We start from the raw sequence: 64,429 nt of genomic DNA, 5'->3' as shown, positions 1-64,429 counted from the left end.
TATATATATTTTCTTTCTTTCTCAGAAACAATAATGTATTGTTGATGTAGATCTATGTTCTCTTTCCATTTTTTATTGGTAATTTACAACCCATGAGGTGAAAAGATTTAATAGTTTTAAAAGATGAAAAGTGATTGTTGGATATTTTTGTAAAATTAGATGAGATGTGTTATGTAAAATTGTGTACAAATATTATGATATATTAAAGTATTTAAATGGTGATGTATTGGCTTCAATGATGAAAAAAGATCTATGGTGGTTGAAATGATGGTAGATTGTTACAATTAAGATTTACAAATGATAAAAAGTTTGAGACAAATTGAACTATGATTTTTAAGAACTTGAAGGGTCTTGTAACAGCAATAGACAATGAAGGCATGAAGAAGAAGAAGAAGAAGAAAACATTAAGGAGAATAGAGATAGTGTTAATGGTGGTTGTGGGTTGAGGAAGGAGAAGGAAAGGCGAGAGCAATAACTATTTTATTTTATTTTCTAAAATAGAAATTTATCATCTTTGTCTTTTGTGGAGTAACACTTTTTGTTAATAATTAAAAATAGTTATGAAATAATTAAGAAAAATACATAAAACTCCTTCTAAATTTGGCAAAAAAAACTTACTTTAACCCTTAAACTACATGAGCGTTTAAATGCCTCTTTTAACATTTTTCAAGTGATTTAAACACCCCCTAAGGGATGACGTGACAGAGAGAGTGAGTGTACTCTCCTTAAAGCGCGTGAAAAAGAAAAGAAAAAGTTATTTTTTTTAAAGTTCTACGCATGACCTTTTTTATTGGTCAATATATAATTAATATCTTAAATAGTTTTTCTTGATTTATTAATTCTCTAAAAATATGTATTTATTTTTAATTTAGAGATATATAGAATTAGTGGGTCCCCTTTTAATTTTTTTAGTTTTTTTCATTTTGTTGTTTTCCTCAATACACCTTTTTTTCTCTAGTGACACACCTCCTCATCCATCTTCCTCGCACTTACAAAAAAAGTTTTTTTATTTTACTAATTGTAAAATTCAATACCAAAGTCATTTTAATGACGTTGATTTCACTCTATGTTATTGGTGTCGATTTCGTAAATGCCAACTTTCTTAATTATTAGTGACCCATTTTTATTTCTAGATCTATTTAAATATATTTCATAGAATTTATATATATTTTTTCATCATTTCTTATTTGAGTTGTCAAGAAAAACTTGGCTTTCAAAAAAATTCATTCTCCAAGAGGGTGAATTCGTAGGGTGGGTTCGAAGAAGATAATGTAAAAATCATAGCGAATTTTTTCATTCTAGTTATTTAAAAAAATTGTTGAATATGTAGAAGAAAAGAAGTATTGAAGGTTGAAATGGTGAACAACAATTAAGAAAAAAGAGACGAGGTGGGGGTATACATTTATAAATTAATTAAGTTATATAATTAATATTAAAACGTGTTTAATGAAAAATAGTGAATAAGTAAGAAAGAACTAAAGACTAATGATGTGGTACCTACATGGTTATGACGTGGCGCTTACGTGGCTATGATGTGACAGATGAGAGTAGTGTTACAGTCTCAGGATGGAAAAATTACTTCGAAGATGATAAGGGGTTATTTAAACTCTTGTGTAGTTTAAGTACTAAAGTAAGTTTTGCTGTCAAGTTTAGGGGGTTCTTTATCTGTTTTTCCAAATAATTATGACATGACATTAATATATGTGACGTGGATAGTGTAGACAAAATGAACTCATATTTTGGTGATCTGCACAACTCGCCCATATTTAAATGGGTTGAGTGTGTGATTTTTCAATGGCTTAAATATGGGTTGATACCCATATTCAACCCATAAATATATGGGTAAACTATGTGTAAACTATGAATTAGTTAAATGGGTTAAGTTCTAACTTTTATTTACTCAAAATTCATGATATCACTAAAAATTTATAACTTTTCTTCCATTTTTATGTTATTCCATAGAACTAATTATTCTTCTGTGTACTCGAAAAGGTGAAGTCTTTGAACCTCCAAAAATATATAATTCAAATATACATTTCTTTGTTAATTATAATTACATTTTACTTATTTATTTAATTTTATATTGGATAACCAATAATAGTGTAAAATAAACAAATGATGTATTGGTACTGACATTGCTTAGAACGACCCTAAAAATTAAGTAGGTTTATCTAGAGCCTCATCTGATTTAAGAGTTAATAACATGTTAATTAAGGGTGTCACAACTTGTATAGTTGATATGAATAGGGTTGGGAGTCAAATGTCCAAGAACGACCAAGACGTTTGGAAACTAGTCGTGTTATGTGTTAGTGTGCCTTTGCATGTTTTACGTGTTTTTTGGGGTATAAAATGATAATGTGCATCCTAACATATATATGGACGTATTAAGGGTCTAAACTTCTGGGTACGACTCCCCAAGGACCACATTAAGGGTCCTTGAGGAGGACCTAAAGGCTGACAAAAAAATCTGTCAAGGTAGTGTCAAACCACGCCTGTCAATCGACGCTCCATACACTAGTCGACGTCCTGTTGATTGGGTCCCATTGTTGTGCTCAGCGAAAGAACTTCCTAAGTATGCTTTTCCAAATCCAAACTTCTTTGTTCTTTGTAAGTCTTCTTCCTGCATAGAAGAACACAACTGTTGCAAAAACTGGGATTTTAGTAGTATGCAACAAGGACTTATAAGAATATTACTATCCTGTTATTCAAAAATCTTTCTTCAAAATGGATGATGAATGGAAGCGAGATTGGATTGACATATAGAAACTACAACAACATATTTGACCCATTTCTCTTAGGGAATCTCGATTAGATGAAGGAGATATAAAGGTAACATTGACGCTAAAAAAAAAGTCATTGCATAAGTAATGAATGAGCAGTTCACTTATTTCGATCACCATATTACATCATTCATTAAATCTCTTTCTATAAGCCTTTAATTTAAGGACGTTTTAAAGAAGAGAAAAAGTTCCGCCTTGTCCTTAGATAGAAGAAGAAGAGGACAAGCAAGAATGACAATAACCTCTGCTATTTCCACTTCGGAATTGCTACTAGAAGGGAAAATCTCTCTAGAGAAGGACAATAACATACTTTATGAAGCGGTCTCTACCATGTATACAGTTTGCGGACCCACGCCTAGATGTGGTGTCACGCTAATATCCTCTACCCCTTTCTTGAAAAGAAGTTATGCCTAATAAGGCGAATAAATACTCATCTTCTTTCATATCATATGTATCAGAAGCATCAAATGATGTTTTATGAGGTGGGGGAATCCTAATCCAATGCCCTAACTTCACGGTGACAAAATGTTGTTATGTCCCTGGAGAGTGCTCCCCTAGGAGTTATGTGCTCGGAGTTCTATCATTGTACCTTTCACCTTCTACGTATCCAGAAGCATGAAAGATGGGATCTAGTATTTTATAATAAAGTCTTTCTCTTTATTGATGTCGAACTTCATCTGCCTTATAGTGATGAAAAGATATTCCCTTAGTCTTTGCCTAGATCTTCTTCCTGGGAAACAATCTTTAATAGCGATCTTGCCCGACTTTTCATGATTTGTGTCCTTAACGGAATCAGGTGAAAAGGGTGGATAAATCTAGCTCAATCGATAAATCCATATCAGGAGTAAGATGCTTGTTGTAACCACTTCTGTACATGTACCGGATTGAGCATAGAATATTCTAAAGCATTCGATTCTTAAAGAATTTGAACTAATTGTTCCACAGTTGAGCGTTTCCGTCCAATATCTACATATACACAACACATTGTCTCACTCTCATAGGTGGCCCTTGAGGTCAGTTGCTTTTGGTTTAATATGGTATTGATAGCAATAACAGTTTTTCCAGTTTGTCGGTCCCCAATTATAAGTTCTCGTTGAACACGACCTATACGAACCAGGCTATCTACCGCTTTTAAACCTGTTTTCATAGTCTCATGCATTGATTTACGTTCAATAATCCCAGGGGCTTTCACTTTAACATGTCTTCGCTCGTGATCGATTAGATCCCCCTTTCCATCAAAAGGTACTCCCAAGCCATCGACCACACGTCTAGCATAGCCATTCCCGCAGGAAGAGTAATGATCGGAGAACAGTAAGAGCTGATTTGTCTCAATTAGGCTTTTGATGGAGTGTAGAAAGATATTATTTGAATTTAGAGGATTCCTCTATAAAGAATAAGGGAGAAGATCTACAACCTAGAAAACTAGCCTCCTTCTTACTAGTATTTTTCCAGGTCCTCTCAAACCAACATCTTCCAACATGGTGCTCTCACTTCTCAAACTAGTGCAGGTTCAAACCAAAGCCAAAGCTCCAAAAGTCTAAGAATAAGTCCCTCTCTTTATAATAAAGAGAGTGTCACAACTATAATTTCAAAATCTCGGAAATTCCTTCTAGGAGAAGCCAGAAGATAGAAAGACCAGTGCCTGGCTTGCTACCTTCGTGGTTTAGTGAATGGTGCTGTTGAAAAGGTTTTCACAAATGTTTTAACATATAGGCCGGTGTATTTTGGATGTTACTTGACACTTATTATTAAAGGGGTGGGATGTGTTATTTGGTATGAGATTGACCATAAATCTATGCCCGATCCATCTATTTTTAGGGCTATATTCAATTACGAGATCTATTTTGATCCTAACTACAGGTTTTTGATTTCAACGTTGTAAAATTTCTCAAAACCGATGATGTGGATCTGCTAGTGGAAAAAGCAATCAATGAAAAAACCTTGTGTGAATTAACAATTCTGGGTAGTGTTCCTCTACTTAAGGGATAATTTGTCCATCCAACATATCCGATATTGTTCTAAGAAGATCTCATTTCACCCTCTATGAGACGAAGATCTCGAACAACGTAGAAAAAAGTCCTAACTAACCAATCAAGTGAAAGGATCCCTCTTACACACTCCCCTTTCCCCCCATTGTTGGGAGCCTCGTCCTCTTGACTTGATATGTCCTATCAAGAAGACTACATAGTGGATCACCTTTTGATTAAATTAATAGTAGATCACCTTTTGTTTTCCTTAAAAGAAAATTCTAAGCAAGCTAACTTAATGCCTATATGCTACTAGTTATGTTCCACTTTCTTAATAGAAAGGAATAGGTAAATCACCAATAGGAGGAGGATATGAAAGAAAGTACAAACAACCCTTCTACTTGAGCGGAACTTCTAACTGAAGCTGCTCACGTTTTTCAGCAGGGTCTGGGCTACGGGGTCCTTTTTCTGTCTTATGCATTTGGTGATGGTCGTTCATGGATGCTATCTATTCTAATTCAAACTTGTTGGATGCCAACTCGACCCTTCAACTTAGTGCATCGACAAATTGGTCCTCCCAGGATTGTACTCAAAGACCATATTGAACCCAGCATAAAAGTCTTGTAACCCTACCCGCTTGGGATATGAGCACGGAAAAAGAGATCGTAGATGCATTATTGGGATTGTCTTGTTGTTAACCTTAAGATCGGCGAAGACTGCTTACCAGCTCGTGGTAAAGGAAAGGGGGAAGCGACCGCCTAAACTGTCACTCGTTATTGCCACTAGTTTTTAAAAACTATGTCATTAGCTCAAACAGTAGTGATTCCAAATGGGAATCTAACGGTTTCAATCACTTCACCAACAAAAAGCGAGGTAGCTTGGCATCAGTATAGACAAAGCAAGACCCGAGGTTCTCTTTTACTACTCTAGAGTATACCAATCTCAAAAACTAAACTTGTCAATGCGTGATTGATACACGAACAATAAAGAGACAACCGAGGCAAAATTTCTTCTGTTAGGATTCGAATTTGGGAATAGAATGAATCAAATTTGTTGAAGCCATCAACGCATGCTTTCAGGAAGTTTAACCACAAGATATCTCAGTGAACATATTGAAAACCTGTTAGAGAGACAAACAAATTTCGTTTCTAAGAGATGACCCGAATAAACGGGCTTAACAAAAATCATTGACTCATTAATTGAAGTTAAAATGAAGCTGATCCAAGAATCAATGGTTTGCCTATCGGCTAAGAAATTGGAAATGACGAATAATTACCGCTGGATGGGACTCAGCACTCCCATTCTATACTATCTCGTGTCTTACCTCAGCGCTAGTAAAAGCTTCAAGCCTGAGTTATAGGATCAACCATCGGAAGAAGAAAAAGTCAAGCCAAACAAGAAGGGAACTCAAAACTGGTTAGTCTATCATGACTTCCAAAAATAATAAAGGCTAGCTTCAACAGAACAACAACCATCCATTGCAAGAGAGATCCTAATTACGAAATGTTGTTTTATGTCACTATATGACTTGATTGGGACATTCTTGTTTTTAATACATGAAGATGATGCTGAATCGTTCTCATATATTGCAAAAATCTTTTCGATTGTTCTTTGGTTAAGCTAGATTTTGATAAAAGAAAGGTAGCCAGCAATATAAGAGCACTTTCCAAGCATAAAATCACGAAGCGTACCCAAAAAGTGGGTGAGACTCATAATTCTCTGCTTGAAAGTCAAGCTTTTCAAGAGAATCATTGAGGATGTTTTGATTATCCTAATCAGAGCCAACAAGCAGGTCAATAAGGAGAATCTTCTATTCTAGAAGTTATAGCTTCCCGCCTCCGTTGGGGTGAGAAGTTCCCTTTCCTTTTCTAAAATGCCTGAGGGGTTTGCTCAGCTAACGTACAAAGTGGACCGCAGTTTTGCTGACCCTCTTCTTCCCATTCGGGTTAGGTCTAGATATTGAAAGGAAACTAAAAAAGGATACTTTCTCAAATATGCCTGTCACATCCCAAAATCACATCCTAGAAGATATGACACTCTCAGAGTGCAACCGGCGTACTTGACCTCTTAGAGGTCTTATACAAGCCCTTTTGAATCGTTCATCACATATAAACATATTAAAAGTAGTGCAGAATTAAAAATTTTCACACGAATATCTTAAAACATATTTCATATTAAATCCATAGGAAATACTAAGTCTCATTTCATCAAATCTTAGGCTCAAGAATACTTGGGACACTATCCATACAATGCGAATACAGAAATAATTAGTCTATTACAATACTTCAATAAGAGAAATAAAAGACATTTATGCACTCGAGTTAAATGAGGACATAGTTCAACTTGTTTGAATGATCATATAATCCAATCTTTGCTCCCAAGAGCACCTTCACCTATTAATTACTTTAGAGATATATAAAAGCATGGAATTAGTACAAACACATGTACTAAGTATGACATAATGCATAAAAATCATGAAAATGGACATTTAATGGAAATATGCATCTTTTGATTTAAATATCATAATATAAGCATAAGAACAACATTTATCTTCTTAGAAACACATAAGATATCATATAAGAAATTTATCACACTTTAGAAACATTACACTGAGCTAATTCACTGTTACAGTGAATTCCTTCATTGTTATAGTGAAGTTCCTCAACTTCACCTTGGACACTTTCTAGCATGCAATCTTCTCACTAAAAGTTATCCTAAGACTCACTTAAGTAATACAAAGATATACCGCCCATACACCATCTCTAGGCTCACCTAAATGATCCTTAAGACCACCTATAATGAGATATAGACACTTACAATACACCAACCACATAAACATGAGATCCGACTAAAGGTGATTCTAAGGTTCACTTTAGTGAGTTGTGAAGAGACCGCCCATACAATCCTTTTCATACACACTTAAGAGATCATATAGATTACCTAGGATAAGATCATTCTCACTTAATACAATAGCATACATATAATATGACATTCTCCCTTCCGAAGGTTATAAAAAGACTTACTTAAGTAAATCAAGAAGATAACGTCTATGATTGACCTCTCCAAGATTACCTAAATAATCCTTAAGACTACCTAAGTTTGGATCATGTCTACTTAATCAACCAACTTTCCTAACTAGAGTCATTCTTAAGACTTATCTAGGTAAGATACTAAGTGACCATTCCTATGCCGCCTTCACACCTTAACTAGACAACCCTTAACTACTCTAGATAAGTACTTATTCATTTAACATGCTTTATTAACTTAAGTCATTACATTCATTAGTTCATTTAAGACTCATTCATCACATAAGGACATTCAAGTAATGGTCTTGGAGAAGTCCTAGGGACTCTCACTAACATCTTCAAAGCCTATTGTATAATGTCGAGATAGCGTCCAATACCATCACCTAAACTTCATAGAACTTGTCTAAAGTAATAGTTATTCCATATGATGAGAATAGACAATAAACGACATAGACTATGGTAGCAAATAATGGAATCCGGAGTTGTAACCTACTCCAATGGAGGGTGTTCTACTTGCCCATGGTAGAACTTAGACACATACCATGTAGGCACATGGTTAAGGAATATGAAAGGTTTTCTTTGCACTCTAGTCTCGTTCTTCACTAAAGCTACTTCCCTTACCATACTCACTCGATTCTATCCTTTGTTCTCATCGAGTAATTTACATTAAGGATCATATAAAGGGGTTCCATATCAAGTTCATAACCCAATGACATTTACCCTACCAAAGAGGTCCCCTAGGGCTGCCTTACAATGGCAACGAATATAACTCTAATGACTTTCCTAAGGATGATATGATATTGTTCCAGCCAACCAACCTTAAGTCCATCATTCATTACAAGAAGGATACCATTACGACTTTCGACTTCAAGGTTCATAACCTTACCACTTGACCTTCTTAGAATCATTCAAGGTCTCATATCATTCATACATACAAGACTAAGATGTTTTAGCATCCTAAGTCAAGAAATCTCATATTCACATTCATACATGTATCAAGTAAAGGACACAAGTCTACCAGCACAAGACAAAACATACTTCACATATTACGTATCACTTTAGAAGCACATAGACATAGACAACATCATCTTTAGGTCATCCTATACAATACTATATCATAATCAATATAACCATTATAGACTCATAGATTCAAGTAGGAATAATAATGCATCAACTCTAAGACTACACACATAAGAACATAGTCATAGTCTAACATGATCACTTAACCACAATAGAAGAACACATACTTTCACTTAATTACAAGTAGATAGATATGGTCATACTTCACATAGATCAATACACAAATCATCAAAATACTTCAAGTAGTTTGCCAACAAGGCCATGATCATCATAATAATAAAGTAACACCGATGAGGCTACATCAATTGCAAGTAAAGCAAACAGCACCACCACTGTAAGTGGAACATACCAATCACAACATAATTCAGTACTAATTAACATAAAATAAAGAGAATTAGGTCATCGTACCACCAATCCATTCTTTAAACTTCAATCCAAAGCGAAATCATCCAATTCAATACCATAAGGCCCTTACCCATGGCCATAATAAACAATTCAATACAAAAACCATAATACTCAATGAAAATAGGTCAATTAAATATAAATTTATCAATCTAATACAACCTATACATCAATTGAATACAATTCTTACATTAATCAATAGCCCATAGAAAACTACACTAGAATTCATAAGCATTAACTCAATATCACTTAACCCATAAAGTAGTCAAAAACTAGGGTTCAGCAATTACATGGGTTCATAGGTTAATTGAGTTAAAATCATATAATAATATCAATATAATCAATATACAATGATCTAAAAACCTTTGATGCAAGAACCCATGGATAGATCATAAAATTGGACAAGTTCATCTTTAGAAAACTTTAGAAATCTCTTTGAATTTTGGGCTCCTTGATGAATAGAGTTTGAAGGATAAAAAACCATACCTCAATGATGTTAATCCACGAAATTGATGAAGAATCACCACTAAAATCTCCAATCCAAGCTCTTCCTTGAGTTTTGGCTTCAATAGAGTGCTAGAGACTTTCTAAGGTATTTTGGGTTTTGATTTTGAAGAATGAGTTCATCAAGATATTTAGGACTTATAAAACAACTTAAAATACCCATAAGTAACCTCTATTTCTATTATTTGGACGTGTGATGAACCTACCCATTAACGCCTAGAGTTTACAGTGAACTGTGCAGAAACAGTGCTCATAGACGACTTGCCAAACGACTGGCCGTTGGTCCACAAATGGATCGTACTGTCCTCCATCGATTGGATCAGAGCCTGGAAAATGGGTGATTACATCCCTACTCTATGTTTTAAACCACTCCTCCTATCGACGGGGATTTGATGGATAATGAGTCGTCGTTTGCCATAGTCGATTGGGCTGGTTTTGACAGCCTTTGTCTCAATGAAGGGTCCTTCCTCAAGGACCCTTGGTTGGTCCTTGGGGATGTTTTCCCAAATGTTTCCAACATGGATATGATCGTATACGATTTTAGGACCTCCCACATAAATTTCATCCAAAACAAACACATAAAACTTGATGAAACATGCCAAGACACACAAGGTCGTTTCAAGGCAAAGATTTCGAACTTCATGGACTTTCTTGAACGTTTGACCTCCAAACTTCATGGAACTTCACACAATGCCCATAAACATAATAACAACTTCAAATAAGGACCTTATAATCTCATTAAACACATATATAGGCACATAAAAATACATGAGACACATAGGTGACTTAGTCGTCGAATGTCTTAGTCGGCCCTTGACGTTTGACTTCGAATGCACCTAAACCTTTAGACACTGCCTCAATACCACATTATAAACCATTTTAGGACCTTATACCCTCATGAAAAACATATTAGGCTCTATATTCACCTAAGTCATTTTCGAGGTATTACAATGCCAGGAACACGTCTTCAATAAGTGTAGAGAATACAAGTCTCTCAAGGGGTCGAGATTACTGTTAGCTGGATTCCAAAATCAAAGAATGCAAATATGGGAACTTAATAGATAACTTGGGTCATGAGAGCTTCCCTTGAGATAAGAAATAATTCATATGGTAGGATCATGAATTGTAACACTTGTAATGATCGACTTTACGAAGATTCCATTGGATTACGGAAGCTCGTAGCATTGGCCTGACATAATTCCCAAACTTAAGTATCTAGGGGTGTTCCCTCTGTATGCTGACCTGCATTTGATTACTTAAAGTGAATTCGTTTAGAAACCTTATTGCCCCAGGTTTATTCTATGTCTATGAGGTTATTTCGAATATAAGAGAGATAGAGAGCGTAAAGTGATGGGTTGGAATTACGACTTCTAGATGTAGATATGTCTGCCATACCCCTTTTAGCAAGGGTTGCGGTGGTGACCAAGTATCTTCTTTCGACCTCTAAGGGGGTCCGTCAAGTCCTCTAGCCTAAGTAGTCAAAATAAAGGCCTGATATTTACTATTGAAGTAAAAGATCCTATGAGAGAATTTTTATCTTCAGATGTAGTATAGGACTTCTGTTTCGCACAGGATTGAGAGTAAGTCGACTGTTGGGTAAAAGGAATATCTCATTTAAACCAGTCCAAGTCCGGCCCTACTTACTCTATAGGTAAGACTTTCATGAATAGAATGCTCGCATACGTATACCCTCACAAACCAACTCACTCGCTTTGACCCTCACCCTGATCCATAGCCCTTGGAGAGAAATAGCCTTGTAAAAATACTCCCCCTTAATTTCATCTCCCTAGAACCTATCTTAAAGGGAATATGGTTCGTTCTCTCCAAAAGGAATTTAAACCTAGGGAGATAGAACTCTTTCGACAAAAGAAAATGCATTAGACAATATTTTTTGGATGATTGAGTCCTATTCCCACTTCCTGGGAGTGAAAGCCACATGAATGTAAGGAGAGGAGAGGCTGCGAAACGACAATTCCCCATTTACATTGAAGTAGGGAGGGCCTCCTTTCTCTCCATTTCTTCCTTTAGCAGTTCCATCTCCGTACCTCCAGAACCCTGATCTATTTGGACTTCCCGAAAGTAGGGGCTATGGCGTCTCTCCATTTGGAGACTCTAAAGAATTTACCCCATCCTTTCCCCCTGTCTCTCCTCCAGCATTTCTTTGAGGCGCTCAACTTAAAACCCCTTAAAAGTGTGTGTGGAGTTCCCGGTGAATATACTGAATCACCACGACAACCTCCTTGTGATTTTGAAGAAGTTGCTTTCAATTTTCTAGAGACATATGTTCATAAGTATGCTCTTGTATAAGAGGCTGGTGAACGAGGGGTTGTTGTGGTTGGGGAGGCGCTGCTTACCAAATGTATCATAAAGGTGAGGATTTTTTGCTGACTATGATGAAAGAAAAGCTTCGTAGACTCGGTCAAGATGCTTCTATAACCTTAGACTCGTTATGCTATTTGACTGAACTCGTTGGCTCCGTGTCCACTGAAAGTCGGTAACCTTCGTCACCGTCAGCATTTGGTACTCTCTTGATAGCATCGATAGTTAAGTGAAAGCCTTTGGCGTAATAAACTGCAATGCATTCACACAAAAAGACATAGTATAATAATGAATTGATTAATAAACATTAATATTTCAAAAAAAAGAAAGGGTTGGTTAACAACTCGTGATTGTAAACCATATCAGTTATAGTAACTCAATGGAGATGTTCGCCTTTATTTAGAATGAAAATAGATGAAGATGCACTTGAGCTTCAAACTGATGAAATTCAGGGAAACATGGAAGCGGTCTCTATACCAGGAGCAAGACATGACCGCGACTTAAGAAAAAATTAGTCTTGAAAACACTAAAGGAACGGGGGAATGACTACCTTTAATATTGAACAAGCTAATACGAGCCCATCAGAAGAAGAAAGGCTTAGATTACAAGATTATGTACATAATCTCCCTAGAGATGGAAAGACACTTGACTGTAAAGAAAGGGTCCCTTGGGCCACTTGCCTCGCCCTTTTTTTGCACCTATCCTTCAAACGCACTCATAGACACTAATACTATGGGCTGGTGCACATAACTCTCTCTACTGTAGAATTCTAGTTTGTTGTACCTAACCTCTATTACATTGCAAATAGCATATAAGTCGCATTTGATCTTTTCTCCTTCAGTTCCACGCATAAAAGGAAAAGAAGATAGCAATAAGAGCAAAATCTTTGAGCTATAGCAAACGTTGCTCTCACCTATCACTATGCCACCTCAGCAGCTGGGACTTGCTAACCTTTTCTATCTATCTTTAGAAGTAGGGCGAGTGAATCCATTTCTTTCCCAAGAAGGTTTGGGGATATATGACCAGATGCTTCCTCCAGATCTAACTTCTAGATAGAGGAGAGACTTGAAAGTTGAAAGTAAGAAAGCCTAGTTAAATTAATGTTCTTTCAAAATCTGTATCTGTTGGTCATAAAGAGAACAGAACTTACTCCCGTGTGGAATTCTATCTTTATTTGCTGCTCATGCTTGTCACTTGCTTTTCCAATTGAACTATGAGCTAGAAGTCTTTTTACTTTCGTTTGGGCCATGGAGGATAGTGCTCCTAATATCATAGAAGCAATGCAGCAGAAATAGAAGTTATTTTGCAATGTAGCTCCATAAGAACCATAAATAGAAAACGTGAAATATTAGCAAAAATAGAGATTTTAGGCGCAATAGAAAGGAATGTTTTAACCGGGGTGGGTGAACCCTCATAGATATCAGGTGCCCATATCTATAGAGTCAAAAGATATATGGATTCTGAAGGTTAGGGGGTTTTCTTTGGGGATTGAGAGATGGAATAGATAAGTCCCCACAAGTTTGAAATTCGCCTTTGGAGAATTCACATGAAAGGGAACGAGGAATTCATGATAATTTCATCACTACCATGGATTTCACACATGCTATGGGTGAAAGTTTTATTTTACCAGCTCTCCTAGCCAACAATCTGCTAACCCTAAGCTTGCACGCACCTTGCTCACATCTAGTCCCTATTCAATTGTTCTATTTGGGATAGAAAGAAAAAACATATGCCTTTTGTGGGAAGAATCACTCGAAAGAGCGGGATGGGTCTTCCCTTCCTTAGCTAAAAGAAAAGAGAGTTTCAATCCACAAATTATTTGATACATATAAAGATTCTACTTGAACTCAAATCCGTGAAACCTTGTTTTAGCGACAGGAACAGAACACAAATAAAGAGTTGTAGCTAGGTCCTATAGAAATTGGAATAAGTGGTTTTCGATCATGTGGAAGGTCTTTGGGTAGCCAAAAACCGTTCCATACGAGGCCGATCCGATCTCCATTGTGTATCCCTTTAAGTGTTGATAGACCACGAGCTCCTCTTGTTTTTTGTTGGTCTGGACTGAACATGGTCCCTAGCTATGAACGTATAGTGTTGACTTCGTGAAACCTTAGTAGGATGGTTCAGTGGAGATGCATTGTGCTTAGCTTTTTAATTTTTTCTTTGTCTCATCCTCCAACATTTGAATGGTCTATAGGTGGACCTACCCTTTGTCTAAAGATGTGGTTCCACGAGATATTCAATTTGAGAGTACCTTCTCATTGGGGCATGTCCACTAGCTGGGGACATGACTTCCATCTGATAAACCTGCTCTTTCTCCACTTGCTGAATCTTTATATTTATACTTGTTAGAAATTGTATTCTTACTCTTCTTTGTATTTCCAGGGGTCTTTCGCAAACTAAGGCAAAAAAAGAGTCTTATTCTCCCTTAAGTCATCCAAAACGAAAAAGATTGTTGCTCTAGCCTAGCTTTTCTATGCGGATACGATCTTTCCTTACTGAACAACTTCCCCAAATCATGTTACGATTAGAGTTGCGGAGATAGAGAATTCTCATTCTCCTTTAATAGCAAAGGCCTTTTCGCGAGCTGTGCTCGAACCTGCTTCCTTGTCTAGGAGTGCATTCCAGAAATATAATTTGAGATGAGTTTGTCGACCAGTGCTTTAACTAAGATTGTTTCAAAAGAAAAAGGGAATGAGTCTGAAAAGACAAGATGAGGAGGGTTGCAATCTCAAACGAATAATGTTCAAGCCGAAAGTGTTTCAAAATAGAAAGAGAAAGGCTGGAATGAATTAACTCTCCTAAAAGAGGGGGAATGAAGCACTCTGTTGAGATTTTTGGAACCGAGGAACTTGCTAATGATCAGGCGGGACAAAACTCACTTGAAAAGATGCTCTACTTGAAAGACTTTGGCTTTGAGGGTACTAACTGTGATATATGGTTAAGGAAAAAAAGTAGCTTTGGCTCTCGAGACTTACTAGCCGGGCTTTACTAGAATCGTAGAAAGAAGCTGGGGAGAAAGATCCAAGTGCAAGCATTGAGTCAAACTGATTCAAGTATATCAAGATAGTTCTTGTCTCCTTCTTCTACCTACTTTCCGTTATAGCACTCTAGTCTTGAAAATATAACCTTTCTTAGTTATCTACTACCTCACTCTTTTTTTTCCTATCTCAAGGGAGTTCAGTTCCTCGAGGATGAAGAAGCAAGACTACAAGGCTACTTCCTCGCCTATAAATGTGGCATCATAGTATGCTAGCCTCAACATAAGATTCCTATCACATTATAATATGGATGACGAAAGCCTATACGTAACAATTTGTCTCTTTAAAAGATGCGGGTCTATGATACTGTAAAGCAATGATATGGTGTAATTGCGGGTATGGCCTGGTGGCAGGCGTTAAGGATACCAAGTAATAGGGTGTTGATGCAAGGATGCAAGGGCTTTTTCCTACTAATGAATACATATATGCATCCTTAGTATTTTATTAGAAAAAAAATTAGCAGGGGTACGCGTAAAGTCTTCAATGAATTCCAGGGAATTGGCCAAGTATTACTTCACTTCTTCTTAGTTCAAGCTATTCCTTAGCGATTTTTTATCTTCTACTTTCCGAAGCCTCTAGAAAGAAGACATACTTTTGCATTTCACTTATTCACAACTTAGTTCAACGTTGTTTTGAATAAGTCAGATAGTTGATCAAGAAAGCACCGCCTTAAGGTGCTCATTGAGCCGGTCACCGGTGGCTAAAATAATCTCAAAGCTGAAGTGAAGAAAAAGGCCAAGTTATTGCAAAATTGCGGGATTTCTTTCTATAAGGTATGGATTTATTTTTCACTATAAGCTTATCCTAGAGTTGATCAAAAGTTTAACCCCGAAATGATTTGATTGACAAGTTAACCCCAAATTGATTTGATCGACTGGTTATCCCGCGTAACTGACTACTAAGGTTTTCCCATCTCTTCTAAACTTCCCGCATTCTTCGTCCTGAGCTATATGAGGAAAAAACTCGTCCCACGTACAATTCGGAGGCCGATTCCAACAGTAAGGGTGCGGCGTGAGAACACTAACATAAAAAAGATACAGTTCACTCAACGATTGCATTTGGGTTCCGAACTCCATATGGGGAAGGAGCGTTGTTGTTTGCGAGGTCTTTATCATCTACATGGACCCACTTTTCATTTAATTTGTAAGAATTTTATGATCTATAAACCGTGTCTAACGAGCGATAGGCTCATGTTTGAGCATGATGAATCACTTCGTGCCGACCTGTTCCCAATCCATCGTCTGGCCTCATATGAGAATAGAAAGCTGGAGCATTTTATGAATTGGTGTATCTGGAATCACAAACATAATAATTTCTGGTTGACCATGTTCCCAAAAAAAGATACTTTCAAGAAAGGACGAGCATGACTGAAGTGGCTATACATACAAATCTATTTACGAATTTATGTGCTTTGATTAGAACTGGAAGTTTGAGAACTGGTGACTGGTATACAACAATAATTAAACTTTCTTTTCTTTTTTTATTATGATCGGATTTATGTCGGCATTGTTGGTTATGTCATCTCTATGAGGATAAGTTGTGTCGTAATTGATAAAGTTTATTGGAGTTCATAATTGCATAAAAGGAACCAAAGTAAATATTGTGGCGCATTGAGGAACTTCTTCACTGGACCCCATATGCCTGGCCTGCCGGCCAGCTCTGAAGAAATCATGATTTATATATGTTTCAGGCCAGTGAGAGGGAGTGAATTATAAGGATTGATTTCACAGTATTCATCGTAGCCCACCACATCTACCTATTGTCGGAGGTCAATTATTTCTCCCTCTCTCGAGATCACAATCCCTATCTAGTCAGGAAGGAATGAGTAATGGGTTGATTGATAGATAGTGAGGCCTAAGACTTGATTTCTTAGATTTGAATTTACTCTATCTTCAAGAGTTGGATTTGAACAAATATCTATAGGAGACTTCCCTTCTAATCGATTGTGAGGGGGGCTGATCACTTGAATCAGGTTCTTCTTGTTGAGGACTCAAGGTTTCTTGGTTGGGTCATGAAAATTAGGTTGATTTGAAAATCAAGTAACATACATAGAGACATACTTGATTTTTTTAATGGGATCAAAGCATTTTGTGATGTTGGATAACTAGTGTGGGTACTACTCTACTATGAACAAACCGAACTACTACAGATAGACTAGAACAATTGTTATGTCAAACCATTCAATTGAATTCAATCTCTGATGTCAATGAAACGAAATAAGGATATATACAATAAATGGAATATGCTGCTAGAGTATTTAAAAGCATCTGCAAAGCCAACAACGGGAACAATAGATCGTAAATTCCACATGGTGCCTTGTAACCTCACCCAACCTTGTCTCTCGCTTTTCGACTTGAGTTGATCTAACTTTCGATTGAGGACTACCTATAAAAAGTGTTTATAGCGTTTCCTTTCACTGTATGTCTTACCCAAAATAAAATGCCAGAAAACATTAAGTTGCCAGATCATATATATCTATGTCCCTTGATCGAACAAAAGTCGTATGATCCTATATAAAACATGTACTAATCGTAGTCTTCCTTGAGCCTCCGACACCCATATTCCTAAACATCCTGGGAGGAGAATAAAGATAGCTAGTTACGGATGATTTTCTCACCTACATGGTATATGAATCCAAGACGTCCTAGCTAGAGGATAGACGATACCAAACCACTGGAGATGGAAGATTTCTAGGTTCTACCATTGTAGGGTCAAAATATAACAATAAATAATGAGATAGAAGCAACGCCTAGTTCGCCAAAGTACCCCTGCCACCAGGGCTTACATCCTCCTATCACCTACTAGTTGCATGCGTCATAAACCTACTGCTTCTATCGACGGAATGATCGAAGCACATTTCCCTATAGCTTTGACGTTAGAGGTCGGAAAGAAGGGGGAGGGGTGACTGGTCCCTATCATACAATGAGCAAGTTAGCGACTTGTCAAAGCTTGGTGGCAGGTTTTGTCTAAAAAAAATATTTTTCAGTGGGATTCTCATCAGGGTGGTTGGAGTCGTTTTCGAGAACTCACATTGACAGGCAGATAGATAGCATACTCGTACGATTGATTGAAAGTTGAATGCTGATAGATGGCCTTTGTCTTTCAAAGCAACGATTTCTTCCACAATTGTATTTAGGTAGAGCTATAGTTCGTTCATGATAACCCTTTCCCGATAATCACAACCACGCCAAGTCATTCCGAAGAACACTTTCCCCTCCCCTCCCCCCGTCTTACCACGCCAGCTGGCACGGAGTTAGCCGGGGTTCTTTCTCGAGTCCTGTCATAATCGCGCTCGAAGAAAGAGTTTATAGGCGGCATTTCCCTTCTTCACTAACACGATATATTTGGATCGGCCATTCACCCATTGATAAGAGCCTAAGACTTTATGCTAAAGGGTGAAGCCCTTGATCCTTTCAAGAATATGATAATCCTTATCATTAAGGAGCCAATTTAGAACCTTTATAGTAGATTAAACAGACTCATATGATAGTTCACCAGAAAAAATTGTTGTTGAATCAGTTGTGAAATACGATCTTCCTCACGAATTCATTGTTCTATCACCATATAAACTTCCTATAACTCAAGATGCATCTACTAGCGCTTATCAGATAATTATTTACTTTATATTAGATTTCAAGACTTGCTGAATATACGAATCTTACTCCTACTAAAGTAAAAAACTTAGAACATCCACATATAAACGATATTTAAGATTTCTTTCTATCAGAGTTTATAGAGTACTTAAAAACCGTTGGGTATAAAATATTTAAGGAAGGTGGTATTATTATCAATATGTATGCCCCCTTCTTCGTAGAAATTTAGTGAAATCACTCTGCCTTTGGTCTATGGAAAGACTACACACAATATGGATTAGAATCTATATAATAAGTTAAAAATGTCCTTTTAGGTAAAAAGGAAAGCTTGGAACTGACTAGACATATAGAAATTTTCTTTGAAAAGATATTTCCTCATATAGACAACCTAACGAGTTTAATACGAGTGGTAGGCTGGGTTGTATCTACAAGTGGGGCACCTATCTTCATCTTGTATGTTTACTACAGTCTAAGACTATATGAAATCTGAAGCTGTTATAATATGGTTTTATGATAGTTAGAGCAAGAAAAGACGCCATGTAACGCTACATGTTCCAACACCCAAACGTGATCGAAGAAAGACAACATTATCTATTTTTGTGAATTTTATTGATCAGAAAGATGCTATTATAGAATTTAATATGATGAAAAATGTGAAAAAATTTGCTTTGAGAACAATCGTTACGCCTTTGCAGCAATCCTTTCCATTCTTCGAGTGTCGTTCCTTCTCGTGCCTTTTCTTTTTGACCCCCCCCTTCGGTGAGTTGACCTTCTTGTGTCAAGAGTGATGTCAAACCTCCTTCTTGTATTCTATTCTGGGAAGTGGTATAATAGGTCTCCAAGGGAAGATCGACTTTAAAATTAGCAGGGGAACTACTTCTAAATAAATTTGCTAATTCTGAAGCCAAGCGAAAGCGAATTCCTCCAGCACCCTGACCTGATCCTAAGCAAGAGTCCTCCCGAAGGAGCCATCATGTTTGAGGATTTAGAAATGCAGAATTGACAAAACCATGCATTCGCCAGGGCCAGCGCTCTGGAGCAGCCCAATCCTCTACAAAAAAAGAAAAGAGCCTTACCACCTACGGATAAAGCCAGCCTTTTGAGGAAACCCAGACATAACTCAATAGATCCCAATAGAAAACATAGAGAGTAGAAGGTAGCAAGAAAGAAGCTAGAGAAAAGGAAATATAATAAGATAATCGATAAAAAAAACTAGATTTCGATCTTGGAAATATGATAAAAAAGCTCATCCTCACCGTGAAAGTCACTCTAAAAACGCTCATCATAGCCCTTTTAATGACTCGACTCAAGATCATCATACATAATTCGATTTTCTCTTATTTCTTATGCTCGTAGAGAGTCTATTTGACTTTTTCTTGCAAATCCTCTCTTTTCCACTTTTGACTATGATTGGGCCCTGCAGTGGTAGAACCTGGGAAACCAGGCATACTTCTTTACCTGCTTTTCGTCTCTTATGATATTTATGATATTGATAAGTTGAGCCTTCACTATTGTCTATACTAAGAGGTCAACGAATGAGTCATCTATTCATAGTTTCACTTCACTTCTGCATTCTGTTTCCTTCAGACTAATAAGGAAAGCAAGGACACCTGTGAACTCGGATAACTTTATGGCATACCTTTGAGTCTACTCTATCCTATGCTACTATCTTTCTTCCGTGTGATTCAACCACGATGGATATTTAGTCAAATGTGGTTACGATTACACCAAGAACTCCTATTCTATTGCATCAAGAGCTGATTCAATTACAACACTTACTGTAACAATAAGAGTGTGAACTCATTCTCAAGCACTTGCATCAACTGGATTTTTTCTTAGGATATTTAGTAAAGCTAGGTTCAATAGAGGCAATCTACTTATTAATAGTAGTTGTCCAATGGGAAAACTCTTTCAATCAAGCAAGTAAGCCAAGCAAGGCAAATCGCCAATCGATTTGCTGATCCAACTACGAACAAAACACCATGCCGACAGGCTCGGCCGAACTGAGCCGCCCAGGACGCAAGCAACAAAAAGGAAGATTCTCTAACTGAAGAAGCAGTGGCTACCATTGCTGAAGGCCAGCATCTGGAATAGCATCAAGCCGGTGGCCGAGCCCAAGAAGCTACTGCACACCCCATAGAGACTGAAGCCAAGCCTTGAAGGGCAAACCAAGGAACTCATATTATGGAGTAGCAACCTATGATTCATTCGGTTAACCAACAACATGTTCATTTTACTAGCCAAAATAGTGCCTTTAAATCAAAGTAAGAGAAGGGAAGGGACTATGGTCGGCATAAGCTGACGAAGTAGAATGCATGAGCATTTTCGTTTGGGCTGGGAGGGCTGTTATATAGGCGTATAACTCTTCTTAGGTTTTATTCAAACAGGAATTACCAAGGAATCGACTAGTAGTATGTTGTGCCAAAAGACCTTCTCGCAAATTATTTCTACTCAGCATGCCGCGAGTACCTTCTCGATGAAGTTGTGATTTCTCTTCTTGATACAGGTTCATTTTTTAAGTAGTTCCATATTCTAATGATCCCATATTACGTGATATTTAGGATTTTCTTTCCCTATTTTGAAAAGGAGATCTGTGTCACTATCACTATGCTTCACACATGAAATTCTAAAACTTTCAAGGGCTCATCATAGCCCTTTTCGTGATTCGACTCAATCTCATCAGAACCTTTTTTGTGATCACACTCATCATAACCTTTCTTGAAATTAGACGACAAGTTTGAAATCTTAACGCCAGCATAATCATTGAAAGAGTACCTTTTTTGTGGCCACATCACATCAAGGTGACAATATTCGAACCTATGGTCCTCTGTACCCAAAACAAATGTGATGACCAGACTGTGCTACCCCTTGTGTCACCACCCGAAGCATATAGATCCACCCGATCAATGAACACTCAAACCGAACTCACCCATCCTTTTGGAGGGATTCGAGAACCAGTCCAAGTAATTAATCACTTTTTGAAATATGTATCAAGCACCACTACTAAAAACTAGCGTTTAACAATGGATTAGGAACCAACAATATTTCGTCGCTATAGGACGAAGAATTTGCGATAGAATAATCATTTTGTTACAAAATTAATAAATTATTTTTAATTTATAATGTAACAACGAATTTGCAAAGGAATACTTAATCCGTCGCAAAATAAAAGCGCGAAAATTTGGCGCTTCATTTTTCTAATGGAATTAGTAACAAAGAAGTGATGACAAATTTAATTAATATTGGGCGAGAAAATTAGCGAACGAAAAAGGTTTCTTAACTATTAAATTTATTTTTATAAAAGTTACATCCTATAGTGACAAAAATATTTGTCAATATAATTTTTATTAAATATATATATTTATTTGAAAGCGACAGATGTTAGAATCCGTCACTAATTCCATTGCAATTCACTCTAATTTCATATTTCAACCCAATCCCCATCATTTAATCATGACCGTGTATCTCATCCTTCCAATCTTACCCTTTCCTTTCAAAATAATCCAACGGTCAAGATTTAATTCCCTAGCTTTTTTACTATTTTCATATACCAAAAGACCCAAACCTTAATTCCTCATTTTTCTTCACTCTAGATCCGCCACACACCACCCTTTTCTCTTCCTCCTCGTCTCTTCTCTGTCTTCCATCTTCAGCAATGAAGCCACTCATTGATGTTGTAACGACCCTAAAAAATGAAATAGGTAAAACTAGAGCTTCGCATGCGCTTCATGAGTTAATAATTATTTAAAATAGTGTATTTTGGCATTGGAAGTCAGTGTGTGAAGTTTGTAAGTCAAACGTCCAACAACGTCCAAGACGTTCAAAAAAATGTGCCTTGGAATGGCTAGTGTGTCCTTTATTGGGTGCATATTTTTGGGTAGTGTTTGGTGTCTAAAACCAGTGGGGATGACCCTAGTACCTAGAGGGATGTAACAAGTGTCACGCGTTTGAGAACGACTCCTCGGGGACCACCCTAAGGGCCCCCAAGGACGACCTAAACGTTGGACAAAGGAGCTGCCCAAAACATCGTGCAGGGGCAGATTTTGAAGCCCACCTCGCGAAGCACCTGTACCACGAGGTTCACTTACTCAAAATGCTGAAAGTCAAGTCCCAGATTTGGCTGCGTCATTTTTAAGTCAAATTTGAATTTTGAAAAGGGTCCAAATGGTGTAGGGGTGCTTTGGGTACTTTGGGGATCATTTGTGGGATGATTTAGGTAATTTTAGACCTCATTTCACCCACCATTTCAAACCCTAAAGATGAAATCAAAATCCTCTCCAAAACGCTTCCTCCAAAATTCTCCATTTAAGAAGCTTCAAGCTCCAAGGAAAAGGACCAAGTTCTTCACATTTTCTTTACCAAAATTCGTGGGTTTCTTCATATTAAGGTATTGTAGTCATCCTTGAACCTTATTTCATTCAAGGAGCCATTTCAAAGAGATTTCAGAAAGGATTTCAACTTCAAACTTCTTTATTCCTTGACTTTAAGTATGGGTGTTTGCATGAAAATATTTTAATGATTAAAATGAGTTGATCTTATTTTTAAATGATGATTTTAATATCAAAACCCCAATATAATCATGTCTATTCTTTTTATCAACTTTTAGCTTTCAAAATGTGTTTAATGAGAATGAATAGATAATGTTAAAGTTGTTGTTTCTTGGTGGTTTTGTTGAGGATTAGCTACTGCCCTAAGGGATATTTTATGATTGTGGGATAAATTGTGGATAGGTGGTGAAATATTGGATAAATGGTAAGTGAGCTATGTTGTTTAATCCTTATTATGAAATTCTCTTGAGTGGTATGGTCCACCTTTGGTGGCGGTGTTTACATGAAGTTTGTGAAGAGATATGTGTTTGTGAAAATGGCCTTGTAGGCATGATATGTGAAGTGAAGTGATGAGTTTGATATGTATATGTGTGATATGTTTTAGGAGGTTGAAGTGAGTGTCTTGAAGGTTTTATATCTAAATGAAGTATGAATTTGCTATGTGAAGTATGATAATGTGTGAATTGTGATAAATGTGGGTATGAGCATGTCTAGAAGTTAATGTTATAAAAAATGGTTATTATGTGAAAGGTGTGCTCACATGTACTCACACACACACTTGAATGCAGGATAAAGTCAATGAATGAAAATGAGGGATTGTAGGGTGGACACTCTTCGTAAGTACATATTGAAGTGTCTAGACAATCCCTACTATTCCTAAGTATGAGAAAGGGGGATTTTTAGGGGTTAACACTCTTAGTGAGTTGATATGAAGTGTTTAGTAGCAACCTTACTATTCCCGATGAGCTTTCCAAGGATAGGTTGGAGGTCGGATACCCTTCGTGAGTTGAGATGTGGTTTTCAATAGTTATATCTTAACCTAGAGTCAATGAATGTTTAAAGCTCCGTGGGGGAGTTATGCTTAGCACCGAGGATTTGAGAAAAGGTGGGTACACTTCATGAGTAGAGATGTTGTATCCAATGTACCTCTTGAGATGGGTGCTCCTCGTTAGTAGAAAATGAGTTACTTAGTAACAATCTCCTTATCCCTTAACTATGGGCCCGCATATAGCTATTGGAGAATCCATGTACAGGCTAAAGATTATGACCCTACCTTAGGCAAGTAGGTATCCCTCATCCGGTAAGGGTAGTATCGGGATTCCATGTCTATCTCTCATGGTCTATGTCGGTTAAAGCTAGCCCCACAAATGTATGCAAATGAACTAAGTCTTGTTAAAGGTGTACTGCTTAGGGTAGGTGGTGGAATGGGACGCTACCTATCCATTTCACAAGTAGACATTTGGAGCGAGTCTTGGTGTGTCCTTATATGAAATGTATGAATGGGTCATGAAACGATGCACATGAAAGTAATGTGATTTCATGTTTAACGTTAAGGAAGCATGTTGATGTTATGACTTGTATGATGAAAGCTTAGTATGTGATCAATGTTATGAGCCTATTATAAAGTTATTCCTAAGGAGAACTAAGTGGAAGTGGTAGTATGGGATGTTACTTTCACATTGCACCAAGTGTAAATTAGGGGTTTCCTTGAAGGATGGTTCTTATGTAGAGTTCCTAAGTATATGTATGTTCCTAAGAACATGTATGTTCCTATAGTGTCTTTGGTATTGAATGATGACTTGTATAAATGAAATGAAGTATGCTTATCCTTAGTAGTATTAAGGATCTCTTAAGTAGGTATTGAGGATATTGTATGGGCAATTTCCTTATGTCTTACTTAGGGGAGCCTTAGAATATCTTAGAATAGGAGTAGTTCATGTGCCATTTATGGGTTCACTGTAAGTATGCTCTTATGTTAAGAAAAACTGAAGTTTTACCTCATGTGCTAAATGATGATACTATATGATATTTTATAACTTAATTCATGAAATTTTTTTTAATCAAAATAGCACGACTTGTATGTTTCAACTAAATTGTCCCTTTTTGCATGATTTTGCATAATGTCATACTTATTACAATTTTTTTACTAGCCCCATACTTTTCTATACTCTATAAGTATAGGTTGGAGGCAAGTTGAAGGTTAGAAGGCAAGTTTGGGAATCGACTCTTTCAAGACTAAGTATGTCCTCATATATTTGAGGGCATAGTCCATGTTTCATTAGTTCTTCTTTAAGACTTGCATTAGAATATATATGTATTTCATTCTATGTAAAGAGTCGTGTCCCTAAGATTTTTAAGGTGTGTCTTTAAGATTGGCTTGTGACGACGAGACTTATTCCTTAGATTTTATAAAAGATGTTTGTTATTATTATATTCTTGTGAAAAGTTTTAATTCTACACTACTTTTCGTACTTTATGTAATGAATGATAGCTAAGAGGCTCGTGTAAGACCTCCGAGAGGTCATGCACGCCTTTTTCCAACCTAAGGGTTGCCCTAACTTCTAGGGTGCACTTGTGGGTCATTACAGATGTGCGCCATCTTTGGTGAGAACAAGAAGAGACGCCGCCCTCCTCTCCTCTGCACCCCTCTTCCCCCTCTCTCATGTCGCCCTTCTTTAACCCCTGACTGCTGCTCTTCCTCTCCTCTCCAGCGCTGATTCACTGGTGAACAACAACTTCAAACGGCGATCCACCAAGAATCAACGACTCTAAGCAGCAGCAGCTGGTGATAACAACCAGTAGCAGTCGCGAGAGCCGTAGAAGGCAAACCACTAGCAATCACATTTTAATCACATGGTAACTTTGATTTACCTCCTACAACCCTAGAATTTTAATTTTGTCTTGTTACATAATGAATGATCATTTTTATATGTAAAAAATAAATTGTTTAGGCAAAAATGGTTGATTGTTGGCATGACTAAACACACAACACAATACTTCAAAGCTCAACATGTTCTATTTGGAGTTGCTATATGTTTGTTTAATCATTCTTCCTCCACCTCAACCTACAAAAATTATTGACTATGTGTCTTTTATAAATGGTGTTTTTTTTTCAACTTTGAATATTGAAATATTAAGTATGTGTTAGCCTAAATCTTTTGTATGGATTGAGTCATAGTATATACAATCATAAATACATATTCTTCCTCCAATTAATTATTTAAGATGATATGCAATACTCTTTGCTTTTCTATTCTTTTCTTTTTTTGATATAAAAGATTAATAACAACATCAGTGGTATTTACATAAACTATGAGCATTTATTTTATTTTATTTTATTGGAAATGAGCAGTTATATGAGCTTTTAATTAACTTATAAAAACAACGATATATATATTTGAGTCAAGTGATGTAGAATGACTAGGGTAATGACAATCAATACAACAACTTGTTGCTGTAAAATGATTCAAAGAGCTTGAATGTATGATTAATATGTTTTGGACTTGGTTTGCAGTATTCATTTGTAGCAAGTATGTTATTATGTACATCATTTTCTTTGCTCTATTATCATAAACTGAGATAAGTTGATCACATCTTGACTATGTGATGACTGTAAACTTCATTTTTATTAGCCATAAAATTGTGTTACATGTGTAGTTTTTTAGTTCCACAGATGGGACTGAATTCAAGTTTGCATAAGGTTGAACTCTCTCACCATTTCTCGTCTCTTATAACATATAGGAACATTATATAGTCACAAAATCGATATAATGTTGCATGGTTGACAGTAACTTAACAAGATGAGATGGCTGGTAGACAAATAGAATAGTATTTCTCATTGTTGTTGACCATCTTGAGTCCATGTATAATTAACACAACATTATCCTTGTTCTAGTTAACGAAATCAATTTTTAAGAGGGCAATACTGCAACAGAGGATGGAATGGTTCTATGTGGTATGTCCTTGAACTTATTTTTTACCTGTTTTAAGTTTACACTTGTTGCAATGAATTTATATGTGAATAACTGGATAATTGATTTCAATCATTCTGGTCTTCAATTCTTGATGTGTTATTTATTCTGAAGGGTTGACGAAAATTTATTTGACAAAAAAATGTATATTATTTCACGGTAAACATTCATCTTTCGGGTTTTTCTAGGAAAATACTCCATCCTAGATCCTTCAGTAGTTTTCTTTATTTTGAATTCATTGAGTTACGTTTTTTTTTGAAATGGAACTATGAATTGGTTTTGCTCCACCATCATTGATATATATAAATTTAAATGTAATATAAGTTGACTAAAAAATTATTAGCACATTTAATTAAGCTAAAATGTTATGTGTTTCTGTATTTTTCTTCCATTATTATTTTATTCCTAATCGTAAATGTTTTCTCTTTATCTCAATTTATTACAGAAAAAATATGAAGAGATATTACAAGAAATAACAACCTCTCAATCTAATATTGATCAATGTGAAAAATACTACAAAGCTACCACTGGAGAAAAGAAGAGAAGAATATAGGGTTTTGGATCTAAAGAAAAAATTTACTACGTGGAGAATCTTTGTGCATTATCATCTGAAGAATATTTTGAACCTTCTAAATATTATTTTATATGAATTTTTATTATTTTATAGGTATTTAGTAACTGTATTTAATTTATTTCATCAGTGTATATTTAAAATAAATAAATGAAATAATTTTACAAGAAGAATGTGCTGACTCAAATAACAGAATATTTTGTGACGGATTAGTGAGAGAAGTTTCATCGCAAATTCATTTTAAATAAAAAATCAATTATGAAATTAGCAAGAGATATATAAGCATAGCGACAGACTAGTCTATCGCTAACAAGTGGCAAGTAAATCGCTCGTTTCTAAGGAGTCTCTAAATTTACGATGGAACTCATAATTTTCGTCGCTAAGAGATTACTAACGAGCGATATAATAACAACCAATGATTCATTGAGAATCCAATTTATCGATGGAATATCATAGATTAGCGATGGATTTTGTCAGTCTCTAAATGCTTAAATTTTGTATTGACCCCAACCCTACCGCCAAAAAGTCATCCGTATAGTGCAAGAGCGCTCACATTCTTTTGCTTACTCTTTCACTTTGATTTCTCAATCCGGCTCACTATCGTCTACGATTTGGACCTTTCTCCTGATTAGAAGTGGATTCAAACCACTAACACAAGGATTTTCAGTCCTTTTCTCTAACCAGCTGAGCTACGTGAACCACTTTCCTAAAGTCTATTTTCTTCATTGAAGAGCGCCCTGCCTTACCACTTGACTAGTAAGGGGAAAACCCTTTACTAAACTAAGAAAGTAGAATACATAGGCTTACTTTGCTTCTTCTTCAAGCTTTCAATATTGTTTCAGAGACACAAGACAAACCTAGAAAGAATTTTTTGTGCAAGTCATCTCGAGGCTTTCAAACGCATCCAACCAATTGGTATCTGGGAATCTCGCCGCCCTAAAACATCGTACCATTATTGGAATTGGAATCGGCCAAGACTTTTAGGATTCTACCTCCTCTCCTATTGATTTTTGTTGTTTTGTCACCTCGCTTCATTTGACTTTAAACTATGCAAATAAATAGGTGGGGCTTATCATTGCGTTAAGCTTTCTTGAAAGGGTATGGAGTGGATCCTCGTACCATACTCGAGCTTTGGATCAATTCCTTAGATCAATCTTTTCAAGATTAAAGTTTTTTGGATTGCAGCCAGGAGGAACATTGGAGCAACATTTCGAACTACTGCTGAATCCATGGGCGGGAAGGAGAGAATCAGGCAAATTGAAAGATCTTAGTAGCCAGAGGAAAAGAAAGCAAAAAATGATTTTCGTAGTAGCGGTGGGCAAAATGGGAGGTGTCTAATTTGTGAAAATGGGGTTGTGGGAGAGTAATACAAGCACTGTGCAACTAGGAAAAGTAACCCAAATGTTGCACCCTAGATAGCAGAATTCTAGTAGCCGAAAGCATAACCAACTTAGGATCTAGCCCGAGTAGTATAGGGCACGTGGAATTGCGTATGAATCAGCAAGGACCACCTTGCAAGGCTAAATACTTCTTGGTGACCAATAGAGAAGTAGTACCGTGAGGCTAAAGAACCTCAGGATATAAATAGAACATAAAAGCGTAAGCTCCCATGCAGAGTGAGGAGTCAGGGCTCTGACTGCGTGTGTGTTGAAGATTGAGACGAGGACTCATAGGCAGTGGCTTGGTTAAGGGAACCCACCAGAGCCGTAGTGAAAGCGAGTATTCATAGGGAAATTTTCACTACTTATGGTCCCGAACCTGGGTAATCTATACATGACCGGGATGAAGCTTGGGTAAACTAAGTAGAGGTCCGATCGACTACTGTTCAAGAATCTGCGGGTGAGTTCTGGTTAGGGTGAAATGTCACTCGCACCCAAAGCTAGGAGGTTCTCCACGAAATGTGTTGAGGCGTAGTAGTTGACTAGAAATGCAGGGGTAGAGCACGATTTCATTGCGGGCCGCGAGAGTGGTACACGAATTGAGACGAACTCTGAATACTGGACCTGACCTCAATATAATAGGGGGCAAGGTCGGCTTGGGGTTCCATGTGACTCGTGATGGGCATTTGATTATTCTAAGTCGAGATTGAGGTCTTCATATTGTCAAAAATTCAACATTCTTTCTTTGGTTAAATTTGTAGTTAATATGTTTTATACAAAACTAACCCATTCAACGATAGTAAAAAAATTTTTTAGAATAGAGGGAGCTACTTGTGAAGCTAAAGCAGCCATAACGGTGAAGTATCCTCACCTCTTTTCTTTGGATTCTATTCCAGCTTGAGGTAATAGTTCCTCTTCAATTTTTAGTCATTCATGCGCAATATAAGTCGTAGCAATATGTTCTTTAATTTTGTATTTGCATTTTCAGCATATTTGCATGTTGTTAGAACTTGGACCAATTAGAAATAAGGTTCCAGTGTTTAGTGGTAGAGTTTGCAGCTCTCTCCCTACATTTAATCTACTTTAGTCTTTATACGAGGATGAATGTTCAAAAGGGGGAGATATGTAACACCCCGTATGCTATAACTACCAAATTGCATATTGCAGATGGCACTGACGGGCACCACCCACGGATCGTAGGAGGACTGGTGGTCCGTTCTGTAGGTTTGTGTTGCACTGCATGAGACCCTTTCCCTAGACCCTCTAAAAATTTGGCCAAGAGTAGACCCATAGCCGGACATACAGACCGTAGGCTAGGCCTCGAACCGTAGTCCTGGTCTATTGTTGAGGCCCCAGATTTGAGTCCTCAACGGGTGGCCATCACGAACCATCGGTCGATCAACTGTCTGTCGGCCTCGTCAATCGGCGACGCCGACAACGGTTAAGTTAGTGATATTTTGGTCTTTTCGTTATTCATTGGACCCCTAAAACTATGTCGTTTAACCCCTAAACTACGTAATTTTGATCAGTTTTATCCTAGTAACTAAAATAAAATCTACCTAAGCACGTCATTCACCAAAAACATAGAAAATTAGAACGCTGAAGGAGAAAGAATCGACGAAGCCCTAGTCAAGGAGTGCAGCAGGTATCCATCATATTTAGCCCCGAAATCGAAAGATTGTCCTGCGAATTTCGTCTCTAGGTATATGGAATTTCACTTGTGGGTTCCTTTTGCCCAATAGGTTCTAGAATTTAGTCGGATTCTTGATTCGCTTCATATTACCTGGACCTAGGGTTTCAAGAATTTTAGTAGATTATTATTAATTAGTTACTTTAATGTTGATAATTGAGTTATCATAATTTTAGCATTTTTTGGCATAGATCCTTTCATAAATCCAGAACCCTATCTATGTAGTTATTTTAGATGATGAATTACACATGCTAGGTTAGATATTTAATTTATATGATGTTTATCGTGACCAACAACACTAACTACAGTTCGAGTGTCTATGATCAACGATAATATAGTAACCCAATTGAGTGTTGGGGTTCTGTCCTAATGGAGTGGTAGTGAAAAGTTTTATCGAATTAGAATTTCATTCTAATCAGTTGTAGCTAAGGAAATTTAAGAATAAAAAGATTATAAATTAAAGAGGGAGACACGAAAGTGTCAAATGTCAAAGTGGGGGTTGTCATAAATATAGTAAAAATAGCAAAAATAACAAGAAATCTAAGAAATGAGAGAGAGAATTCTTGGGATGTGACAACAATACAAGTTAATACAAATTATTGGGTACATGCTTTTGATAGAAAATTTGTATAAATATAGTGACTACTCTAAGCTTTAATTGGGAATAAGTTCTCTGTCGAGAAAGGTACCCCATTCAAAATGGATTCCTCTCAAGCACCCATTCACCATATGAAGAACAACGTACGCCTTACCCCAATTGGTTGTCAAGATATGGGACTAGGGCTCAACATCTTGGGTTGAACGTTATGTCTATACACTCCTTAGGCCATCAATCTAATGGCCTTGATTTTGCGACCTCTCTCTTGGTCAAGCAAAAAATACATGGGTGAAATTGTATTCTTTAACTACTAATACTTTAGATTAAACCACAACCACTAGATAAAATCACCATTAAACTACATCTAAGCTATCAACAAGCAAGACCCAACAATAATATTAACTCATATTTGCTAAATCACACCCCAAGAATGGGATTTTTAGCCACACATCACGAAATAAGAAATTATACCTTCAATGACATTGAAATCAAATGGGTATAGGAAAATAAGTCTTTATTTAATCAAAGGAAGAAGAATTGAGAAGACCCACTTCCGACTCGGGGAAGATGAAATCCTTCCATCATCAAGTCTTCCAAAAACCCTTACAAAACTTGAGAGTAAAAATATGAAAAGTACTAAGAAAATTAACTAATGTTTGTGTCTAATTCCTAACCCTACGAGAAATGATCCAACTCTCCTAAAAACTACTATTCTAATAGTATTTATAGCTTTCAAATATGTTTTGAGTCGGATCATTCGACGAGGTAAGTAGGAATTGCCAATCGACTCAAAGATTCGCCCATCGTCTAGTACATCACCTTTTTGTTCTTGTCCAAAAAATTTGTGTCCTGGATCATTGGGCGGTATAGTACTGCTCCGCAGAACTATTTAGCGAAGCGTCGACTACTCCTTTCTCCGTCAATTTGATCCTCTTCCTTCAGGGATCAACACACTAGAACAAAAGGTGAAGTGCATACCTTCGGTGATTCGCCAAGAGTACTTGGCAATTATCAGACTTCAGTTCCTTCATTCTTTTTCAGCCTTTTTGTCCCTTTATTGACATATTGTCCATGATTTCCTTAAATCTTCAAATATATGAAACTTAAGAATTTTTATCAGATATTGGGATAAATTACGCATTTGAGGACACTATTTCCATTAAAATATATTCATAAATGAGTTCAATCTGTGGACTCATAAATACCCACATCCTAAACTTTTATTTATCCTCAAGTTCAGTTTTTCAAATAGGATGTCTAAAATAGTGCTACACAAGACTCAATAATGAACAGACATAACAAGACACGAACTACTTATGAAAGGATCAATTGTGTACTCAAAAATTCAAGTGGTGACACACCATTATCAAAGTTTCTCAAGCTCGCATTACTTGCTTCAAATACAAGTTCACGCTCAAAAAAACATTCGGGTGTCATCACACGAATGATGATTTCATTTTTACACACAAGTGTATAATCAATTTAGAGTTTAGGAATCAGATACAATGCTCATATTCAAAAAGAGGGACACAGTGCATGCGTTCACCCATAGGCTTGCCCTTATTTTTAAGTCAACAATCGTTTCTGCTTTCTCAAGACCAAAAAGGTCTTTTCAAGGCTTGTAATGGGACTGAGTGCAAATGTATGGTCATTTAGGCTTAGTAACTAATGATCCTCATGAATTTTGGTACTCACAACACTCCATTTCTTGTCCTCCATTATAAATTTTTCTTCCGGTGCTTCAGACTCATCCCATTATTCATGTTCATGAATTCCTTGAAACCCCAAATTTCTTTTGTAGTTTTATCCTACAACCTTCTTTTTCATTATTTTATTTATCTTTCCTTTTATCTTTTTTTTATATGGAGGGTGTCCTTCCTTTGCGCTTTCATGTGTTAAGGTATACTTCTCTTGCACTTATTGACTTACCTTTTTCCTTTTCACCACACCCCCAACTTTAGCTTTTGGATTAAGTTGGTTATTCACTAAGCAAGTCATGAGGATTATAGGTAATGGATGAATAACGGTCTGGGTTTTATCAAGTTTCTTCCAAATAAAGGTAAAGTTCAAGGAGCGCTGAAGAGAGCTTCACACACTCACAAGGGAGGGTCACAAAAAAGGTATATGTCAAATTTGTTCACACTCTTTAGATTGGGGCTAAGATCATTTAAAGAGAAAGCATTACTTCATTGACTGGACTAATGGGAAAAATTCTAGGATTATTCGTGAATGGTTCATGGTAAGCTTATCACACTAGGCATCAACACTTAAGTCAACCAAAACATGTACTTTTTCTACTGTGCAACGGTCATCACAGAAGAATCAATTTGAAAAATGGCTACTCACAACGAGATTCAAAGTGTTCACATATTTGACAATATAACTTCATTTGGTCTCGTCGCAGATGCACATTCATGTTTGTTCGATTGTGGTCACTATTAAAGTCATTGGTATAGATTGAAACGAAGCTTTAAATTTGCAAGAGAACAACAACTTTCAACACAAGCGGTGGAAAACTGTTTTTGAAAAATAAAATTTCTTTGGAATTTTTGTCACGACTCGCACCTATACCCTAGAAGTTAGAGCATTCTAAGGTTGTGGCACGGCGTACTTGACCTATCTGTGGTCTTGTACAAGCCCTTTCATATCGTTCATCGCATATACACACATGAAAAGTACTGCAGAATTAAATTTTCCACAGCATTCGAATAGTCTTTCAAAAACTCTTTCATATAAAACTCATAGGAAATTAAGCCTCATTTCATCAAATCCTTGACACAAGAGTAATTGGGACACGGCCCATACAATAAAAATATAGTACTACTAATTATATTACAATCTTCAATAAAAGAAACCAAAGACATCTATGCCCTCGAGTCAAATGAGTTCATACTTCAACTTGCTTGAAAGATCCTATAATCCAAGCTCCGCTCTCAAAAGAACCTTTACCTATGAATCACTTTAGAGATAGATAAAAGCATGGACTTAGTAGAAACACATGTACTAAGTATGACATAATGCATAAAAATCATGGAAACTGACATTAAATGGAAATATGCATCTTTTGATTGAACTATCATAGTATAAGCATAAGAACCAAATTTAACAACTTAGAAAAACATAATATAACTCTTAACCATTTATCCACATTTTAAGGAACACTTTATAGTAAACTATATCACTGGTACAGTGAATTACCTCATTATTACAGTGAAGTTCCTCAACTTCACTTTGGACACTTTCTAGCATGCAATCTTATCACTAAAATCTATCCTAAGACTCACTTAAGTAATATAAAGAGAGACCGCCCATACACCCTTTCTAGGCAAACCTAAATGATCCTTCAGACCACTTATAAGGAGGTAAACACACTCACAATACACCCAGCACATAAACATGAGATTCTCCCACCAAAGGTGATTCTAAGGTTCACTTGAGTGAGTTGTGAAGTTACCGCCCTTACAATCCTTTCACACACACTTAAGAGATCTTATAGATTACCTAGGATAAGATCATTCTCACTTAATACGAAAACATACATATAAAATGACATTCTCCCTCCCAAAGGTTATCAAAAGACATACATAAGTAAATCAAGCAGATAATGTCCATTCTTGACCTGTCCAAGATTACGTAAATAATCCTTAAGGCTACCTAAGTTTGGATCATGCCTACTTAAACAACCAACTTTCCTAACTAGAGTCATTCTTAAGGCTTATCTAGGTAATATACGAAGTGACCTTCCTATGCCTCTTTCACACCTTAACTAGACAACCCTTAACAACTCTAGATAAGTACTTATTCATTTAACATACTTTTCTAACTTAAGTCATTACATTCATTAGTTCATTTAAAAGACATTCATCACATAAAGGACATTCAAGAAATGGTCTTGGAGTAGACTAGGGACTCTCACTTACATCTTTAAAGCCTATTGTGTAATGTCTATATAGCGTCCCATACCACTACATAAACTTCATCCGGAGTAGTAACCACTTGCCAATGGTAGAACTTGGACACATCCCATGTAGGCACATGGTTAAGAAATATGAAGGGTTTCTTTGCACTCTAGCCTCATCTTTTAATTAGAGACACTTCCCTTTGCATACTCACTCAGTGCTAGCCTTTGTTATCATAGAGTAATTCACATTATAAGATCATATGAAGAGGATCCATATCAGGTTCATAACCCAATGACATTCATGCTACCTAAGAGGTCCCTTATGGCAGCCTAACAATGGCGACAAAGATAACTTAATGACTTTCCTAAGGATGATACGATGTCGTTCCAGCCACTAACCTTAAGTCCATCATTCATACAAGAAGGATATTGTTACGACTTTCGACTTCAAGGTTCATAGCCTAACGACTAGGAATATGTTTCCACATAAAGGACCTTCTTATCAGCATTCAATGTATCATGTCATTCATACATACAAGACTAAGAGGTTTTAGCATCCTAAGTCAAGACATTTCATATTCACATTCATACATGTATCAAGTAAGGGACACAAGTCCACCACACAAGACATACCAATGACTTCACTTTATCACATATAGTATATCATTCTAGAAGCACATAGGAATAACCATTATCATCTATAAGTCATCCTATATACTACTATAACATCATCAATAAAACCATCATAGACTAATATAGTCAAGTAGGAATAATCATGCATCAACTCTAACACTACAAACATAAGGATATAGTCATAGTCTAACATGATCACCTTCAACAATAGAAGAACACATTCTTTCATCTTGATCACAAGTAGTGAATATGATCATACTTCACATTAATCCTTACACGATTAATCATAGTATATCAAGTAGTTGTTGACAAGGTGATGATCATCATATTAAATGAAGTAACGTCGACGAGGCCACATCATTTACTAGTAAAGCACATAGCACCGCCACCATAAGTACCAATAATAACATAATTCAATAGTTGCATTACATAATAAAGAGAATTAGGGAAGCGTACCGCCAATACATTAACACCTCTTTAATCCATAGCTAAAACATCCAATTCAATACCAAAAAGCCCTTACCCATGGACATGAGCATCAATTCAATACAAAAACTATAATACTCAATGAATATAGGTCAATTAAATATATATTTATCAATCCAAGACAACTACACTAGAATTCATAAGCATTATGACAATATCAATTAACCCATAAAGTAGTCAAAAACTACGGTTCATGGATTTCTTGGGTTCATAGGCTAATTATGTTAAAATCATATAATTAACAAAAATTCAATCAATATATAATGATTCAAATCCTTTAATGCAAGAACCCATGGATGGATCATAAAATTGGACAAGTTCATCATTGAGTTATGGTTAAAGCCCAAAATTCAAAGAGATTTCTAAAGTTTTCTTTTCAAGGATAAAAAAACCACCTCAATGATATTAGTCCAAGAAATTGATCAAGAATCACCACTCAAATCTCCAATCCAAGCTCTTCCTTGAGTTTTGGCTTCAATGGAGTTCTAGAGAATTTCTTAGAGATTTTGGGGTTCTTATTTTGAAGAATGAATTCATCTAGGTATTTAGGACTTATAAACCTCCTTAAAATACCCTTAAGTAACATCCCAAGCTCTTATTTAGACGTTGTGGATTTACCTATTCACCCCTTCACTTAACAATGAAGTTGCGCAGGTGATCGTCCAACCCACGACTGCCCATTGATGGGCGTTGGTCCACAAATAGACCGTCCTGGCTGTCCATCGATGGGTTAAGAGACTTGACAGTGGGATTTTAATCTCCCTAGGCTAATTCTTGGCCGACGAATCCAATTGATGGGGCGTCAAATGGCCAACAAACCGTGGTTTGGGACTGGCCTAGAGAGTCTTTGGCTCTAGGAAGGGTCCTTCCTCAAAGACCCTTGGTTTGTCCTTCGAGACTTTTACCTGGATGTTTCCAAGACGAATATATTCGTATACGAGTTTAGGACCTCCTACATCCATTTCATTTAAAACGAACACATAAAACTCAATGAAACATGTCAAGACACACAAGATCATTTCAATGCAAACCTTTCGAACGTCATGGATGTTCTAAGACATTTGAGATCCAAACTTCGTGAAACTTGGAACATTGACTATATACACTATAATTACTCGTATTAGGACCTCATAAGATCATAACACACTTTTATAAGCACACATGAGGCACATAGGTGACTTAGTCATCGAGTCTTAGTCGTCCCTTGACGTTTGATTTCCAATTCACTTAACACTATAGACACTGCCTCAATAACACATTATAAACCATTTTAGGACCTTATAACCTCATTACAAATATGTTAGGCTCTAGTTTCACCTATGCCATTTTTGAGGTGTCACATTCTCCCCCACTTGGACAACATTTGTCTTCGAATGACACTTGCCACTCTCTGAACACTTCCAAGAGAAAAGATTCAACTAGAAGATCATAACCATACCATATAACACATTATATAATACAAAAATCTATAAAAACATCAATTTCATATAATCAAGAGAATCACAACACAACAAGAAACTAGAATAAATTCTACAAATCATCACGCATAAAACTCACATCCTTCATTTCAAATAGCAAAAAAAAAACTCATTTTATATTCATTAACATGCTCATATACATCATTTCTAACCACCTTCCAAAATTTTCAACCAAACAAGGATTTAGTCAATTTTGTAAAAATGTTACAGTGAGAAGATTTTCCCTGGCAGCTTTACAGTGAATTATTAAACATTTTTCAAAAATGCAACCTTTAGGAAATTCATGATGGAAACATGCTTATATGCAATGTAAAATCATATATACATATATTACAACATAATCATAACTTCATAAAATACAGCATGGAAGGAATCAATGAAATTCAATTCCACAATACTACTAGACACCATGCACATGCAACATGCTTCTATGACTTTCTAGCCCATCTATTAACCATACTCCCACACTTAGAAGGAACTTATAACACTAAAGAGATAAATACAATAACTTACCATCATTATCATCACCCTCATACGGCTTTGATCCTCTAGTCCGGAGTGCATAGAAACGTCTCTTCTTTGGAGCATCATCTTTTGGAACATTAAAAGCAACTTGCTTACCATCTCTAGTAGGACAATCCCTCACTTTGTGTCCATATTTACCACATCCAAAGCAACTCCGGTACCCAATAGGCATTCCCCATAGTGCCTCTTCCCAGTATCACATGTAGTGTTGCCATTTTGAAAACCACCTCCTTTCTCCAATTTCACTTTAGCACCCAATAGGTTCTTCTTGACCTGAAACCTTCTTCTTGAAGCTAGGTTGACTTTGATCACTTGAACCATTTATTTTCAAGTTTCTACAAATCCTACTAAATTTAGACTACTCAATCGATTGAGCATAAACCAAGAGTCTAGATAGGGTCATATCATCATGGAGCATAGATGTACGACATTCTTCTATCACTATGTCGGCGACCCCGGCCACAAACCTACTCATTGCATCCCTAGGGTTAGACGCTAAGGACGGGGCATATCTAGACAACATAGAGAACTTCAAATAGTATTCCTCAACACTCATCTTACCTTGCTTGAGATTTATAAACTCCTCTACCTTCACCTCCCTCCTCTCGTGGGGAAAGTACTTTCCTAGAAAGGCTTCTTTAAATTCTTCCCACTCAATGGGACCCGACTCTACCAGCCTATTATCTTTTCATTGAGTGTACCACACTTGAGAAACCTCCCTCAATTGGTACGAAGCTAACTCCGCCTTCTCCCTAGAAGTCACCATCATGACACTCAACACCTTATACACTCCATCTAGGAACTCTTGGGGATCCTCTACCACTTTAGATCCAAGAAAGATAGGAGTATTCATCCTCACAAAATCTCTCAATCTAGATGTCATAGTGCTCTCCACAACATTTATTCTAGGTCTAATACCCATATTCACATGGGTAGTCAAAGATTGGGATAAAGTAAGTAAAGCCTCTCTAATATCCCCATTAGTCATTTCTAGAGGAACCACCGGAACATCATTATCTTGACCTCCAATAGGGACTTGAGAACCTTAAGGAACATTCTTAACTTGAGGAGGAACTTCCCCATCTACCCTTCCTTCTTTAAACCTTCTAGCGGCCATCCTTCTAGTATTGATGTTCTATAAACACAAGGAAAACAATAAGAAAAGAATAATCATAACTTTTACTCTACGGCACAACATAGGAGTAGAAAAGAAGGGAAACCCTATCGTCCTAGTAGAAAAGAAGGGAAACCCTATCGTCCTATTGCCTCTCGCCCATAGATGTGTCGCGACTCGCACCGATGGTCAAGATTCTACTAGACATTACTTTATGAGACTTTTTGGTTCCTAAGATCACTTTCATAACCTGGCTCTAATACCACGTTTGTCCCGACCTACACCTATACCCTAGAAGTTAGGGAATTCTTAGGTCGTGGCAAGGCGTACTTGACCTATCGGAGGTCTTGTACAAGCTCTTTCGTATCGTTCATCGCATATACATATATAAAAGTAGTGCAGAATTAAAAATTTTTACAACATTCGATTAGCCTTTCAAAAACTCTTTCTTATAAAACTAATAGGAAATACTAAGTCTCATTTCATAAAATCCTCCACACAAGAGTACTTGGGACACGACCTCGACTAAAATGAGGACATACTTCAACTTGCTTGAAAGATCCTATAATCCAAGCTCCGATCTCAAAAGCACCTTTATATGTGAATCACTTTTGAGATAGATAAAAGCATGGAATTAGTCCAAACACATGTACTAAGTACGACATAATGCATAAAAATCATGGAAACATAAATTCAAGGAAAATATACAACTTTTAATTTAACTAATATAGTATAAGCATAAGAACCACATTTAACCACTTAGAAACACATAATATAAGTCTTAACCATTTATCCACATTTTAAGGAACACATAATAGTAGACTATATCACTGTTACAGTGGATTACCTCACCGTTATAGTAACTTCCTCAACTTCACTTTGGACACTTTCTAGCATGCAATATTCTCACTAAAAGATATCCTAAGACTCACTTAACTAAGACAAAAAGAGACCGCCCATACACTCTCTCTAGGCACACCTAAATGATCCTTAAGACTATCTATAATGAGGTACACACACTCACAATACACCCAACACATAAACATGAGATTCTCCCACCAAAGGTGATTCTAAGGTTCACTTGAGTGAGTTGTAAGCAACCTCCCATACAATCCTTCACACATAATTAAAAGATCTTATAGATTACGTAGGATTAGATCATTCTCACTTAATACGATAACAAACATATAATATGACATTCTCCGTTCCAAAAGTTATCAAAAGACTTAATTAAGTAAATCAAGAAGATAATGTACATGCTTGACCTCTCCAAGATTACTTAAATAATCCTTAAGACTATCTAAGTTTCTATCATGCCTACTTAATCAATCAACCTTCCTAACTAGAGTCATTCTTAAGGCTTATCTAGGTAAGATATGAAGTGATCATTCCTATGCCCCCTTCACACCTTAACTAGACAACCCTTAACTACTCTAGATAAGTACTTATTCATTTAGCATGCTTTTCTAACTTAATTCATTACATTCATTAGTTCATTTAAGAGACATTCATCACATAAAGGACTTTCAAGTAATGGTCTTGAAGAAGACCTAGGGACTCTCACTAACATGTTCAAAACATATTGTGCAATGTCTATATAGCGTCCCATACCACCACCTAAACTTCATAGATTTTCTCCAATGCAAGTAGGTATCCCATATGATGAGAATAGGCAATAACCGACATAGACCATGGTAGGAAAACAGGGAATCCAGAGGGTAACCTACTCCATTAGAGGGTGTTCTACTTGCAAATGGTAGAACTTGGACACGCCCCATGTAGGAACATGGTTAAGGAATATGAAGGATTTCTTTACACTCTACCCTCATCTTTTAAGTAGAGCTACTTCCCTTACCATAAACACTCGGTGCTAGACTTGGTTCTCATAATGTAATGCACATTAAAGGATCACATGAAGAGGTTCCATATCTATTTCATGAACAATCACATTCACCATACCGAAGAGGTACCCTAGGGATGCCTTACAATGGCGACGAAGATAGCTTAATGACTTTACTAAGGATTATATGTTGTTGTTCCAGCCAACCAACCTTAATTCCATCATTTATATAAGAAGGATACCATTACGGCTTTCGACTTCAAGGTTCATAACCTTACCACTAGGTTTAAGGTTGAAAAGGATATTCTTAGCATCATTCAAGGTCTCATGTCATTCATACATACAAGACTAAGAGGTTTTAGCATCCTAAGTCAATACATCTCATATTCACATTCATACATGTATCAAATAAGGGATACTATAAAATCATCAATATAACCATCATTGACTCATATAGTCAAGTAGGAATAATCATGCATCAACTCTAAGACTACACACATAAGGACATAGTCATAGTCTAACATGATCACCTTCAACAATAGAAGAACACATTCTTTCATCTTGACCACAAGTAGATGAATATGATCATACTTCACATTAATCCTTACACAAATAATCATAGTATATCAAGTAGTTGACGACAAGGTCATGATCATCATATTAAATGAAGTAACGTCGACGAGGCCACATCATTTACTAGTAAAGCACATAGCACCGCCACCATAAGTACTAATCATAACATAATTTAATAGCTGCATTACATAAATAAAGATAATTAGGGAAGCGTACCACTAATCCATTATCACCTCTTTAATCCGTAGCTAAAACATCCAATTCAATACCAAAAAGCCCTTACCCATGGCCAGGAACATCAATTCAATACAAAAACTATAATACTCAATGAATATAGGTAAATTAAATATATATTTATCAATACAAGACAACCTATACACCATTTGAATAAATTCTTACATCATTCACTAGCCCAATGATAACTACACTAGAATTCATAAGCATTAAGACAATATCTATTAACCCATAAAGTAGTCAAAAACTAGGGTTCATGGATTTCTTGGGTTCATAGGTTAATTATGTTAAAATCATATAATTAACAACAATTCAATCAATATATAATGATTCAAAAACCTTAATGCAAGAACCATGGTTAGATCATAAAATTGGACAAGTTCATCTTTAGAAAACTTTAGAAATCTCTTTGAATTTTAGGTTCCTTGATGAATAAAGTTTCAAGGATCTAAAACCATTCCTCAATGATGCTAATCCACGAAACTGATGAAGAATCACCACTCAAATATCTAATCCAAGATCTTCCTTGACTTTTGGCTTCAATGGAGTTCTAGAGAATTTCTTAGAGATTTTGGGGTTTTGATTTGGAAAAATGAATTCATCTAGGTATTTAGGACTTATAAACCCCTTAAAATACCTAAGATACCCTTGAGTAACCACTAAAACTCATATTTTTACGTGGGGTTAATTTACCAATTCACCCCTTCACTTAACAGTGAAGTTGTGCATGTGACAATCCAACCTATGACTGCCCATCCACGGGCCATTGGTCCACAAACGGTCCGTCCTGGCTATCCGCCAATGGGTTCAGAGACTTGCCACTGGGAGTTTGAGATCCCTAGGCTAAGTCTTGTCCCATGAATCCAATCAATGGAGCGTCTACTGGCCAATGAGCCGTCGTTTGCCTCCATTGTTTGGGACTGGCCAAGACAGCCTTTGGCTCTAGGAAGGGTCCAACCTCAAGGACCCTTAGTTGGTCCTTGGGGACTTTTATCCGGACATTTCCAACCCGAATATGTTTTTATAAAAGCTTAGGACCTCCCACATCAATTTCATCCAAAATGAACAAACAAAACTCAACGAAACAGTCCAAGATACACAAGGTCGTTTCAAGACAAACCTTTCGAACGTCATGGACGTTCTTGGACGTTATACCTCCAAACTTCATGAAACTCCGCACACTTCCTATAAACACTGTAATAACTCATATTAGGATCTCAAAACACACTCATATAAGCACACAAACACACATGAGGCATATAGGTGACTTAATCGTCGAACGTCTTAATCGTCCCTTGACGTTTGACTTCCTATTAACCTAATACTATAGACACTGCCTCAATACCACAATATAAAAAATTTTAGTACCTTAGACCCTCATGACAAACATGTTAGGCTCTCATCTATGTGATTTTTGAGGTATCACAAAGGTCAAATTCCTTAGCAAATTTTACCAAAAGAAGAGCCATAAGCTCAAACAATCACACAAGCAATATAAAACACAACTTAGAAATAGACAGACCAAGTATGTACACACAACAAAATTCAAATTAACACAAACATACATAGTAAGCAAAAAAAGATGAACCTCATTCCACCACAAATAAATGTGTTTGTCCTCTAATTCAATTAATAGAAATATTTTGGAGAGAAGGAAAGAAAAATAAATAGTGAGTTCAAGAGGGGTCCTGTCTAGAAACTTGCTCCATCTGTTGGGGCATCAGTGTTTGATGTGTAGATATGGATCTGGGTACTAGTACTCAGATTTGTGCCGTCCTTGTTTTTGGTCTCACTAGATTTTGTTGCTTGGCGGTGGATTTAACAACTTTATTTGCCTTCACCATATTATCCACATATTGAGATCCTTTGATGGCATGGATGCATTAATGAACCCATGTTTCAATGATGCAATAGTGGGGTCAATGGGAACCCTCATGTTAGAACTTACTTTATTATTTGCTTTCATTTCCTTGGATAGTTCTACTATCTTTTGATCTCTTTTAAACTCTCGTGCTCTTACATGTCTGGGTGGTATATTTCTCTCTGCAACTTTGGGTCTAGTCATTTCTGCGAAGACTTTGAGAAAAAGTTAGAAAATATTTAAACAAGAGCAGGGGGATTTCGATTGTAAAATCACTTGACCAAACCAATTGGTGAAGTGATCTTCCACTTAGATGATTCACCGAACATAGTGCATATAAGGTACAAAGGTGCAGACAGTGCGAATTAAGAAGTCTTTCGTCAAATAGCCAAAAATGTTTGGCGACGTCAAGCATTCCACCAAATGCTACAGAACACCCAACAAAATTAGAATTAAATTAAAAGAGAAAGGCGATATTCAGAGAACCGCCAAATGGTTTAATTTGGCGAGCATGACCCAGCTCGACAAATCTCTCAACGTGCCTATGTACACCTGTCTTCTTAATTCAACCCTGCAACCCTGCTAATGCAATTTTAAGCTTCTACTGCACAAATTCAACAAATATCCATATATGCACATTCTCATATCGAAAATAACTAAACTTAAATCATACTCGAGCAGGATTTCCCCAACTAAGCAAGAGGTATCGAATAATATTCGATAACACATGCGATTGAATTAACATACAGAAATCTTTTAAAGGTTCCACAAAATTTATACAATGCAAACGAGTAATATTATGATAAAAATAACTGAGGGGTTTGATTACAAACCTTAGATGCCGATTAAATGCTAATGAAATTCTAGGTGGCAATTCTATCCTATTTCGAGCACAATTTGCCAACTAAAATACTCTAAAATTGCAGGAAATATTAAGCTAGAGTGTTGGTGTGAGTTTGTGAAGAAGCACAAGTGTGGAAGAGTAAATGAAAATGCAACTTTTAACACATTGGCTTGCAGCGAGTGTCTAGATTTTGTCCATTTGGAGACATTAGTAAAGCTCGTCCATTAACTCACGAGCGCCGATTGCCTAGTTTCTTCGCTGAATTTTGCAGGATGGTCAATTCACAAGGGAAATCCCAACGGTGGTTTTCCTCGAGGTTGTTAACCTAGTTGGTGATGCACCGATAATTCCTACAAACCACCGAGTTTTATAGGGTCCAATATGAAGATTTCTTGAGGGAGACAACAGAACAAATCGGGTTCACCAAACTTGCCAGCTGCTCGCCAACTGGACTAGTTACTCGCCCTTATACGCCTTTTCAAGAATTTCCCTAACTTCGAACTTTAAAAACAACATACTGTAATTTTACAATGACACAAAAAGTAGTTAAATGGTTTTGGGTTGCCTCCCAAATAGCGCCTTAGTTAATGTCATGGAAAAATACAAGTCAACACTTAAGCTTCATAGTTGGGGTTACCCACATCATTATTAGGTAATCCCTCATTTTAGTGTGTGTTAATATGAGGTAGTGCTTGATCCACAAGCTTTTCTAGCAGCTGGACAACTTCAGAGTGATACCAATTAATACGTTTATTCCTTTAGTGTCTTCTTTCTGTTCTTCCAGCTCTATCTTCATCATTTCATTTGAGTAGAATGGTTGAGCATTCCCTCAATGCATCCTGCCTCCTTGTCAATACGATTTTTGCGCTCAAAAGGAGGAGTATATTTATCCTTTTTCTTGCACTTAGCTTTGATCTTCACCACCCTTTTAGACAATCCATCCACCTGAGTCCTCAGTATGGCCAACATAGATCTTTATCCATCTCTCGGTTAGCTTCAAGCATGTGGTCTAGCAATCCAACAACTATCATGTAGGGCTGCTTTGCAATCACTCCTAGAATTAGTTTCTCAAGTAATTGCTTGTTTACGGGACAGAGGATTATGTAGAAACATTCTAGAAGGATCATATCAGGAATGCCATGATTTGGGCTTTGATCTATCAACCCTTTGAAACTTGCCCATGATTTATATATTTTTTCTCCCTCCGTCTGCTTAAAGGTCAGTATGTGATCTCGCAACCTCATTACCTCTAGTGGAAGGAGCTACACTATTTGGTGGGTGCTTACTAAATTTATTTGCACCTTGCTTCAAAGCAAAACTTAAGAAAGCAAAATTAAAAATAAGGTCAGTAAAACTACAACTAAATTAGAACAAAGACTCTAATTAACTATATTTTGATGTGACACAACTCCTCGACTGCGGTGCAATTTTGATGCTTATCGTGACCAATTACACTAACTATGGGTCGAGTGTCTACAATCATCGATAATTTAGAACCGAGGGTTGGGGACATGTCCTAATGTAGTGGTAATGAAAATTTGTAGCTAATTAGAATTTCATTCTAATTAGTCGTAACTAAAGAAATTTACGAATGAAAACAATATAAATTAAAGGGGGTGAGACAAAAGTTTAAAATATTAAAGGGTGATTTATCAAAAATATAGTAAAAATAGCAAAAATAATGAGAAATCTACGAAATGAGAGGGGGAATTCTTGGGATATGACCTCAATACAAGTTAATATAAATTATTGGGTACATGCTTTTGAGAGAAAATTTGTAGAAAATAGTGACTAGTTTAAGTTTTAATTGAAAATAGTTTGTCTCTCGAGCAACTTACCCCATTTGAAATGGGTTCCTTTCGGACACTCATTTGTCGCATAAGACCAAACTATGCCTTATTCCACTCATTTGAGATGAGAGTTAGGATATGGGACTAGGGCTCACCCTCTCGGGCTGAACCTCATGTCGACCTACTCCTTAGGTCATCAATCTAGCGGTCTTTATTTCACGAACTCTCTCGAGCAAGACGAAAATACATGGGTGAAATTGTATTTTCAACTACTAATTCATTATGTTAAACCACAAACACTAGACAAAATCACCATTAAACTACATCTACGCTATCAACAAGCAAGACCCAACAATAATATTAACTCATATTTGCTAAATCCCACTCTAAGAATAGGGGATTTTAGCCACAGATCAAGAAATAAGAAATTATACCTTCAATGATTTTTAAATCAAATGGGTATAGGAAAATGAGTCTTGATTGAATTAAAGGAAGAAGAATCGAGAAGACCCACTTCCAATTTGAGGAAGATGAAATCCTTCTTTCTTCAAGTATTCCAAAAATACTTACAAAACTTGAGAGTAAGAATATAATAAGTATTAAGAAAGTATACCAAAGGTTTTGTCTAAGTCGGAACCCTAAGAGATGTGATCCACCTCCCTTAAAAGCTACTATTTCACTAGTTTTTATATCTTTCATATCTGTGATGCGGCGGATTGTTTGGCGAGGTTAATAGGAATCGCCGATCGACTCGAGGATTCTCCCATCGTCTAGCTCATCAAATATTTTTTCTGCCCACCACATCTGTGTGTCCTGGATCATTGGGCGGTATAGTACTGCTCCGGGGAACTGTTTGACGTGCCAACTACTCCTTTCTCCGTCGATCTGATCCTCTTCCTTCAGGGCTTAGCACACTAGAATAAAAGGCGAAGTGCGTCCCTTCGGTGATTCGCCAAGTATCTTGGCAAGCTCATGCTTCAATTTTTTCGTTCTTTTCAGCTTTTTTGTCCCTTTTTGTGATATAGTTCGATGCTTTCCTTAAATCTTCAAATACCTGAAACTTAAGAGATTTTATCAGATTTTGGGATAAAATACGCATTTAAGGACACTATTTCATTAAAATATAGCCCTAAATGATTCCAATTTATGGGCTCGTCATTATAAATTCCACATACTTAAATGTTTTATCATCAACATATTAATGTTGCATTTTAAGTTAGCATATCATTATTTTGAACTATCTAGTATTACAACATTTCAATCATAAAATGTACATTACATAATCAATTGGGAGAAGCTTAATGACGAATGAACTAGGTTCAATCACCCTCAAGTCCAAAAACCACGTGGCCCGTAGGTGTTAAGTCCCCTCTTTGCCTCTATACTTGTGGCAGGGTATGTTGGGTACTCTCAATGGGGCGTATACATAGGACTCCATATTTAGCTCATGTGGTTTTATTTCTATTATTAGTAGCTCCCACAGTTCAGTCAAATTCTATTGCATTGACGGCGTTATCAGTACAATCCAGTGTTCAGTCTTAACATGTCATAAATTTGGTCATTGCATTCAATTTAGTCATGTACGATACTTTTAGTATCTTTATCATGTTTAAATTATATCTTTGCTTCATCTCTTGTTCAGTTATGTTATTTTTCAGCTATTCTATCATGCATGCTCAGTATCTTTCAAGTGTTGATGCATACTTTGCGCTACATCTTCTCGTGACATAGGTTCGGGTTCTAAACTTTCAGACATTTTTCGAGGATGAGTGACATGATTGTTTTTCTTTGCATTTGGTTTTAGTTTGATTTTTTGCTAGATTTAGTTGGGGAATATCCGAGCACTTCTAGTTAGTTTAATGACTTATTTCAGACATAGTTAGATTCAGCTTAAGTGTTAGAGTTTGACTTTTCATTTGTATTTAAAAATATTTTCATTTATTCAGATAGTATATCGTTTTCCCGACTGTTTTAGATTATTCATGTGCTTTAGCTTCTGCACAATGTATATTGATTCAGTTTACTTTTCTATGCTTATGATATGCTAGCAGGGTTAGCTTGGGGTTACTCATGATCCTAGGTCCTAGAGGTAGCTTTGGGGCGTGATAGTTCGACTTGACATGACACATCAGTTGACACACTTGACACCAAACTGTACCTCTAAGTTAAGATGAAATTGGGCTTAACAATCTGGGCTCATCTATTATAGTTAAAATCAATTCACTTACTCTTTAACTAAAGTAAAAATCATGCAAAGCATATAATATAATAAATATATTACTTCCCACACTCTTTCATAAGTTACAAAAATCTCTTTATTTTAGTGTCTTTCAGGTATAATATTTTATGAGTGGATACATTAATTAAAAAGTTATTTTTATAAGTTTAGTGCGTTAAATTAGGAATTAAAATAGAGATCATAATTGACTCCCACAAATCACATGTACGTTTCTTTCTTCTGCTAATCATTCAGTAACAAAACGCTTAGTTAAGTAGAAAGTTCAAATTTCAAATTGTGACATTGCGTCCTTTTCTTTCAAAAAAAAAGGATAGTAGGTTGATTCAAAAAAAATGCAGCACAATTTTTCGATCTTGTTAAGCATTCAATAATGGGAAAGTGATGTTAGATACGAGTGATGTAAAAATTTTGGGATAGTGATTGGGGAAAATATTTCGTCTCCATATTATATTTGGAATGATATGGGATGAAATTGTACATAAAAGTAAAAAAAATAGGTAATAGGATTCGGTATGTATCCAATATAAATTGATACATCAGATAAAAGTGATGAAAAGATACAAAATTTTTGTGTAGCACACTACTGGAAAATAGGCATGTGGCAACGCAGAGAAAATTGATGCTATAGATAGACAAACCATTTCCATAGATCTAGCGCAATGGTTTTCCATGTGTTACATATGCGCGCATAGTTATATAGTTATGGCAACGGTTATTTCAAAGGTTGTAACTTTGTGTTGCCATAGATACTCATATAGCAACGGTTATGACATCCTTCTGATGAGACCGAAATAGTTGGAAAACACAACGGTTTATAAACGTTGCCGTAGAATATATATTGCACCAATTATTTTCTTTATAACAACGGTTATATTTATAGTAAATCGATGAGTTCCAGTTCTATTGCAACAGTTGTTTAACCTATTGCAACGGTTCCAGATTCTATTGCAATTGCTTATTTTATCTACATAAAAGGGCCTAAAATACCCTTAAAGTTTCATAAACGGTACAAAACTACCTCCATCCACCTATTGGCTCCAAAATACCCTTCTTATCCACCTATCGGCTCCAAAATACCCTTGTCATCCACCTTTTGATTCAAAATTGACCACTTATTTAACGATCTTAAATTTAAACTAGTTAAATATTTTTTAAATACATGACTCTCAACTATTTGTTATAATTTAACTTATTAATATACTTTATAAATCAATATACTACCCACCCATTACTAATTAAACCACACCAGATTAATAAACCCGGCTTATTACTAATACAACAACAGAAAAGCTACTGCCAATGAGTGTTTCAAAAAATTTGAGGCGAAAATGTCTATAGGAGAAGATTATCATACACTCACGTTCTCAATCAAACATATTATAATTCAAGTGTCTAATTAAAAATTACCGATAAACTTAAAAATCTAACTATGTTCATCTTAATTATTCATTCGTCTCGATTATGTGATATTACTTAATAAATAACTCTTTTAAAAAATAATAGATTAAAGTTTTAGTATTTAAAACAAATAATAAATATTTATAAAATTATATTAAAAATGACTTAATTCGGAATGTACTAATTCTTTACCTTAAATCATAAAATTTGAATTTAAACTTGAAAGAAAATCTTATTGAAAGTATCCTCCTAAATAAGCGGCTCACCTTAACTTAATTAAGGTTTCAATTCGGACTCGAATAATTTTGAATGTCATTTTCAAAAATCTGTTATTTCATCGTGTTTTAGTTTTGTTTAGGGTGATTTTGATTTAGAATTGGTCTATTAATTGGGTGGGGTTTAATTAGTAATGGGTGGGTAGTAAGTTAGTTTAAAAATGATTTTAATAAATTAAATTATATCCAGTAGTTGCGCGCTAAGTATTTTATAGAAATATTTAAATGGTTTAAATTTGAAACCGTTAAATAAGTAGTCAATTTTGAATCATAAGGTGGATGACAAGGGTATTTTGAAGCCAATAGATGGATGAAAAGGGTATTTTGGAGCCAATAAATGGATGGAGGGTAATTTTATACCATTTCCAATACTTCAGGGGTATTTTAAACCCTTTTCCGTTTTATCTATTCAATGTATGCACGACTCTAATTATTGCAATGATCTATATGAAACTGAAATTTTAGTTGTAAGACACTATCAATATGTATACATAATAAACTAAAAGACAACATGCATATATAATTAGTCGTCCTTCAAAAAAGTTCTATAAACATTCACAATTCAAAATAATAATATATCCCTAAAAGCAAAACATATGTTCAAATCCAAATGATTTTGTTAGGTATTTCATCAGTACTAATGAGTTACGATTTAAGTTTTTAAATGTTTGATGGCACGACGAACTTTAGAACTATCTAATATCAGAAATTCAAAAATCTTCTCATGTAAGGTCAAGATCATCATTGCTATGATTTTCTCCCTTTTCTTCATTTTCGATACATACTAAAAATAATTTGCATAAAGTTAGATCCGTTGATAATAAGTGATTTAACGAGAGGATAAATTAGAACAAATTATCTGTGTTTATTTATGTAAAAATCACCCTTCCAAATAACAAAAGATTTCATGATGTCCATTAATTCTCCATAGTTTTTCGTCCAAAATCATGCTTCTATAACACGAGGGATTTTTCCAAACTTTATTCAGAAAAGAAGCAATAATTCTAAGAGACTTATCTGTCAATTACTTGAGCATTGGAGTTAAATCAGAAAGGAAACATTGCAGAAAACTTTTTCATCCAAAACCATGCTACTCAATAAATGAAGGAACTCTTTTGAGAGACAATATAAACTAGGATAAGATGGTAGAATGAACAAGTTGGATGTTAGCCTGTATATATACAAACACATACTTATGCCAAATTGTTGCAAATGTTATTAAACACAGGGTAACTGGGAAAGTATCTAATGATGAAAAATATGACGATCGGCATGCCAATATAAATGATTCCACCATGGAGCAACATAGAGGGAAATTCTAGTGGAGGACCAGGTGTACGTACAGGATAAATTGCACATCAGCTTAATCAATTTTCCTCTTACATGAATGTTCTTCTCACCGTCATGGGGAAATGAACATATAGTGAACTACAAGAATGCAAGAAATAATAACATCAGTACTGGTTCAACCTTATGATGTCTAACATTCTGTAATATTTTTAGTATAGGATATCTTATATAAAATAAGCCAGTAATACTGGAAATAATTACTAAAGAACTAACAATTACCTAACTTCCAAATCTTCTATGAAAACCATTCGACTACACACCTTATTCGATGTCTAAAACACTAATGTTTCAACTAAAACAATGATTTCATTTATAGAAATATATTTTATCAGTAGAAAAGAGGCAACAAGAATATTGAATACAACCTGTGCAACCACATGCAATTTTCTACCCAAGAAACAGAGCAGTACAATACTCACACATTAACAATTAAATAATCGATGTACGTTTAGCAAGGGTTGCTAAATACACCAAATGCAATTCTACTATATATGTTGCAACTAACAAGTTTTGGTAAGACTAAGATATCAGAAGCACAACTGGTAATACCGGAGGATCAGCTGAACTATCGTTTACAAACTCTACAATTTGAACGTTGACAAATTCAGCTCATAAAGCTTGAACAAATCCACCATTGATGATTGCCATAAGAGAAGGAAGAAGAAGGAGAGAAACTGATCTGTGATTCTGTTATAAAATGAATGTGTAAAACAATGAACTACAATGCTATCTATTTATACAGATGGATAGTTCTAGAATAATTCAGTTAAGATTTGTAACAAACTCTCTAACTAACACTTAACATAAATCTGAAAATGAATAACTAATTCTATGAAAAGGAGTTCTCAATACCCCACCTCAAGTTGAAGGTGATGCAGTCACTGCCAACTTGGACAATATATTCGAGTGTTTGATTCCAGTCAATGCTTTGGTAAGTATATCAGCTAACTGTTGAGTAGTGCCAATATGATGTAAAGTGATGAGGCCTTCTTGAAGTTTAGTCCGGACAAAGTGACAATCTATCTCAATGTGCTTGGTTCGCTCATGAAAAACAGGATTTCGTGCAATGTGCAAGGCAGATTGACTATCACAGAACACATGAAATGGCTTAGTGCTAGGAACAGTCAGTTCTTCAAATAGTCTTTGCAACCATACTAATTCACCAACGACCTTTCTAAGCGATCTGTATTCTGCCTCAGCTGAAGACAAAGAAATAGTTTCTTGTTTCTTGGACTTCAAGCTCACTGGACTATTACCAAGCAGAACCACATACCCAGTAACAGATTTTCTAGAGTCAGGGCAGGATGCCCAGTCTGAATCACAAAAGGCTCTCATTGCATAATCATCTGTATGGGACATAAAAATACCTAATGTTGGATCTTGCTTCAGATATCTTAACATGTGAAAGGCTGCTTGTAGATGAGGCTCTCTAGGTGCATGCATGAATTGACTTAAGTGTTGTACTCCGTAGGCAATGTCTAGTCTAGTATTTGTGAGAAAGTTGAGTTTACCTATGAGCTTTCTGTAATAAGCAGTATCTGAGAGTAATGAACCTTCTTCAGCTCTCAACTTGATTAATGGATCAAGGGGTGATGAGAAAGGTGTGAAATGAATGCAATTATATTCTTTGAGCAGATCCAAAGTAAACTTTCTTTGAGAAATGAGAATGCCATCTTCCTTATATAAGACCTCTAAACCAAGGAAGTAGTGTAACTTCCCCAAGTCTTTTATCTTGAAAGTCTCATGCAGAAAAGTCTTCAGATTTTGTATCTCCATAAGATCTGTACCAGTAATTAGTACATCATCCACATACACAGCTACAAACACCATTGAGGAACCTGATTTTTTATGAAATAAAGAATAGTCATTCATGGAATGAGTGTATCCTCTTGAGTTGAGAGCATCAGTTATCTTTGCATACCATTGTCTGCTTGCCTGTTTCAGGCCATATAGAGATTTATTAAACTTGCAAACAAGATTAGGATTGCCAGTATCAAACCCTTGTGGTATATCCATGTAAACTTCCTCCAATAAATCCCCATGAAGAAAAGCATTATTGACATCTAGCTGAAATATATCCCAATGTTTCTTGGCTGCAGTAGCAAGCAAAGCTCTAACTGTTGTCTTTTTTACAACTGGGGAAAATGTTTCAGTGTAGTCGACTCCAGCATGTTGAGTATAACCCTTCACAACTAACCTGGCTTTCAGTCTTTCTATAGTACCATCTGCCTTATGTTTAATCTTGTATACCCATTTGCATCCAATAGGTTTCTTCCCAGATGGTAAGGGAACTAGATCCCATGTATGATTTTCATGCAGTGCACTGAACTCTTGTGTCATGGCTGTTTGCCATGCAGGATTCATAGCTGCTTCTTCATAAGATGATGGTTCACATTCATGAGAAATATTCATTACAAAAGACTGACTAGAAGGTGTCAAATCCTCAGGGGCAATATGACTATTGTGTGTAAAAGAAGTACAAAGTGAGAGTGAAGTAGTTTTGGGGTTTAGGTGAATGTAATCTTTCAGGTAAGATGGTGTTTTGTGAATTCTGGTTGACTTTCTAAGAACAGGTGCAGCTGTAGGAGGTTCAGAACAAGGTTGTGTTAAACTAGTAGTTTCAGCAGATTAGATGTTATGGGTGATGTTGGTTGATGAGCTCTTTGATCACATTGTTCAAGATTAGTGTTAGATGACATAGGAGCACTTTGTGCAGGATTAGGAAGAGGTGAGACATTATCAGGATATAATGAAGAAAAAGAAGGAATGTCAAAATGAAAGAATGGAGATGTAGGAAAAACAGTAGTATTTTCTGTCAAAGAAAAAGGAAATATTGTCTCATGAAAGACCACATCCCTGGATACATGGATCCTTTTGGTAGCTAGACTTAGCACTTTGTACCCCTTTGTGTTAGGAGGATATCCTATGAAGACATGAGGACTAGTTTTAGGGTCAAATTTGGTTCTTTGTGTTTTTGGTATGGTAGGATAACATAGGCAACCAAAACTTCTCATGTGTGAATATGATGGTTTTCTTTGGTGTAATACTTCAACAGGGCATTTGTTGTTCAAGGTGTGTGATGGTAGTCTGTTGATAATATGAGTGGCTGTTAAAATGCATTCCCCCAGTATTTTATTGGTAGGTTAGATTGGAAAAGGAATGCTCTAGCTGTTTCAAGTAGATATTTGTGTTTTCTTTCCACTACACCATTTTGTTGTGGTGTGTGTGGGCAAGTTTTCTGATGGAGGATACCTTTGGATTGAAAAAATAAATTGGCTTCAGTGTTTGAGAATTCTAATCCATTGTCTGATCTGATTTTCTTTATTGAGGTTTGAAACTGATTTTCAACCATCAATATAAACGACTTCACCACAGGTAATGCATTACTTTTATTGCTTAAGAGATAAGTCCATGTAGCCCTACTGCAATCATCTACTAAGGTGATGAAATAGCTGAAGTTGTTGTGTGTTTTGGTGTGGTAAGGCCCCCATAGATCAATGTGTAACAAATCAAAACATTTAGTGGACTGAGTGGTTTTAATGGGAAATGGTAACCTGGTTTGCCTAGCCATAGGACAGATTGGACAAAAAAAAGGTTGTTTGGTTGAGAACTTCACTGGTATTGAAGTTAACCCTCTCATCTTCACAAAGGGAACATGACCAAGTCTACAATGCCATAACAGGTCTGCAGCATTTGCATGAGATGTAAAAGAAGTGAAACAAGTATTATCACTTTTATTAGCAACAAGTGTATCCTTTACAACAGGATTAGAAGCAACAATACAGTTCTTTGTATTTGTACTAGGAAAACAGAAATAGGAACTAGATGAATATTGTGGTTTGTTTGTATTGAGTACATGAGATGAAAGACAAGGAAAATTGTGATTCTGCTGAGGAATAGAATTGTTCTTCTGTAGGCACTTTGAACAAAGAAAGTACAGCCCATCATGTGTCTTACCAATCTCCAGAGGCCTCTTCAGTGAAGGGGCCTGCAGTAGACAAAGTGAATTAGTGAAGATAGAGTTACAATGAAGATTTTTATTCAAAGAACTTATGGATATCAAGTTATATTTGAAGGTAGGTATCAAAAGAACATTTGACAATGTGATCTCAGAAGTTAGCCTCACTTCTCCAACTTGTGTTACTTTGACTCTATAGCCATTAGGTAGTCTAACAAGCATTGGATAGGGTATTGTAATGATTTTGGTTAGATTACTCTTATCAAAAGTTATATGATGAGTAGCCCCTGAGTCTAAGATCCAAGAGTCAGTTTTTGTTTTGAAACATCCACATGAAAGTTTATCAAAATCTACAGAGGAATTGCAAGCAATTATACCTGCAAAGTTGGCAGATCCATTATCAGATTTTGGATTATTAGATGCAGATCCATCTCCCATATTTCCTCCTTGAAATTGCTGCAACATACTGACCAAATGATGATATTGTTCTTGAGACAAAATACCTGCAGGACCACTCTGAGTGCTAGATTCACCCTTCTCTAGCAGATCTCCATGAACATTTGCTGCAGTACCTTTACCTTTGTGCCCTTTATACTGGGAAGAATTGGAGTTTTGATTCTGGTTGTATTGACTCCTTGGTGGATAGTTATTGTAAGGCTGGTTATTAGGTCCTGAATTGGCATTTGATCTGCTAGGATATCCATGGATCTTGTAGCATCTATCCTTTGTGTGTCCAACTCTTTTACAATGATCACAGTAAGGCCTTGTTCTTGCATTACTGTTGGCATAGTTGGTTTGAAAACCTCGCACACCTGAAGGACTTCCAGAACTTCGTGAAGAACTGGAACTAACATTCAAGGAAGAAGAGGAGTCTGTAGAAAATTGATTGTTTGGTTTGAACTCTCTTTGTTTTTCTTCCTGAACTAAAAGAGCAAAAGCTTGTCCCATAGAAGGTAAAGGATTCATCATCAGCATGTTTCCTCGAATGATGGTATAAACCTCATTAAGGCCCATGAGAAACTAAATGAGTCGTCTGTCTTGCTCAGCCTTATGCATTGTCTGTTTAGCACCACATGTACAAGTACAACTACAAATACTCTTAGCACTTAGTGTGGTGAGTTCTTCCCAGAGTTTCTTCATTCTTGTGTAGTAGGAGGTGATGTCCAGAATACCTTGATTGAGATCATTAATTTCCTTTTGAACTTGATACAGCTTAGCTCCATTGGTTTNTTATCAAAATCTACAGAGGAATTGCAAGCAATTATACCTGCAAAGTTGACAGATCCATTATCAGATGTTAGCTTATTAGATGCAGATCCATCCTCCATGTTTCCTCTTTGAAACTGCTGCAACATGCTGACCAAATGATGATATTGTTCTTGAGACAAAGCACCTGCAGGACCACTCTGAGTGCTAGATTCACCCTTCTCTAGCAGATCTCCATGAACATTTGCTGCAGTACCTTTACCTTTGTGCCCTTTATACTGGGAAGGATTAGAGTTTTGATTCTGGTTGTATTGACTCCTTGATGGATAGTTATTGTAAGGCTGGTTATTAGGTCCTGAATTGACATTTAGTCTGCTAGGATATCCATGGATCTTGTAGCACCTGTCCTTTGTGTGTCCAACTCTTTTACAATGATCACAGTAAGGCCTTGTTCTTACATTACTGTTGGCATAGTTGGTTTGAAAACCTCGCACACCTGAAGGACTTCCAGAACTTCGTGAAGAACTGGAACTAACATTCAAGGAAGAAGAGGAGTCTGTAGAAAATTGATTGTTTGGTTTGAACTCTCTTTGTTTTTCTTCCTGAACTAAAAGAGCAAAAGCTTGTCCCATAGAAGGTAAAGGATTCATCATCAGCATGTTTCCTCGAATGATGGTATAAACCTCATTAAGGCCCATGAGAAACTAAATGAGTCGTCTGTCTTGCTCAGCCTTATGCATTGTCTGTTTAGCACCACATGTACAAGTACAACTACAAATACTCTTAGCACTTAGTGTGGTGAGTTCTTCCCAGAGTTTCTTCATTCTTGTGTAGTATGAAGTAATGTCCAGTATACCTTGATTTAGATCATTAATTTCCTTTTGAATTTGATACAACTTAGCTCCATTGGTCTGATCATATCGATCTTGTAATTCCCTCCACAACTCCAATGAATCAAACACGTATTCTACACTATCTGCAATTTCCTTGCTTAAGGAATTCAGTATCCAGGAGGTGACCATGGCATCACATCTCTCCCATTGACGATAATCAGGAGACTGTGGGCTTGGCTTCATGCATTCTCCATTGATGAACCCTAACTTGTTCTTCACGGAAAGTGAACGCAACACACTTCTCTTCCATGATCGAAAACCAGCACCATCAAATGGTACAGGAACAAGCACTGAACCTGCACTGTCAGAGGGGTGGATGTATAGTGGGCTTCCAGCATCGAAATTAATTGGAGCTGCAGCAGAGGATGACGGAACAGAGGATGAGGACCCAGTAACATGATTCACAACTTCAACCATTGTGCGAATTGAAGAAGATAGAAAAAAACGAAATTGAAGATGAACAATTAACAGATATGAATTTGAGCAGAGAAAAAAAAAACCTTTAAGGCTCTGATACCATGACAAATTCAGCTCATAAAGCTTGAACAAATCCACCATTGATGATTGCCATAAGAGAAGGAAGAAGAAGGAGAGAAACTGATCTGTGATTCTGTTATAAAATGAATGTGTAAAACAATGAAGTACAATGCTATCTATTTATACAGATGGATAGTTCTAGAATAATTCAGTTAAGATTTGTAACAAACTCTCTAACTAACACTTAACATAAATCTGAAAATGAATAACTAATTCTATGAAAAGGAGTTCTCAATAAACGTTTTGACCCATCTCGGATCCATCCAATTGATGAAGGAGAGGAAATGGAATCAGAGGTGAAATAACCTATTAAGTTGAAACCAAATGACAGTGAACAAAATTGTATACAGATGGATGTTCGATGACTTTAGTTCTCTGATCCAGAAAATGATATGAAGTTATGCAAGCAGGGCCAAATTCATTCTTTAGCAAACCGTTAATACTTCAAAATTGGGTTATAGATTTTAAATTTAACCCTGAATGTATCACGACTATACCCATGTGAGTTACCTTCCCAGGTCTGCCAGTGGGATATTGGTCAGGAGAAGCACTGTGTAAGGTTTCTAGTGCTATTAGCCCACCTTTATATACTGATAGTTTTACCACTTTGATGGATAGAATATCCTATGCTATAACTCATGTGGAAATTGTTGTATCACAACCCCTGATGTATCCAAACCAAAATGCAGGCCCTTCTCAGAATGTATAACAAGAGGTAAATTCACAACAACAGCTAGTTTAGGTGCTTAGGGAACAGTTCAATACTCCAGCAATTCAATACTTAGGCAACAATTAATAGTCTGGAAGGTCAATACTTGCACAACAATTCAATACTCAGGCATGTGAACACTCGGGCAACAAATCAATTTACTACTGAGGAAAGAATTCAATACTCTGGCAATAGTTTAATAGTCAGGCAGGTCAATGCTTTCACAACAATTCAATAGGTAGATCAATACTCGGGCAACAAATATGTTTGCTACTCAGGGAATAATTCAATACTTTTGCAGGTCAATAGTCAAGCAATAATCAAATAAATACTCAGGTGGATATGCAAGCAAATGATCATTTCTTCTCAATACTTAGGCATTTTGGCCAATTTTGCTAGTTCTAACTAGCAAGCAATAAATAGTGGTGTGCACGAATCATGATCGAGTTGTTCTAGATAGAATATAAGAAGAAGTAAAAAAAACTAAAGTTGATTGTTACAGCCAACAGATGGACGATGGATTAGTTGAAGAGCAGCCCTATCTACGGAAGAAGCAACAGTGAATCTAAGCATATAAGGATCAAGTGTTAACTCTGCATTTAGACGCTGAAGTTGTGCAATGATGTTTACTGTAACATCTCTTTCCATTATATCTTTTCTGCATAGAATTTTTCTTGCATTCTTTGTTGCATTCTCTTTCCATCATCAACAGTTTGTGAAGAGGGAACATAATCTCCCTATTTATGTTTCAAAAGAGTCTTGGTTACTCCACGTTCATATAATATTACTCGACCTGGATGATCTTGCCCCATAACTTTTGTAAATGTGTCAACTGATTGAGTAACATCGTCATTCTGTTGAGTTTATATCCTCTCTATTTCAGCCTACATATCAGGTTCAAGAGAAGAGAGTTCAATTAAATTGAATCAAACATATATATAAGGACAAAAATTTCATATCGATCAACATAGAATTAGAAATTTTCATACTATTCGGATATTGTATCTTCATATGAGTCCTTCTATACTCGAATAGGTTTCCTTTTTCTAGTAGCAACAAATAAGTCCTTACTTGACAAGGCATGAAGAGTTTCCTTTTGTTTTCCTACTTACATGCAGTCACCATTAAAATCTTCCTAAACAAAGTGAACAAGGTCATAGTAGTTACACAAGAAAACATCAAACCTCGCGAATATAAAGTTTGTATTCACTTTGTTTTCTTCAGCTTACAACACAAACTTGAATTATCGATTCTAAAACAGTTTCTCCATAGTGTTCTAAAACAAATCCTCAAAACAGTTTTAATGCTACTTGGCTGAAACAATTCTAAGTTTAATTTCTATGTTTAAATATTCAAGTGTAACAGAAATACATACAAATTTGAATCATGTTTTCACACTTGCAACATAAACTTGAATTATCGATTCTGTAACAGTTTCTCCAAAATGTTCTAAAACAAATCCTCGAAACAATTTTAATGCTACTTGGCTATAACAATTCTAAGTTGAAATTTTCATCCGTAACATAAATACATATAAATTTGAATCATATTTCGCACTTACAACATAAACTTTAATCATCAATTCTAATAAAAGTTTCTCCAAAGTGTTCAAAAGAAAATTCCTCGAAACAACTTTAATTCTACTTGACTGTAACAATTCTAAGTTTAGTTTCTAAGTTTATATGTTTATATGTAAAAGAAAGACATATTATATTTTTATCTTGTTTTCTCACTTACAACATAAACTTTTATTATCAATTCTAAAAAAGTTTCTCCAAAGTGTTCTAAAACAAATCCTCGAAGCAGTTCAAAGCTACTTGGTTGTAACAATTCTAAGTTTAAATGTTCATCAATAACATAAATACCTTAATTTGAATCATGTTTTCGCACAACTATTCAACTCATACCATATCACAACTCCAACCTACAGTTAGATATTATAATAAATTTCTCAAATTTACACCAGAACAATACTTATTAATGACAGATGTCTATCTTCATACAAGTAAAATTATTAAAAAAAAACATAACTGTAGACAACCAAAGTTCAAACATATAAGAAATATAGTGTATTAATATTTTCATAGATGCATCAACTTACCGAAGACTAAATATTTAATGGAGAATGTATATGAACATCCACACACTCAATAATTTTAAGAAATAAGAAAGCACCTTAAAAATATTCAAGAACAACTTTTTTGTTCAGCTGCTCTTGTTGATTTCTTTCTTCTTCAACACTACAACAATATACAGTTCAAATAATCGACCCAATTGACTTTATAATTACAAAGAATAACCTAAAATCAGAAAATAAGTCCAAAAAAGGCATGAGAAAATAGATAATATGACCTAAAATTAGAGCTATGTAAAGTTGGGATTGAAATTTGTGTAAGAAATCTGAGAGCTTTGGTGTGTGTTAGAGAAGCACAACCCAACAACAATTTCAGAATTGGAGATAGCGGTTTAAGAAATAACAATCTAATTGTGAGTTGAGCGCAGAACAGCATAATACAATACACTCACAACCAGCACTGATTATAACCAAAGACAACGATAGTGACGTCTATTTGGGTGAACTGGTGTACCAGCTATATTAGGACTTTTCGAACTAGAATTTGACGACGATGAAATGATGCTGCAAGAGAATACTGAAATTTGTATATGTTTTGTTATTTTTGGGAAAAGAAAAAATAATTTATTGTATAATATGTTTTGGGCACTTCAGTAAAAATATTTCAGAAAATATGAGGGAAATATATAGTGCCCACTAAGGCTGGCAAACGGACAGGACCGGGTCAATAGGACCGGTTTTATCGGACCAGTACCGAATTTTCTTATCGGTATCGGATTTTACCGGACCAGATTTACCGGAATAATCACCCTGTTCCGCCCGGTCCGTTAGTTACCGGTTTGGAACCGGGTTGGACCGGTTTGGAACCGGGTCTTACCGGTTCATCCAATATTTTTTTAAAAAAGTTTTAATTATTTTAATTATTATATAATATTATATATTTATATTAAAACTTCAATTGAAAACTTTAAAGTTTATATAAGTTTGAAATTAAATTTATACTTTAAAGTTTATATTGAATTTAAAGTTTCAAATTGAATTTAAAGTTTTATATTGAACTTAAGTTTGAAATTGAATTTAAAGTTTTTTAAACTTTATATTGAAATTAAAGTTTGAAATTAAATTTAAACTTTAAAGTTTATTTATATTGATTTAAAGTTTTAATATAAACTTTTATTAAAATAATTAAAAATTAAATTTATAAAATGACATGAATTAAATAGAAGAGACTATTATAAAAGAAAAAAATCAAGGCGAATAGCCGTATATTTATTCAAATAAATAAATTATACAATACAAATATTAGAAAGAGAATAAGAGTACATAATTTAGGAGGAATTGAATAGTAAATTAGTAATTATTATACTAACAATTCCAATTTTTTCTAAATTCTTTTTGTAAATTTTGTATCATTTGAAAAGAAAGATTTTTTGGAATTGGCATTTGTCGTTCTTCGTCCATTGCTTCCATGCCATCATCACTATTCTCACCAAATATTTCATCTATTTGGTCTTCTATATGGCTACTTAATAGTGGTAGTCCGGTGTTTCTTCTTTCGGCATTGACCCAATCTCGAAACAACACCGATATTTCCAAACTGTCCTTTGCTAATGAATATCGATGATCTCCAATCATAAATCTCGCTGCACTAAAGGCTTGCTCCGAAGCGACCGATGATGCTTGAATCGCTAGCACATCTCGAACAATCCTAGAAAGGGTCGGAAATTGATTTTCACGATTCTTCCACCAATTTAATATTCGAGGTTGAAGTTCTCCTTCTTCACGCCTAATCTTTTCCCGTGCCTGGTTGAAATATAAATCAAAATCATTATTAGTTTCATCACTTTCAAGCTCAAGATATTCATCCATCATATCATCCGTATCATCACTTTTAGGCTTAGAAGATGAAGGTTCAACTATTGGAATATTTTTTTCCATAACTTTATATGCATTATATAAATCTCTAACTTTTGTATAAATGCTACTTTTACATTGTTCAACACTAGGAGTTTCATCATCTTTAATTTCTAAATTTTTATAAATCTTTTCAACCATTCTTTCAACACCTCTTAATTTATAATTTGGGTTGAAAGTAGTAGCAGTCAAATAGATTTGAGGAATAGGGAAAAATATTTTTTGAATTTTTCAATCATAAAAGCAATTGAATCTTTAAAATGTTCTTTTCCTTTATATTTAGCAAATTCAATTGAAATAGCACAAATATTTACTAAAACAGAAGAAATAGTAGGATAATATTGACACATGCATTTGTTGCTTTATAAAAAACATTTAAAAAATCAATCAGTTCTTTTGTATTTTGCCAATCTTCAAAGCCAATTCTTAAACTCGGATCCGCATTATGAGCATTAAAAACTAATTGTAGCGGTTCTTGATAAACATAAGCAACTTGAAGCATTTCAAATAAAGAATTCCATCTAGTATATTTCTTTTGGAATTTTTCTATATGCAAGTCCATATTCATTACAACGATTTTTACATTCAGTAATTCTAGCTTTTACTTTAGCTTTAAAAATTCAATTACAAGCAAGTCTAATTTTTTCACAAAAAACTCCAAATTGAGAAATACCATCTTTTACTATTAAATTATAAACATGTGCGGCACACTTAATATGAAAACAACCATTATCAATTGATAAAGTCTAATTTTTAAATAATCAACGGCTCTTAAATTATAGAAGCATTATCTAAAGTGACACTCATTATTTTATCACATATTCATAATATTGTAAAATAGAGCCTACTTTTGATGCTATATAAGAACTGGTTTTAGTTTCTTCAACATATTTATACGCTAATATTCGTTTTTGCATGTTCCATTCATGGTCAATCCAATGGACAGTAAGTGTAAAATAATCATTACCATTAGGACTACGTCCCATATCAGAAGTAATAGATAATCTACCATCAAAATAAGCAAATAAACAACAAAGAAAATGAGAATATTCTTTTTGATATTTAAAAAGATCACTTTTAATTGTATTTCTTGGAATACCTTCATAATCTGGGTTATATAATTCTCGAATATAATGAACAAAACCAGGATGAGAAGGAAATGAAAAAGGTAAACCACAAACAGCAACCATTTTAGCTAATTCTCTACGATCTTTTTCTTTACTATACGTGCGGTGTGTGCTTCGACTAGCCGGGTTAGACATATTTAATACACCTTGAACCATATTAGAACCTCCAACACCCATAGAACTTTCGTGTATGGGTGTTCCATCTCTATTAGCTCTTTCTA

The 64,429-nt window shown here is 35.8% G+C and overlaps 2 protein-coding genes and 1 long non-coding RNA gene across 3 annotated transcripts; all 3 read right to left on the bottom strand.

Moving 5' to 3' along the window:
• Window positions 1-3,696: 3,696 nt before the first annotated feature.
• LOC107019544 (ATP synthase subunit alpha, mitochondrial-like) lies at window positions 3,697-38,593 on the bottom strand. Its single transcript, XM_015220006.1, has 2 exons — window positions 38,411-38,593; window positions 3,697-4,164 (listed from the first exon to the last, which is right to left on the bottom strand). The coding sequence occupies exons 1-2, from the start codon at window positions 38,591-38,593 to the stop codon at window positions 3,697-3,699; spliced, it is 651 nt and encodes a 216-aa protein (XP_015075492.1).
• A 19,065-nt stretch (window positions 38,594-57,658) lies between these two features.
• Window positions 57,659-58,264, bottom strand: LOC107019543. The gene has a single exon (XM_015220005.1). The coding sequence runs from the start codon at window positions 58,262-58,264 to the stop codon at window positions 57,659-57,661; it is 606 nt and encodes a 201-aa protein (XP_015075491.1).
• A 1,146-nt stretch (window positions 58,265-59,410) lies between these two features.
• Window positions 59,411-61,806, bottom strand: LOC107019892. The gene is made up of 2 exons (XR_001456776.2): window positions 61,269-61,806; window positions 59,411-59,977 (listed from the first exon to the last, which is right to left on the bottom strand). It is a non-coding gene; the product is annotated as an uncharacterized LOC107019892 (long non-coding RNA).
• Window positions 61,807-64,429: the final 2,623 nt, after the last annotated feature.

This window comes from Solanum pennellii, chromosome 5 (genome assembly GCF_001406875.1).
Source record: "Solanum pennellii chromosome 5, SPENNV200".
NCBI lineage: Eukaryota > Viridiplantae > Streptophyta > Magnoliopsida > Solanales > Solanaceae > Solanum > Solanum pennellii.
Note: the sequence above shows the minus strand (reverse complement) of the source record. Positions and strands in the feature narration are given on the sequence as shown.

Coding starts and splice junctions, on each gene's coding strand:
- LOC107019544 (XM_015220006.1), bottom strand. CDS start 38,593: ATGGTTCAAGTGATCAAAGTCAACCTAGCTTCAAGAAGAAGGTTTCAG. Junction 4,165..38,410: donor CCGGAGTTGCTTTGGATGTG/GTAAATATGGAC, acceptor TATTCTTTATAG/AGGAATCCTCTAAATTCAAA.
- LOC107019543 (XM_015220005.1), bottom strand. CDS start 58,264: ATGGTTGAAGTTGTGAATCATGTTACTGGGTCCTCATCCTCTGTTCCG.